Source organism: Sceloporus occidentalis, unplaced genomic scaffold (assembly GCF_023333645.1).
Source record: "Sceloporus occidentalis isolate IW3139 unplaced genomic scaffold, rSceOcc1.0.p SCAF_351, whole genome shotgun sequence".
In the NCBI taxonomy this organism is placed as follows: Eukaryota; Metazoa; Chordata; class Lepidosauria; order Squamata; family Phrynosomatidae; genus Sceloporus; species Sceloporus occidentalis.
The window spans coordinates 35,492-102,596 of record NW_028317331.1 but is presented as its reverse complement, the minus strand read 5'-3'; the positions used below and the strand labels follow the sequence as shown (position 1 = coordinate 102,596).

At 49.8% G+C, this 67,105-nt stretch overlaps 9 protein-coding genes across 9 annotated transcripts; 5 read left to right on the top strand and 4 right to left on the bottom strand.

Moving 5' to 3' along the window:
• Window positions 1–4,349: 4,349 nt before the first annotated feature.
• LOC149274026 (myosin-4-like) lies at window positions 4,350–14,657 on the top strand. Its single transcript, XM_089505886.1, has 39 exons — window positions 4,350–4,538; window positions 4,622–4,765; window positions 4,893–5,049; window positions 5,130–5,157; window positions 5,243–5,357; window positions 5,619–5,711; window positions 5,794–5,857; window positions 5,949–6,047; window positions 6,213–6,316; window positions 6,391–6,529; window positions 6,766–6,884; window positions 6,964–7,113; window positions 7,196–7,366; window positions 7,457–7,763; window positions 7,847–7,920; window positions 8,019–8,106; window positions 8,194–8,311; window positions 8,576–8,699; window positions 8,789–8,925; window positions 9,011–9,266; window positions 9,350–9,592; window positions 9,684–9,860; window positions 9,948–10,093; window positions 10,179–10,269; window positions 10,367–10,756; window positions 10,845–10,971; window positions 11,194–11,312; window positions 11,502–11,698; window positions 11,781–11,964; window positions 12,062–12,227; window positions 12,328–12,452; window positions 12,539–12,847; window positions 13,185–13,388; window positions 13,476–13,601; window positions 13,684–13,854; window positions 13,937–14,041; window positions 14,188–14,283; window positions 14,410–14,544; window positions 14,637–14,657. The coding sequence occupies exons 1-39, from the start codon at window positions 4,353–4,355 to the stop codon at window positions 14,655–14,657; spliced, it is 5,805 nt and encodes a 1,934-aa protein (XP_089362012.1). The 5' UTR covers window positions 4,350–4,352.
• A 7,980-nt stretch (window positions 14,658–22,637) lies between these two features.
• On the bottom strand, window positions 22,638–26,031 carry LOC149274025 (TBC1 domain family member 25-like). The gene is made up of 6 exons (XM_089505885.1): window positions 25,990–26,031; window positions 25,510–25,619; window positions 25,267–25,418; window positions 24,515–24,636; window positions 24,209–24,397; window positions 22,638–24,077 (listed from the first exon to the last, which is right to left on the bottom strand). Exons 1-6 carry the CDS (start codon window positions 26,029–26,031, stop codon window positions 22,638–22,640), a joined length of 2,055 nt encoding a protein of 684 aa, XP_089362011.1.
• A 994-nt stretch (window positions 26,032–27,025) lies between these two features.
• On the bottom strand, window positions 27,026–28,372 carry LOC149274024 (3-beta-hydroxysteroid-Delta(8),Delta(7)-isomerase-like). The gene is made up of 4 exons (XM_089505884.1): window positions 28,072–28,372; window positions 27,767–27,803; window positions 27,407–27,537; window positions 27,026–27,249 (listed from the first exon to the last, which is right to left on the bottom strand). Exons 1-4 carry the CDS (start codon window positions 28,370–28,372, stop codon window positions 27,026–27,028), a joined length of 693 nt encoding a protein of 230 aa, XP_089362010.1.
• Window positions 28,373–30,201: 1,829 nt separating this feature from the next.
• On the top strand, window positions 30,202–34,686 carry LOC149274023 (protein-serine O-palmitoleoyltransferase porcupine-like). Its single transcript, XM_089505883.1, has 14 exons — window positions 30,202–30,337; window positions 30,544–30,736; window positions 30,932–30,975; window positions 31,078–31,259; window positions 31,618–31,748; window positions 32,435–32,452; window positions 32,700–32,714; window positions 32,901–33,026; window positions 33,106–33,206; window positions 33,410–33,486; window positions 33,657–33,720; window positions 33,943–34,028; window positions 34,158–34,265; window positions 34,585–34,686. The coding sequence occupies exons 1-14, from the start codon at window positions 30,202–30,204 to the stop codon at window positions 34,684–34,686; spliced, it is 1,383 nt and encodes a 460-aa protein (XP_089362009.1).
• Window positions 34,687–36,060: 1,374 nt separating this feature from the next.
• LOC149274022 (organic solute transporter subunit alpha-like) lies at window positions 36,061–39,255 on the top strand. The gene is made up of 7 exons (XM_089505882.1): window positions 36,061–36,127; window positions 36,430–36,581; window positions 36,778–36,851; window positions 37,143–37,298; window positions 37,403–37,514; window positions 38,401–38,653; window positions 38,834–39,255. Exons 1-7 carry the CDS (start codon window positions 36,061–36,063, stop codon window positions 39,253–39,255), a joined length of 1,236 nt encoding a protein of 411 aa, XP_089362008.1.
• A 970-nt stretch (window positions 39,256–40,225) lies between these two features.
• On the bottom strand, window positions 40,226–42,158 carry LOC149274021 (tRNA (cytidine(32)/guanosine(34)-2'-O)-methyltransferase-like). The gene is made up of 10 exons (XM_089505880.1): window positions 42,038–42,158; window positions 41,855–41,924; window positions 41,671–41,773; window positions 41,408–41,486; window positions 41,268–41,320; window positions 41,139–41,192; window positions 40,959–41,061; window positions 40,787–40,864; window positions 40,499–40,602; window positions 40,226–40,411 (listed from the first exon to the last, which is right to left on the bottom strand). Exons 1-10 carry the CDS (start codon window positions 42,156–42,158, stop codon window positions 40,226–40,228), a joined length of 951 nt encoding a protein of 316 aa, XP_089362006.1.
• A 563-nt stretch (window positions 42,159–42,721) lies between these two features.
• LOC149274020 (vesicle transport protein SFT2C-like) lies at window positions 42,722–43,327 on the top strand. The gene has a single exon (XM_089505860.1). The coding sequence runs from the start codon at window positions 42,722–42,724 to the stop codon at window positions 43,325–43,327; it is 606 nt and encodes a 201-aa protein (XP_089361986.1).
• An 8,273-nt stretch (window positions 43,328–51,600) lies between these two features.
• LOC149274019 (vacuolar fusion protein MON1 homolog B-like) lies at window positions 51,601–55,610 on the bottom strand. Its single transcript, XM_089505879.1, has 6 exons — window positions 55,514–55,610; window positions 54,918–55,001; window positions 53,791–54,687; window positions 52,663–53,461; window positions 52,087–52,234; window positions 51,601–51,828 (listed from the first exon to the last, which is right to left on the bottom strand). Exons 1-6 carry the CDS (start codon window positions 55,608–55,610, stop codon window positions 51,601–51,603), a joined length of 2,253 nt encoding a protein of 750 aa, XP_089362005.1.
• Window positions 55,611–58,016: 2,406 nt separating this feature from the next.
• On the top strand, window positions 58,017–65,602 carry LOC149274018 (tyrosine-protein phosphatase non-receptor type 18-like). Its single transcript, XM_089505878.1, has 15 exons — window positions 58,017–58,106; window positions 59,321–59,429; window positions 59,637–59,713; window positions 59,866–59,961; window positions 60,128–60,166; window positions 60,474–60,542; window positions 60,777–60,845; window positions 60,914–61,056; window positions 61,321–61,387; window positions 61,464–61,541; window positions 61,951–62,037; window positions 62,234–62,319; window positions 62,747–63,105; window positions 65,390–65,455; window positions 65,538–65,602. Exons 1-15 carry the CDS (start codon window positions 58,017–58,019, stop codon window positions 65,600–65,602), a joined length of 1,500 nt encoding a protein of 499 aa, XP_089362004.1.
• Window positions 65,603–67,105: the final 1,503 nt, after the last annotated feature.

Here is a 67,105-nt window from a genome sequence, read left to right as displayed (position 1 = left end):
CAGGAAACAATCATGGACCTCGAAAACGACAAACAGCAAACCGAGGAAAAACTCAAAAAGTTAGTCTTCTGAATTTTTTATTGTCTTGATCATGAAACGGAGTATACCGAGCCGTTTACTCATAGTGCTGCATTTCACACACAGGAAAGACTTTGAATTCAGCCAGCTGCAAAGCAAAGTCGAAGATGAACAATCCCTGGGATCTCAACTGCAGAAAAAGATCAAGGAGCTGCAGGTAGGGTCTGGAAGAAGCTGGAGGAGCAACTTCCGCTCAGATTGAGCTAAACAAAAAGCGTGAAGCAGAGTTCCAGAAACCGAGGAGAGACCTGGAAGAATCCACTCTTCAGCACGAAGCCACCTCTGATTTGAGATTTCGGTGGCAAGGTATCTACTTTCATTGTAAATGACACACTTTGTTAAGTTTAATGATTTACATTTTTTACAACATTCTGTCAGAATAATATTTCCTAAATACTTCTTTATCTAAAGAAAAGGCTGTAACTATACATAAAGACAAATTCTGGGGCAGAGCATTAAAGGAAGAGCAATCCCCAGGGAAGGGTGATTTCTGTCAGCTTCCCCAACTAACCCCTAACACTGGGATACAATTCTCATTTTCTACTTTCATTGGGTACCGTGTTTCTACTAATTATTAAAATAACATCGAAAGGTGACGTGGGATGGCACTGATGTAATTGTGATGCTTTGTTTGCAAAGGGAGAAAGCGAATGAATCCAGACTACGGACGCTGGGAAGACACGAGCAGAATGCAGACTTCTTCCCTACTCTCTGCCATCCTTTCTCTTCTGTTCCTTTATTAAATAAAATGCAAACTCAATTGAGAAACTTCTTCCCTGTATCTTTATTTTAAGCGGGTGTAATTAGTAGCTGAATGCTGCTACCTATGCTGCGGGGTGGAAGGACAGAGAAAGTAATTACAAGCTTTATTCTAATCACTTGTAAACTTGCAGCTCAGTTTCCTGCCACCTTCTTGGCTATCTAGGAAGAAGATAATTTTTCACCCGCGGCTGTCAGCACCACACACAAGACATCGTCAAGATCTACTGTTACAGCAGCCACGTCTATCAGAAGCCACGTCTCACAGCTGTCACCAACTGCAAGGCTCTCACAGCCCAACAGATAAAAGCATATATTTCACATATAATAATCTATCTATCTATCTATCTATCTATCTATATATATATAATAACCTTGCACTCTTGAAAGATAGTACACACTTATGTGGGGATGACATATATTCACATTTTTAATCAGTCTGTCAAAATATTGAACAATATGTTTAATAAATGACATTCATTGTATGTTTATCAAGCATGTCGTATGTGCGTCTTCCCCTCTCATCCAGTCTGTATGGATCTTTAACTTGCTCCATTACATTTCCCAAAAGCGTCCCCATAAACACAAGTCCTCCTTTGCGCAATTTGACATTTCCAGTTCAGAACCCGTGATTTGCTAAAAGTAACTTATGGCTTTACCATGATCTGGACGTAAACTCAAAGCGCTCCGAAGTGCTGTCTCTAAATATGTGTAAGTTAGGAAACTGTTACTCGGCCGGAGTGAGGCCGTCAGTGACCGTACCCACTGGTGTCGGTGTGCGACGGGTACGTAGGTGCCGAGTATCCAGTGAGAAATTGGCCAGATGGCCAGTCCATTACCATATGGTTTGTGAATCAGCACACGCTGTTCTCTCATTAGTTGTGGATTTATTCTGCATCTGGCGACCACAACAAGACTTCTTAATGCTACTTCGTCACCGGACAATATTTCCTCCCAAACAGCGACAGATACAAGTGTTTGGAAGGATGGAACTTGATGGACTTTAAGTGTTTTTCACGCAGAGTAACTTTATAACCTCTGCTCGGTTCATGGACATTACTGGAACCCCAAATGCTAGCAAAAGATGAGACGTTGATTTTACCAAATAATCCCCACAGATGATAATAATTATTACTGCAAAAGTCTTCCTGTTATTCTCAGGAAAACACGACGTCCGCATAATACATTCCTGGCTGCATTTAATATTTTGACACAAGAAATCTTTAGGAACATTATCCCTACGGAAAAACCCGCACGCAATCCTGTCTTTTAATCACGTCAAGCGCTTAAATATTCATGGGGGTCTCTTAATTCAAATCAGTCATGTGACCCAAAAAGGACACCAAGCGGTGATTTTGGTGCCATGAAGAAAAATGCTTCTTTAGAGTTTCCGTGCTCTTTTTAAAGAGTCATGCGCGATGATTACACTCGCCACCGGTAAAAGTTCATTTGTTGGTAAGGTGGTAGCCATGGCGGATGATTCTCTGAATTTTACTTGCTGATTAAAGACATCGTGGCAGATACCGGCTGCCAATATTATGCAGTCATGGAAATTACACAACAACGTATATATGATAACACTTACACTGCTTCTGTACTGGATCACTACTTATCATAGCTCTATATACAACAATAAATTATAGTAACAATTTAACGCACTGCTCTGTGTTATAGAAATATTGTTTTTTGGACTTTTTTCCACATGTAATTTGTGTTACTGTATATATATATATATATATATATATATATATATATATATATATATATATATAGAGTATTCGCTGGCTCGGCGGTGTATAAGCCATTGGTTTTCGTTCTCCTATAGGAGGGACGTTTATCGCACATATACAACCAGACTTTCCTCACAGCTGGAACCCTGCGATCCCTCTGATTAATGCCATTCTTTAAGGGGAAGGGGGGATGCAAAGCACGATATTCCCAGATTAATAATTAAATGAGCACAAGAAGGGACATTATTATAGTAAAAAACCTAAAATAGGCACAGGGGGAATATACTCCTACTTATTAACCCTTAAATGGGCACACAGGAATATTCTCCCAGTATTTACCCTAAAATAGGCACAGGGAAGAATATTCTCATAGAATGAACCCTAAAACAGGCACGAGGGGGGGGGGGATATTCTCCCAGTATTAACCCTAAAACGGGCAAATTACAATCTCTAGTCTGATAATAAACATTTGTAACAGATATCCACATATAAAAGAGGATGTAAAGTCATCCAAGTTTTGTTAATACACAATCAGTGGAATATGGTGTTTCTTAGAGGATTCCCATACACCATGAATGTGCAAAGCACTCCACACTTGTGCAAGTTATTCTGACATTTAGTTCGACTAAACCTGTCACTGACCAAAAGCCGAGACACAAGGGCAGTTGGATGAATTGTTCAGTTATTTTTACTGAAAGGGTAGGGCTTCTACAGACAGTTAAGGCAGCGGCCGAGATCATTCCTTAAGTGGAGATGCTGAGTTAGCAGCCTGGTTCCTATATAAACCGTCCCGAGAGCTCATCAGCAGCAACGGCACAGAAAGTGAGTGTGAGCACCAGCAATGACTCTGCGGAGGGAGATCTAGTGCATGCATCCAATGCGGGGATGTGGCAAATATAACTGAAAACTATTATCAATAACCATCTTGTTCTTTTTCCACAGGAAGGGGGGGCAGACAATATTTTCATCCATAACACCAACAGAAGGTAAGTTTTAAAAGACCATACATTTTGGCTGTTTAAGGGTATATGAAAGTTCCAAGAATCACCTAGAAACTACTAACAGGGCCGTGGGTCCCATGCAGGGGCGACTATGGGTCTCAAGCATATCATCCAAGCTAATTTCACAGATAAAGGTCCCAGTGATGCGGATCACTAGAGCAGACTCCTTGGAAATGAAGCGCTGCGGATAAACATCTTTGTGGGGCTGGGAGACTCTTGGGTTTAGACTCATCGGTGGCTACATTTAGTTACTGAGCTTAATGGCCTTGGTGCTATTTCATCCTCACAGGGCAACGTTCATTAGATGAAACCCAATGGAATCATTTTTGCCCCTAGCCTTCAAAGCTCGGCGTAGCCAAGTCCACATAATGTTACATTAGGGCCATAGTTTGTAGCTGTAGAAGTGCAGAGCTCTAAAATAAATCTACCAAATTCAGGAGACTTCCGTAGGCTTAAAAAGGAATTCCAAATGATTTTAACTTCCCAAGAGGTTTAGTAATTAAACCTATGGAAATATTACTAAATAGGAAATTTAGCCTTCCCACAAAAACAAAGCTGCACTATTTGCTCGTTGTGGAATAATCGAAAAAGTAATAACACTTAAAAGCAAAAAGGTGTAAAGCATTGACTGCCCTTTTTGGTCAAGATAATAGAGATAATATGTTCTATGATTTATATGTAGAGAGAGTCTGATAAATCATATGTAAAAGTATAACATCAACATAGAAAAATAACAAGCTTTGCTTTTCTACAGGCTCTGTCAACCATGTCGTCCGACGCGGAAATGTCGGTGTTCGGGGAGGCTGCGCCTTTTCTCCGTAAAACTGAGAAGGAAAGGTTGGAAGCTCAAAACAAACCTTTCGACGCAAAAAATAGCTGCTTTGTTGATGACGACAAAGTGCTGTATGTGAAGGGTCTTATAACAGAACGAGAAGGTGGCAAAGTTACCGTGAAGACTGATGATGGAAGGGTAAGTGCAAAAGGGAACATTTAGTATGACAAAAACCAATTGTCAATTAGACTCAGTTTAAATAAATCTATTGTTTCTTGCAGACTTTAACTGTTAAAGAAAGCCAAGTCTACCCCCAAAACCCGCCGAAGTTCGATAAAATTGAAGACATGGCCATGCTGACCCATCTCAATGAGGCGTCCGTGCTGTATAACCTCAAAGAACGTTACGCAGCCTGGATGATTTACGTAAGAAACCACAGCTCACGAAGTAGACAGCTGGGCGACTTTTCATTTTAATTTTGTGCACTGTTTGTAACAACAGGGACAAAATATGACAGCAACTCATATCTACCTTTATTGCTGATATTTCCAGACCTACTCTGGGCTCTTCTGTGTCACCGTGAACCCCTACAAGTGGCTGCCCGTGTACAACCCCGAAGTGGTAGCTGGTTACAGAGGAAAGAAGCGTCAGGAAGCCCCACCACACATTTTCTCCATCTCTGATAACGCCTATCAGTTCATGCTGACAGGTAAGTCAGCTTTCGCAGCCTTATCAGTGCTCCCCAATGCAGAAATAAACCTTTTCTAACCGCTTGCTTCTTTCCCGCAGATCGTGAGAACCAGTCTATTTTGATCACGTAAGTAAAGTTTCAACACATTAATATTCTGCTGTGATTGCCGGTTGAAAGATTAATAATCCTTTATTATTTGCAATTCCATTAGTGGAGAATCCGGTGCTGGAAAGACTGTGAACACCAAGCGTGTCATCCAATACTTTGCAACAATTGCAGCTGCTGGAGACCCCGGAAAGAAGAAGGAATCTGGCAACAAACTGCAGGTACGGTATACCTAGAAAATGGCCGGCATCTGACGTTCCCAGCTAGGCCACAGACGGTCACCACTGGTCTGGAGGAGGCAAGATACACGGCCACACAATACAAAGATCTGGACGATACACAATGATAGGCCATTTGCCTCCACCACTGGTCTACATGCTCCACTATGTCCTACATAGTACTACATCCTTGTTCCATGTCTATTCTAAGGCCACTTAGTGACACCATTATTATCAATAATTGGATGTGTTCATTTGTTACAGGGAACTCTGGAAGATCAAATCATCCAGGCCAACCCTCTCTTAGAAGCCTTTGGTAACGCCAAGACAGTGAGAAATGACAACTCATCTCGCTTTGTAAGTTACACAAATAGAAAACAATGTTTCCTCTGTGGAAGCTTAGCGATAAAACCCATTAAAAGGCTTTTTCTGTCTTTAGGGTAAATTCATCAGAATTCATTTTGGAACAACAGGAAAACTGTCTTCTGCGGATATTGAAACTTGTAAGATTTAGATTTATTTGAAGAATATACTACTTTTCTTTCATTGTTTTATGAGTTATTCCTGTTCATACATATTTCACTATGATTCTAGACCTTCTGGAAAAATCCAGAGTAACATTCCAGCTGTCAGCTGAAAGGAGTTACCACATCTTCTACCAAATCATAACAAATAAGAAACCCGAGCTTATTGGTAAGTTTAGGTTCTTTTTTGCCAACCATTAGTTTAAAATCTAAAGCCATTGTTATCAAGGCTGGGTTTAGTTGACGAACCTATATGGTGAATACATATGACTGTAACTACTGTATCATGACACTAAGACACACCATATTGATTGCCTTATATTTTCACATCTAGAAATGCTTCTCCTCACCACCAATCCATACGACTTCTCCTTCATCAGTCAGGGTGAGGTTGCTGTAAAGAGTATCGATGACCAAGAGGAGTTGATGGCCACTGATGTATGTATTCAGAACACACATTTAGGGAACATTAATCAGCACTTGTACAGATTGTCACATCTTTGTCTCCATAGAATGCCATCGATATTCTGGGCTTTTCACAAGAAGAGAAGATGGGAATCTATAAGATGACCGGAGCTGTCATGCACCACGGAAACATGAGATTTAAGCAAAAGCAAAGAGAGGAGCAGGCCGAGCCTGACGGCACTGAAGGTATACCTATCACCTTTCTGTTTCACAAGAGTTCTTCTAATGCTTTAAAACCATCAAAGTTTTATATAGAACTGGGATGTTAAATGGTTCTAGGGCTTCTTTAAGTGAATGTTACTGCATTTTTTCTCATTTCACAATGATGTTCCTGCAATCTGTCGTTAGCAGGACGCGCTGTCTCTGGGTCCCAGTGTGATAAATGATATTGTTTATATTGTTCGTGTGCTTTCTCTCTGTAGTTGCTGATAAAATTGGCTACTTGATGGGTCTGAACTCTGCTGATCTGCTGAAGGCTCTGTGCTACCCAAGAGTAAAGGTCGGAAATGAATACGTTACCAAAGGACAGACAGTCCAACAGGTAATACATGTGATGTATGGATATAAGGGCAGGGACAGTTTCATATGCAGATAGGTTAACATGCGGTATTTCTCCCCAGGTCTATAATGCCATTGGTGCCCTGAGCAAGTCCGTTTATGAAAAGCTGTTCTTCTGGATGGTCGCTCGTATCAATCAACAGCTGGACACCAAACTCCCAAGGCAATATTTCATTGGTGTGCTGGATATTGCTGGCTTTGAAATCTTTGATGTAAGCATCCCTTTTATTTGCAGCGTTGTTGTAAGATAATGTGTGTATCCAGATCACACAATCATTTGTTCTTTTTCTTCAGCTTAACAGCTTGGAACAGCTTTGCATCAATTTCACCAATGAAAAGTTGCAGCAATTCTTCAATCACCACATGTTCGTCCTGGAACAGGAGGAATACAAAAAGGAGGGCATTGAATGGGAGTTTATTGACTTTGGTATGGATCTGGCTGCCTGTATCGAGCTAATTGAAAAGGTAGGTAGATGATTGAGCGACGGCTTCCGAGCACCAACACACGGAATAACACTGTACTGGAACTCAGTGAGTTTGTCTTCTTCTTATCAGCCAATGGGTATCTTCTCAATCCTTGAAGAGGAGTGCATGTTCCCCAAGGCTACTGATGTCTCCTTCAAGAACAAGCTGTATGACCAACATCTGGGCAAGTGCAAGAACTTTGAGAAGCCCAAACCTGGTAAAGGCAAGGCCGAGGCTCATTTCTCCCTGGTACACTATGCCGGTACCGTGGATTACAACATCGCTGGCTGGCTCGACAAGAACAAGGACCCACTGAACGAGACTGTAGTCGGCCTCTACCAGAAGTCTTCTGTGAAACTCCTGTCCTTCCTCTACTGCAGCTACTCTGCCACAGATGGTAATTATCAATTAGCCATTTTTTTCAACCTTTTTTAACCTTTCAGAAATTTGCTTTTTAAGACATGTCATTTGACATTACAGCTGAGACTGGCGGAAAGGGAGGCGGAAAGAAGAAGAAGGGGTCATCCTTCCAGACTGTGTCTGCTCTGTTCAGAGTAAGTTCAAATACAAAATTTCTGTCTCTTTCCATCTAGACACAGATACATTAATTTAATTATTAAGGCAAAACCCCTTTAATATATTTGTCTCCTAGGAAAACTTGAACAAACTTATGACCAACCTGAGAAGCACCCACCCTCACTTTGTGCGTTGTCTGATTCCCAATGAGACCAAAACTCCAGGTATCATGTCTAATTCAAACTGCAAATGGACGAAGAAATGGCCTCTATACTTTGCGCTTAAATCACTATATGTATCTTTACACACAGGAATCATGGAGAACCATCTGATTATCCACCAGCTGCGGTGTAATGGTGTGCTGGAAGGTATTAGGATCTGCAGAAAGGGTTTCCCAAGCAGGATCCTCTATGGTGACTTCAAACAACGGTAAACAGCCTAAAACCTTTCACTTTCACTTATCCTGCCTTCAGCTGTTCAAGCAGGATGTTTATAGGAAGAGGAGGGAAAGCAGAGTATCATGTACATGTCTCATCAGTAAATTCTTATTCTATCACAGCAAAGATCATAAAACTTTTTAATAAAACCTGAAATATTAAAATATGGGTTACTTTTACTACCTTCAGAAAACACACAATGACCTTTTAAAAAAAACTCCTATATAAGCTGATTATTTCTTTTTTATTGGTGAAGGTACAAAGTGCTAAATGCCAGTGCCATTCCAGATGGACAGTTTATTGACAGCAAGAAGGCTTCAGAGAAACTGCTGTCTTCTATCGATGTTGATCACACTCAGTATAAATTTGGTCATACTAAGGTAAAAAAACAAACACTTCAATATAAGACTAGATTTGAATCAATAACTATATCCCTGAAGAACTGCTTACTAGATTCCCTTAATTACAGGTGTTCTTCAAAGCTGGTCTTTTGGGTGTCCTGGAAGAAATGAGAGATGATAAGTTGGCACAACTAATAACTCGTACACAGGCTCTGTGCAGAGGCTTCTTGATGAGAGTCGAGTTCAAGAAGATGGTAGAAAGAAGGTAATGATTAAACTACATTCTATATAAACATATATTCACCTTCAAACACCACTTCTAATCATGTGCCTACTTACTCCCCAAACAGAGATGCTTTGTTTGTTATCCAGTACAACGTTCGGTCATTCATGAATGTCAAACACTGGCCATGGATGAAGCTTTATTTTAAGATTAAACCCCTGCTAAAGAGCGCAGAGACAGAGAAGGAAATGGCCAACATGAAGGAAGAGTTTGGGAAGACAAAGGAAACTCTGGCCAAGACAGAAGCACGAAGGAAGGAATTAGAAGAGAAAATGATCTCCCTTCTCAAGGAAAAGAATGATTTACAGCTGCAGGTTCAGACGGTAAGCACTTTCACATGGGAGGACGGTACTGAAACTCACGTAGAAGGGCAGGATAGTGATAAATGTTTTTCATATTTACCTAGGAATCTGAAAATCTGTCTGATGCGGAAGAGAGATGCGAAGGTCTCATCAAAAACAAAATTAACCTTGAAGCTAAAATCAAAGAGCTCACAGAAAGACTTGAAGATGAGGAGGAAAGCAACGCTGAGCTAACAGCCAAGAAAAGGAAACTGGAGGACGAATGCTCTGAGCTGAAGAAAGATATTGATGATCTGGAACTCACCTTAGCCAAAGTAGAAAAGGAGAAGCATGCCACAGAAAACAAGGTAAGCGGAAACATAAGCATCTTGACAAATTACTTTATCAAACTTTTCAGTCACGTGGATTTTAAAAACTCTCTTCTCTTTATTTGTTAAGGTTAAAAACCTTACTGAAGAAATGGCAGGGCTCGATGAGAACATCTCAAAGCTTTCTAAGGAGAAGAAGGCCCTTCAAGAGGCTCATCAACAAACGCTTGATGATCTTCAGGCTGAAGAAGACAAAGTCAACACCCTGACAAAAGCTAAAACTAAGCTGGAGCAGCAGGTGGATGATGTAAGTACACGTGCCCCTGAGGTATCCTAAACACGCTTTTAATATCTAGAAACGTTAAGGACTTCAAATGATTTCTTAAATACACAGCTGGAAGGGTCGCTGGAACAAGAAAAGAAACTTCGCCTTGACCTTGAGAGAGCCAAAAGGAAACTTGAAGGTGACCTGAAACTGTCCCAGGAAACAATCATGGACCTCGAAAACGACAAACAGCAAACCGAGGAAAAACTCAAAAAGTTAGTCTTCTGAATTTTTTATTGTCTTGATCATGAAACGGAGTATACCGAGCCGTTTACTCATAGTGCTGCATTTCACACACAGGAAAGACTTTGAATTCAGCCAGCTGCAAAGCAAAGTCGAAGATGAACAATCCCTGGGATCTCAACTGCAGAAAAAGATCAAGGAGCTGCAGGTACGGCCACATTTGTACCAAATCACTTGATGATTGTCACTGGCATAACCAATAACGTTCGTAAAATAACATTAACCATAATGAATGCATGTTTTAGGCCCGCATTGAAGAGCTGGAAGAGGAGATAGAAGCTGATCGGGCTGCACGTGCAAGGGTTGAGAAGCAAAGAGCCGACCTCTCCAGGGAGTTGGAGGAGATCAGTGAAAGGCTGGAAGAAGCTGGAGGAGCAACTTCCGCTCAGATTGAGCTGAACAAAAAGCGTGAAGCAGAGTTCCAGAAACTGAGGAGAGACCTGGAGGAATCCACTCTTCAGCACGAAGCCACCTCTGCCGCTCTCCGCAAGAAACATGCCGACAGCGTCGCTGAGCTTGGAGAACAGATTGACAATCTTCAGAGAGTTAAACAGAAACTGGAGAAAGAGAAAAGCGAGCTGAAGATGGAAATTGATGACCTAGCCAGCAACTTGGAGAGTGTTTCCAAATCAAAGGTACAATAAGTCCAATGGAATCAGTGGTGCTATAAGTACTGCGGTGAGCTAATCAGTGCAAGTTTAACACTCACATTTATCCTTCAAGGCTAATCTTGAAAAAGTGAGCCGTGTGCTGGAGGATCAACTTAGTGAAATAAAGGCAAAAGAAGATGAACATCAACGGCTTATCAATGACCTCACAGCTCAAAGAGCCCGACTGCAGACCGAGAACGGTAAATATATTTGAATACATACGAACAATATGACAAAATGGCATAACAGATACTGTAGAAAACAGCACATCAGACAACGATAATCTAACTCTAGCCCTGACTGACAATCAATTCAATGTATTGATTAATACATTTATGTGTATTCATATTCCATTCTGGATGAACACTGAATATGGCAACTATAGAAATGGTAGATTTTTCAACATTTGTCTTTTTTTATAGGAGAGATGTCCCGTCAGATGGAAGAAAAAGAAGCTCTGATCTCTCAGCTGACCAGAGGAAAGCAGGGTTTCACTCAACAGACCGAAGAACTAAAGAGGCAGCTGGAAGAAGAGACAAAGGTAAGACCACAAAATATACAAATCATTACACATAAACCATACATGTATAACTGTAATGTGAAACAATAAGCAAACAGTGGTACATAAATATGAAAAAAAAGAACATTGATACAAATAGTTTTTTTTTTAAAAAGTTGTGAATTTTTCAACAACTTTTAAGATTGTTTGAAACCATTCCTACACTCACAGGCCAAGAACGCACTGGCTCACGCCCTGCAGTCTTCCCGCCATGACTGTGACTTGCTCCGTGAGCAATATGAGGAGGAACAAGAAGCAAAGGCTGAGCTTCAACGTGCTTTGTCCAAGGCAAACGGCGAAGTTGCCCAATGGAGAACCAAATATGAAACAGATGCCATTCAGCGCACTGAGGAGCTGGAAGAGGCCAAGTATGTTCTACTCCATACACGAGCACTGTTTGATACTGCGAGGGCTGTTGAACCTAAAGGTTTTCCATCTATGACTTTCTAGGAAGAAGCTGGCGCAGCGTCTACAGGAAGCTGAGGAGCAGGTGGAGGCTGTGAACTCCAAATGCGGCTCTTTGGAAAAGACCAAGCAGAGGCTACAAGCTGAAGTGGAGGATCTCATGGTGGACGTTGAGAGAGCAAACAGCGCAGCAGCCACCCTTGATAAGAAACAGAGGAACTTCGATAAGGTATTGAATCTGATATCCCTACCCCTGCTTTATCTCTGATTATAACTATTCAGAAATAAATTGATAAACATATATTTCAACTTTCTTTTCTCCACAGGTCCTTGTAGAATGGAAACAGAAATATGAAGAAAGCCAGTCTGAGCTGGAGGCATCTCTGAAGGATTCCCGCTCTCTCAGCACAGAGATCTTCAAGATGAAGAATGCTTATGAGGAGGCTTTAGAGCAATTGGAAACCATAAAACGGGAAAACAAGAACTTGCAACGTAAGATTAAGTGCATGATGAAGTGTCATGGTTCACTGTGTTAGGTTTTCTCTGAATTAAAGTGGATATAAATATCATCCATATAACTGTTCACTTTCAGAGGAGATCTCAGACCTGACCGAACAAATTGGTGAATCTGCAAAGGCGGTCAACGAACTGGAGAAATCCAAGAAGGTGGTTGAACAGGAAAAGAGTGACCTGCAAGCTGCTTTGGAAGAGGCTGAGGTACATCTAGAGTAAACCACACAGAACAGCTCCCTAACATGAAGTCAGATAAGACTATTATACATACTTATTTCTTTCTTAAATAGGGATCACTGGAACACGAAGAAGCCAAGATCCTGCGCATTCAGCTTGAGCTCAACCAGGTGAAATCTGAGGTGGACAGGAAAATTGCTGAGAAGGATGAAGAAATTGAACAGTTGAAGAGGAACAGCCAGAGAATCATTGATACCATGCAGAGCACATTGGACTCTGAAATAAGAAGCAGAAATGATGCTCTGAGACTGAAGAAGAAGATGGAAGGAGACCTGAATGAACTGGAAATCCAGCTAAGCCACGCCAACCGCCAGGCTGTGGAGGCACAGAAACAGCTCAGAAACGTTCAGGCTCAGCTTAAGGTACTTGGAATTTGGCAGTCAACACACAGATGGTTTTATATTTCTTACATTGAAAAAACTCACTGTATAGAATGTGTTTAGTTTTTCCATCAGTTGTAACAGTAGTCTTTGTGAAGTATATATGTCTACAAACTATACAACAGCTGCGACATAATGAAGAATTTGTAAAGCAACTTTAGAATCTATTATAAAACCAGGTTAACCAATCAGTCCAATCAACATTTTTAGTTTTGAAAGTAAATTACACATTTTGACTTTGAAGTGGATGATAAAATGGCTGTATCTTTTCAACTGATTGAGACACTGCAATGATTCCACATGTTTACTGGTTTATCAGGATACTCAGCTTCATCTGGATGATTCGCTTAGAGCCCAGGAAGATCTCAAAGAGCAGCTGGCTGTGGTGGAACGAAGAAATAACCTGCAACAGGCTGAAATTGAAGAGCTCAGATCTGTCCTGGAACAGACAGAAAGATCCCGAAAAGTTGCAGAGCAAGAGCTTCTGGATGCAAGTGAGCGTGTTCAGCTTCTGCACTCACAGGTACAAATGTCTTGTAAGAAAATCCATAAACACAATATACTGGATGTTAAAATATGAAGTTAAAAGAAATCAACATTTGTACTTCAGAACACAAGTCTCATTAACACTAAGAAGAAGCTAGAAAGTGATGCTGCCCAGCTCCAGAATGAAGTTGAAGAGGCAGTTCAGGAATCCAGAAATGCAGAAGAAAAAGCCAAGAAGGCCATCACTGATGTATGTATTTTCTTATCAATGTTTTGAAGCGATGCATCTTAAATAAACAATCCTAATGGTGTTTTTTCCCCTCTTATGAAAGGCTGCTTTAATGGCAGAGGAACTAAAGAAGGAGCAGGACACTAGCGCCCACTTAGAGAGGATGAAGAAAAACCTTGAACAGACTGTGAAGGACCTTCAGCATCGTCTGGATGAAGCTGAACAATTGGCTTTGAAAGGTGGAAAGAAACAGCTTCAGAAACTGGAAGCCAGGGTGAGCAGAAGAAAGTGACTATGATTTAGCTACAGTCACAAAACTTCAAACTTTTGGCCTAATTCCATCCATGACTCAACAGGTTCGCGAATTAGAAAACGAACTGGATAATGAACAGAAGCGCAGCGCAGAGGCAGTGAAGGGAGTTCGCAAATATGAGAGGAGAGTGAAGGAACTGTCTTACCAGGTGAGGTGCTGCCAATATCTGGTGTTCATTATCTGTTTGACTTTAGTAAACTATTTGAGAACAGCTAAACAACTAGGAGATTATAAAAAATACTATAAATTGGAGGCCCCAATAAAGTTCATTGATTTTCTCTTCTTTCATTTCAGACCGAGGAAGACAAGAAGAATGTCCTGAGGCTGCAAGATCTGGTGGACAAACTTCAGTTGAAAGTTAAAGCCTACAAGAGACAGGCCGAGGAATCGGTAAGAGTCTTGATCGGTCAGAAGACCGATAGAATGTAATCTGTTCTCTGAATTACAGGGAACATCAGTGAATTCCAAGCGGTAGCAGTATATTTCCTGATTCGGTTATTTTTTTTTATTGTGTAGGAGGAACAGGCAAATGTCCACCTCACTCGCTTCAGAAAGGTCCAACATGAGCTGGAGGAGGCCGAGGAGAGAGCCGACATTGCAGAGTCTCAAGTGAACAAACTCAGAGCAAAGAGCCGTGATATCGGTGGCAAGGTAAGATAAAAGCATTGTCTGACTACACGTTACCTTTTCAAATCAAGTGACTTGTTAGTAACTAAACATTTGGTTGTGTGTTTTCTCTACAGAAAGTTGACAGCGAAGAATGAAGAACAGTTTTTTTTCCAAACAGAAGAATGTGAAATTTGCATAATGTGAACTTCTTTCTTCTGTAAATTACCATCCCCTCAATTCAAACCTCCCCGTCTATAAATAAATGTTTCTAGCTTTTACATCTTGTCCTTGTGTTTCTTTGACTATTCCAAGTTATTTTTATTCTTTATGTCCCATATAAGATTAGCAGGAATTGGATCTTCTCAAGCTCTGGGAAATAAGCATCGTTCTTATCTTTTTGACACATAATAAACATTGTCACTTTAAGTTGAAACAGATAAGCTCTAAATCATTGCTCAAGGGCAATTTGTGTGGTTTTTTTAATCAAATCTCATTAACTCCAAAAACAAACTAGGTATTAAAATAACCATTTGAGTCGTGGGATATTCTACATGAAGTACTCGGATCACCATCTGAGAAGCCCTGCACTCTCTTTATTCTCTCGTCCCCTCAATGCTTACATTCCCTGACACTAGTTAGGCGTCTATTCTCAAGAATGCCTGCCTTTTCCCAGAACATGAAAGCTCCTTCCTAAACTTGATAAATACTTATAATGAAAAGAAACTAAATGACTATTGCCAAGAAGGTCAAGAAATGTTTCCTAAAGAATATTCCAGAAGCTCACTCGACTCCATCTGTAAAGGCTTCATTCTGGCAACTCGACTCACTTTTGTTCAAGTGTCGTCGTATTGTGCTCCTTGAAACAACCACATTGTCTTTTTCCGGAGCAGCCGGCATTTCTACGGAGGTTACCTGCGCGTTTTTCTTTGTATCCCAAACAATTCTTCTGGCAGTTGGGGCTGAAATCTTTCTTGGTCTACCTGACCTCTATCAAGAGATCCCCAAATGTTCCCCTTCTTAATAAGTGATTGGACATTACTGACTGGCATTTTCGAAGGCTTTGGATATCTTTTTATATCCTTTTCCATCTTTATAACGTTCCATTACCTTGTTACACGGGTCTTCTGGCAGTTCTTTTGTGCTCTTCATGGCTCAGTATCTCGCCTGCTCACTGCATCCATGTGAGAGCTAACAATCTCAATGACTCTTTATACAGACACTAATTGCAATTTAAAAAGCCACCGATGTGGGAAATGAACCTTTAATTTCCATTCTAACCTGTGTGTGTCCCCTTATGTGTCAACAAGGCCAAACATTCACTCTTGACCAGGGCCATTTGGTTGATATCTGTTATCATTATGATTTATGTATAGAATATAAGAAAAATGTACACCAGTATTCACAGTGAAAGTGGATAAAAGAATAGTGAAATAAAATATAAAAGGAATAAATACTCTCCCTTTTCCGACCGAGTGTACAGCTGCAACCCTATAAAACACTCTCCACGAAGCGTTGAAATACCAATTTGGAAAAAGACTTCTGTCTAGGGGCGCTTATATCAACCGATCTCAAAAAAGCAAAAAGATGATATATGCAAAATTATAGTGTAGCAGGTTCAATACCCAAGGATCAGAATAAAAACATCCAATAATCACACTCACAATCTGTGTGAATAATTCAGGCCTCCAAAGCTCAAAGCTCCTTGTTGTATAGCTCAGGAAGTACACACCGACGTATATAGAAGAAAGGAAAAGCAGAGGATTACTATACTACATTTCCAGATACTCTTCATGGACTTATTTCCTTCAAGTTTTTAACCTAACTGGACTCTATATTTTAAATATCATACCCAACTTTTTAAACTTCTAATTTATATTGAGGGCTGTGTCCCATAATACATTTTCTATTTATTAACTCATTTAATCATGGCACTAATATATTTACTTACATAAATTTATATATACTTGATTGATTTTTTTACACTCATTTATAAATAAGAATCAATTTCATCTTTTCACATAAGCACATGCACTTTATTGAAAATAAGATATACAGCACATGATTCCAAAGAAACAAGAAAAAAACATCCAGGCACCACTCCCAAAAGGAAAAATCCATCCAGGACAACTGGGACCCAGATATGCTCGAGACATCCATCTGAATTTAAGTGCAACCGAAAATCACGCATATACAAGTGTAGAAAGATATCATCCCATGGTAGATGTTTTTCCTTTCTTCTATATACGTCGGTGTGTACTTCCTGAGCTATACAACAAGGAGCTTTGATCTTTGGAGGCCTGAATTATTCACACAGATTGTGAGTGCGAGAGAGAGAGAGAGAAACTTTGCATATATCATATAGTGAAACAGATGCCAGGGAGATGATTTGTTTTTGCATTTGATCACAAGTGCTATACATTTTATGTATATGGGTCTCTAGGGTGGAGCAATTGGTGAGCAGGGTGGGCCAATGTCCTATCCCCCCCCCTGCCACCAATAGAGGTGTTGGGCATTAGAAGCCCTTGGGACCTGACAACCAGGGAGAGGTTAAGAAGTTCCCCTGTGCTCCCAGGGTAAGGAGAGATGATGAAGGCAACCCCTGAGCCAAGCAAAGTCTGGGGAGGTTTCCAGAGTCTGGCTTAGTTGGGTCTGGCAGGGAGATACAGTTAGTGGGTGTTTAGGATGGACGGTCTGGAACAGCAAAGTATGGCCAGAAAAGGATCCAATTAGGAGCTAGGATTTTCTTTTATGATTTTGTTTTGAGGTGTTTGACTTGGAAACTTGCAAATAAATAACACAGTTTGCTGCAAATTGGTGTTTCTGAGCCTTATCGCCCTAGAGCGCCATGCTTAGGATTCCTAAAAGTGATATTTTTGACCCCAGCTAAAGCACATATAATATATAATGAAACTGGTAGACAGCACCTTGGATTTTAAGTGTATTTGCGTGCGGAGCTCTGAGAGCCGTCACATACTCATAAAATCTCACCAAGAAAATATAGATTAAGGAGTAGGTTATCCGGCATATCTCGCTAGAGGTGCTCTGAGACGTTGTGGTCGTTTTCTTCCACAGAATATAGGCAAATATAGAAAAAAACCTGTTTGCATTCAACGACATTTCCCACATACAGCCAAGAGAGATATGTCATGTTTTCTGGAAATTATGGGGTCTACATCAGAAAATGCACATTTCAGGTTTTAAAGTTGGAATTTTTACAGATCAATTTTCTTCAATTTCAAAAGTCAATTTTTTTCCCAATCCGTGTTCTGCTATTATGCGGCATTGAGACCTAAACGTACTTACCTTACAGGAGCTTTGTTTGGCGGGGTCTACTCTCCATGAAACCAAGTAGGTTAATACTTATAATGTTACTTCAGGGGGGGGGTCACATCCTTTAAATATGAAGCAGCAGAGATGTATTGGAGGGATCTAGAAATAAAAGTTTAAATATGTATTAAAATAACTACAGTGTCCTCTACAACACAACTTTACGCAACCCACAGTGTCCTCTACAACACGGCTTTACACAACCTTCAATGTCTTCTACAACACAGCTTTACACAACCCACAGTGTCCTCTACAACACGGCTTTACACAACCCACAGTGCCCTCTAAAACACGGCTTTACACAACCAACATTAAGGTGTAGTGAGTTCTTTCCAGAGATGCTGAGCGGGAGACGAGAGCTGAGTAGTGAGTGTGTTAACATTTTCCTGCTGGTGAATCATGGTTGAGGTGCTCAGGGCCGGTCTCTGTGGGTACATTCCAGAAAAATGAACCCGGCCCCTGTTCCGACTGAAATTATTTTTATCCGGCCCCGACCCTCAGACTAAGCCCTGATGTGTCTATTTTCTAACGGATAATATCTATATTGTTGTGTAGCCGAGATGTGTTACATTAAAGTGTTTTGATGTGCAGCAGCTGAGCTGTTACTCGGAAATGCTTCTCCCATCTGTCTCTTAGCGCGGCGGCAGATAGAGAGCATGTGTTTTGGGCTTGGAGTCTCTGCTTCGGAAAGGGGTTTAAGTTTCAGGGCAGCTGGTACTTCGCTTTTTTTTTAAGAAAAGTCTAAAATTAGCAACAGTAAGTTATCCTGGAATCCAACCCGACGGGACAGACAGGGAATGGGGACCTTGGAATGCCCCCTTCAATACACAACAGGTCAAGGTACCTGCTCCGTAACCATACGCTTCAGTAGCACATCAGCAGCATCCATCCTTTTAACGCACCCAGCGGGTGTAATGGGGCAATTGCCACCTCTGTGAGACGCATTACAAATAATTATCTTACATAGTAATCTGTTTCTGGTAAACAGTGTGAGGCTGTGTGTCAGTCAGTGTGAGTTTTGTCAGTGTGAGGCTGTGTGTCAGTCAGTGTGAGTTGTGTCAGTCAGTGTGAGTTTTGTCAGTGTGAGGCTGTGTGTCAGTGTGAGTTTTGTCAGTGTGAGGCTGTGTGTCAGTGTGAGTTGTGTCAGTCAGTGAGAGTTTTGTCAGTGTGAGGCTGTGTGTCAGTCAGTGTGAGTTGTGTCAGTCAGTGTGAGTTTTGTCAGTGTGAGGCTGTGTGTCAGTGTGAGTTTTGTCAGTGTGAGGCTGTGTGTCAGTGTGAGTTGTGTCAGTCAGTGAGAGTTTTGTCAGTGTGAGGCTGTGTGTCAGTCAGTGTGAGTTTTGTCAGTGTGAGGCTGTGTGTCAGTGTGAGTTGTGTCAGTCAGTGAGAGTTTTGTCAGTGTGAGGCTGTGTGTCAGTCAGTGTGAGTTTTGTCAGTGTGAGGCTGTGTGTCAGTGTGAGTTTTGTCAGTGTGAGGCTGTGTGTCAGTGTGAGTTGTGTCAGTCAGTGAGAGTTTTGTCAGTGTGAGGCTGTGTGTCAGTCAGTGTGAGTTGTGTCAGTGTGAGTTTTGTCAGTGTGAGGCTGTGTGTCAGTGTGAGTTTTGTCAGTGTGAGGCTGTGTGTCAGTGTGAGTTGTGTCAGTCAGTGAGTTTTGTCAGTGTGAGGCTGTGTGTCAGTCAGTGTGAGTTTTGTCAGTGTGAGGCTGTGTGTCAGTGTGAGTTGTGTCAGTCAGTGAGAGTTTTGTCAGTGTGAGGCTGTGTGTCAGTCAGTGTGAGTTTTGTCAGTGTGAGGCTGTGTGTCAGTGTGAGTTTTGTCAGTGTGAGGCTGTGTGTCAGTGTGAGTTGTGTCAGTCAGTGAGAGTTTTGTCAGTGTGAGGCTGTGTGTCAGTCAGTGTGAGTTGTGTCAGTCAGTGTGAGTTTTGTCAGTGTGAGGCTGTGTGTCAGTGTGAGTTTTGTCAGTGTGAGGCTGTGTGTCAGTGTGAGTTTTGTCAGTGTGAGGCTGTGTGTCAGTGTGAGTTGTGTCAGTCAGTGAGAGTTTTGTCAGTGTGAGGCTGTGTGTCAGTCAGTGTGAGCTGTGTCAGTCAGTGTGAGTTTTGTCAGTGTGAGGCTGTGTGTCAGTCAGTGTGAGTTTTGTCAGTGTGAGGCTGTGTGTCAGTGTGAGGCTGTGTGTCAGTGTGAGTTGTGTCAGTCAGTGAGAGTTTTGTCAGTGTGAGGCTGTGTGTCAGTCAGTGTGAGTTTTGTCAGTGTGAGGCTGTGTGTCAGTCAGTGTGAGTTGTGTCAGTCAGTGTGAGTTTTGTCAGTGTGAGGCTGTGTGTCAGTCAGTGTGAGGTGTGTCAGTCAGTGTGAGTTTTGTCAGTGTGAGGCTGTGTCAGTCAGTGTGAGGCTGTGTGTCAGTCAGTGTGAGGCTGTGTGTCAGTCAGTGTGAGGCTGTGTGTCAGTCAGTGTGAGGCTGTGTGTCAGTCAGTGTGAGTTGTGACCGTACCGGCGATACAGGTGCTTTCGGCGGGAAACGAGTACCGAGAGGATCGTCGGCACGGCGAGGGTCCTAGGTAGGTCACGTGCTGGTGGGCGGGGTTATGACCTTGCGTGGGAACCTGCCTTGTGGTGAGTGTGGCCGGCGGTAAAACTTCGCAGATGTGCCCGTCTGCTTTATAACGTGAGGTAATTTTACACATACCGGGGTGTCTGAATGTGCCCCATTCTGCTTTATAACGTGGCGTAATTTCACACATACTGGGGGTATCTGAGTGTGCACCAACCTGTAATATGTGTCAGAAACAAAGTGCCCCTCACTGGGGTACCTGGCACCTCTTTACTGGCATAGACAGAGCAGGGATCTGCCCCGCCACTCCCTAAAAGAGAAGGTTTTGGGTAAAGCAGACGTTCACCCGGGGCCCCATGGGTTACTCTGCCAGGACACCCTACGGCTGTTAGCCCAAGGGCAGTTATGCCATGAACCAGCCAACGGCCACACGTAGCAGCGGGCCTCACTCTGCTTCTCAGCACTGACAGTACGGAAATAGGTCAACGTTGATGACCTGTGACCCTGGCTGCCTCCATAATGTTTTTCCCGGCAGAACTGTGATCTTCGCCCAGCAGCCTTTTTTTTTTTTTTATCGCCTTTAAAATAACTTGTCATCATGCCGGTGACAGACGATTCACATCAGTGCTGTCCTGGCAGGCAGGGCTGTTACTACAGCGATAACACAAACGTCTCAAGGAACTGACCCCGACCCACGTGTGAATCCTCAGCTACGTGATAGGCACATGGGGTAAAAGAGTCTCGGCAAGGGTAGAATCATTAGGCTGAAGGAAATCCGGGTAGATGCGGCTCCTACCACAGAATGGGAATTAATAAAACATGCATGTATGTCTTTACAAATTGCCCCAGCAGGGAGAGCCGCATCAGGTGTGTACAGCAGCCATATCAGGGTAATCACGGAATACAGCGACACGCTTTTGATATGATTTATTTACATTTAATGGCCCAGTAAGATCAGGTGACCCCCAGTGCTTCTCACCAGTTTACAACCCAGTCTTTGTGTGCAGAACCACAAAATTAGGGTCACCGGAAGCTTCCTTGAGGCCAAGACTTCCTCATCAGAGATGAAAATATGTGCAGCGGTCGCAAATCACAATTTAAAGGGGAGCATCTGGTACTCTCATTTGGGGGATGCCCCGGAGAGCTGCAGTCTGGAGCTCGAGTAGAGCTCTGCGTCTAGAAACAAGTGAAGAATGTGTGCGAACGCGAGAGGGAAAGATGCACCAGAAACAGACAGGGCACACGCTTTAAACATTGCTATAAAACCTACGTTTAAGCAGCCAAGATAACGCCTGCCAGACGCTGATGCCACGTCCAGCCTTCTCCCAGTCTGTGCCAAGGGGGTCTATTCACTAAATTGTGTTGTGACTTCACACATTAAAAGGGAGCGCTGGGCCAGGGCCCGCTGCCTTCAGCTCCTCTCCGATGATGAAATGTCTATTAGACTATAGCCCTCACCAGGGGCAAATACTGTATGTGCCTGTTAAATCCAAGCCACAGAATGAAAAGTTAAACCCAAGGAATGGAGTGAGATGGACCACAGAGCCATGTGTTGTAACCTAACCTTCTTGCCTGGCTGAGACAAATGATACCCCAGACTATACCATAATACAAGGCGAGAGCTGCCATCTAGTGGGTAGATATGGAATTTCCCTGCTGTCACATACTCTCATAGAGCAGTCTCACCAGGCCTGTAACAGAGTCTCCTCCGTGCAAACCAGAGAAATGTGCTGAACAGTTTTACAATGTATAGTGATCTCTTGTGCTTGCCACATCCCAGCCACGGAGAGTGGAGTTCTTAAGCAGTACACAGAAGTCCATACAACCCGCCACCGCAAGGGGAACTACACCTACACGACTTCATCTTCCTACATAAAACAGCATATTGGTAACATTCAGAGATATATGTGTAAACATTGTCATACATCGACGTTACGGGAGTCACGTGGAATTTTTTTACAGGATTCTCCTGCTCAGGTAAAACAGCAAACCCATCAAGTGCTGGAAGAGGGAGATCCAGTCACCCTTCTGGCACTCGAAGGACTGTCCCTCCCTGGAAGAGGTTGGGAGAGTAATTCCACCACCTTGTGACAGTCTGATTTGCAGAATATCTCATCTGCCCTGCCAGGTCACATATAGCTTTTGCTACAGAATTTATGTTCCTAAACTGATCCATAATATATTTTCTGCACCAGAGTCACGTTAAGTAAAAGCAAACTTATGCTCCAAAACGTCTCCAGCAGTCGGCAGGTCAAGAGACAACACAAGAGGGTCAGGAGGTGCTCGGGGACTCTGCAGCCGCCTCATCTCCCTCCTCAGAGTCCCACACCTTGGACTGAAGGTAGTCGGCAAACAGAGCCTTGGCCCGGTGCAGCACACGGTTCAAATTGTGCCGCCGCACCAGGCGGTTAAAGTGCATCGCCAGCTCATCATAACCCATGTTCTGCTTCATGATCTGTTCACGGTGCTCCAACAGGATCGAGAGGCACAAGAAAAGCATAAACGGATTGCCGCGCCCGAACTCCTGTGGAGGAGGCAGGCTGATGGGGGCAGGTGAGGTGGCAGGAGGCTGCTCGGGGTCCAGCTGGACCTCCTCTTTCTCACCATCAGGAGAGGACTTTGCTATGTCATCCCCAGCCCCAAAAGTAGTGATCTTTTCGCTGGGGGTGCACGGGCTAAGGGAAGGAACAGACACAGATTTGGTCACCTCTAAGGAGTCAAGAGGTTTAATGAGTGGTTCTGCTTCCCAGAAGCGTTCCTCTTCTTCCTCCTCTTCTGTAGGTTGTCTGACCTGGAGTAGAGAACTCACAGGTAAATCCTCTGTCTCGAAACTGGCTTCTGCCACACTGGTGCCATAACACTTAAATTCCCCAAAGCTGGCTTGCTTCAGTAACTGACAGCTCAGCCTGACCGGCTCCTGCTCTTTCTCTGGTTCTTTGTCTGAAATTTCCAAATTGTCATTTTCTTTTCCCTTTCCAGCTATGTCTTCCTCTCCCTCTGGGCTCAGCCCACGCTCTGGACGCATCATGTGCCTCCTCCTTGTGTTTTTAAGAGTCTCTCCTGGGGCACACGGCAAACCAACCAGTTCAACCTCCTTCTCAGGAGGGTCTGGGGGTAATGAACTCCAAGTCACCTCCAGCATCCTTAGAGCGTCATCAAAAGCAAACTCCCTCTTGAGCTCCAGTAACAGCCAACGATAACAGAAGAGAAGATCATCAGCACCACGGGACACCAGGTAGTTGTTGAAATCAGGGTCAGAGTATCGCAGCAAAAGTTTGAGATGCGAGAACTTCACGGACATGCACTCTCCATCCATGCGGAAATTCCCCTCCAACCTCTTCATGATGCCACAAAAGCAGATGAAAGCGTGAGGTTCGTTGTCCATTACAGCCAGGATGGGAGAGGCAATGTCACTCATACCTTGACAATAAGACACCTGAGGGTGGGTAACGGCGTATGTGGTGAGAAGATCATGTAGAGCCTGCAGGTGGGGGCTGTCTTCAGAGCCTGCATAATAAGGGTGTGTGCGATCGGTTCGTAGGACATCTTTCATGACGTTGCCTTGGATGAACTCCAAGTCCTCTGGGCTGCATCGTTCCCTCCACTCGCTCTTCAGCTGGTAGTACTCTCGAGTTTTACACTTCATGTAGTCCATGCGTTCCTGCCCACTAAGCCCATCCGGGTATACATTCAGAAGATAACGCCAGACCACCTGGAAGGAGAAAGAAAACAGCTCATTAGAGACACAAGAGACGCCCAGACCTGGTTAATAGAGGAAAATCAAGTGTTATTCATGACGACAAAGGGGGGAGTCATTTATATCCTCTATCATTTGAAATTCACCTTGCGCAACGAAGGCTCCACGCCGCCGTGGTATATGCGCAGCCTTAGTTCCTCTGGACGTGTCAGCTGTCCTTCATGGTTCATGTATGAATGAAACTCAACGTCACTCAGTGGTGGTTTGAAAGGCTTCACATCCTCTCCATACGTCCAGTTCAAGGCCTGCTGCACTTTGGAGAGAGTCCTTCCCACCTGTCACAACCAACAAGCTATATATATGAGTAACAGGCCAGGAGGAACGGCCCGAGACCGAACGGAGTCACTCATATATTAAAGAGAAAGCCAGCTGGCCTGCAGATCACCTCTTACCTGGGACAAGATGGACTGCGTGAAGGGAAGTGCAGAGGACAGAGTGCGTTTGTCCACCAAAAACAAGTCTGTTCCAATAACATCCTTCGGGCTGATGATATCCCAGTCTTCCAACAGGGGACCTGCAGTTAGGAAATTCTGTAATAACTGCTGGTACACTGGAAATTGCAGGGGACGGGCCCCAGGAACCCCAGGGGACGGGCCACGAGGACGCTGGGAACTACAGAGAATTGGCCGCGGGGATGCTGGGAACTACAGAGAATTGGCCGCGGGGATGCTGGGGATTATAGAGAATTGGCCGCGGGGATGCTGGGGATTACAGTGTCCCATAAGGACTACAGAGGGGGAGCTACAGGAACAGACAGACGTCACCCTTGGATGGGTGGCACTTACAGAGATGCCGCGGACATAAAAATGTCTGTGAAATAACGGGACAAAGTTAGGAGGGGTCTGAAACCCACATGCTAATATTACACCACATGCATGTAACCGCGCAGGGTCTGATCCCTCTGTGTGCAACGCTGCCATGTTTTCCCGTCACACAACTACAATTGCACTGTGCAGGGAACCTACACAACTTGCAACACTAATCACACGGACTGAAAACCACGTTACAGCCCAGAGTCCTCACATGGACAGGCATGATGGGCACGTCACATCAGGCCCCTACACACCTGCTATCATAAAATCGGTAGTGGTTCCCCTTTAAGTGACACTCATGTTAGGAGATCCTGAAGGCTCCAGAGACTTACTGTCTTCGGCCGGCTTGATATCCAGCTTGAGCTGCAGGTACGGCTTTGAGGCGCTTTCAAACGCAGCGCCCAGGTCCCAATCTGACATCAGTGACACGTAGCTCTCGTGACCCTGCTTATCACGGCTCAGGTAACTAATTCCAAAATTCTTCCTGTCGAGAAAAGGATAATATCGAGGATATGAAGGCCTCAAGTGATGCCATTACAGGAGTCACATGACGCGGAGCCATAGCGGAGTCTCACCCATTGAGATCGAAGGCTCGGAGGAGGATGTGCTGCAGAACATCCAGGGAGGTGATCTGAGGATCCACGGCAAACGAGCGGCATTCGGGTGGCAGGACCCCGTCACATTTCTGGGGAGACAAATGGCAAGGTTACTGGGAAACAAAACTTCGGGGGGCAAAAATACACGAGAGACAAGGCTGAGGGTATGAGGAAGGGCAGAGAACGGTGTGAGGGGCAATACCACGATAACCCTAAATACACCTCAATGGAGGAGCAGAACACCCAGGGTATCATGATGATAGGGTAACTGGGTGATAATAATGGGGGTGTTTATGGGGATAATGAGTGACAAATGTGTTTCTTGATGGTGATATTGGGGATACTGGGTGATGGGGATGATGACGGGGGGGGGGCAGGGACTGGTATCATACTGGGATGACAGTGCCATGCTGGGATGCAGCCAGGTGGATGTACCCCAGTTCCGTGGCCGCCACTCACCCGGACCCGCACTCTCACCACCTCCCTCTCCTCCTCCTCCATTTCCCTTCCTCTACCGGCTCACATCCGGTATGACGTCACCTTCGCGTCACCGCTCCGCCCACAGTCACGGTCAAGCTCACGTGACTGACAATTGTGCGAGGTCTTTGACTCAGTCCTTCTTGCCCTCCCCCGTGAATATTAGCTCTTTGGCCAAGCTCTGCTGCCCTCCTCCCCCTAGTAAATGTTAGCTCTTTGGCGCAGTCCCTGGTGCCCTCCTCCCCCTCTAGTGATTGTTAGTCCCTTGGCCCAGCCCCCCCCCTTATGTAGTATAGGTCCCAGCCACACTCCCTCCCGTCACCTTGACCTCGTGGACCCCGGCATTATCTGTTTAATCAGATCCCAAACACAGAGAGCGAAGTCCAGACCCAGGCGTTTCCACCCAAAAAATCCTTCCCCACGAGACCGCTCCACACCGATGGGGCCGGATCACGGACACGTGCAGCGTACATGGTGGCTTCCTGGCCGTTTTATTTTATATCCAGACGAGATGGTTCGGTAGGGAGAGAGGATTAATGGGGCCACGTGAGCAAGGGAAATATAGCCTGTGACAGGTCAGAGACAGGTGGGAGATGGGCGCCACTCATTTAGGGGTATCTGTGACAGGTGCAAGACGGCCGCCGCTCACAAAGGGGGTATCTGTGACAGGTGCGAGACGGCCACCACTCACACAGGGGGTATCTGTGGCAGGTGCCTCGAACGCGCTCGTATTTTACACTGAAGCTGTGGTTGCGCAGGCTGCTCAGTGCCTGCTGTCTGTCCACCTCCCCGCAACAGTCAGGTAGTCGCGAGCGGGAGATGAAATGTAACTCCCGATATGGCACGTGGACCTTGAAAAGCCTTGTAATCAACACATAATGAGCCACGAGAGGGAATGTAAAAGTTTTATTGCCATGCATTATTACAGAGAACCCCCCACACACACACACGTCACTCAGCGTCACGTTCTCAATAAACGTCCTCCACTTCCTGCTCCTCTCCATGATCACGTGGCCCCTCAGCTCCTCTTGGTTTTGGCCACGGGCCGGACAGCATCCGCAGAGCTTTGGGCTTTACGCAGCTGTAGCCACGAGTCCACGATGAGAGCGGCCGGGATAAAAATCCACAAAGCGTTCATAAATACAAAGTAAAACCAGAAGTAAAGGGGGTGCCACATCTCGCTGTGGCTGAAGCCCTCCCGGTACTCCGTGTAGAAGTAAAGCACGTCTCCGTACAGCTGGCCTGAGAGAGATAGAGAGAGACAGCCCAATTACTGCAGGGGCAGACAACCACGGAGTCCCACGCAAAACATGCCTCCTCTTCTACTCCACACATTCTGCCCCACTGGGGTAAAGCTAACAACAAGAATTCCGGAAGGTGCCCCACGTCTGCTCCTTACCGAGGGACACGATGAGCTGCAGCACAAAGCGGTGAGGGCAGCCACGCAGGAATGAGACCACCGTCCACACGCTGAGGGGGCCCCAAGCCCAGGCTGTGATGGTCTCCATACACACTGTGAAATTATCCGCTCTGGGGGACAGAGAGAGAGACAGTGAGTGAGGCACAGAGACAGGTGGAGAGAGACAGCATGTGAGACCATGTGTACGAGTGTAAGTAAATTCATTCATTGATCTCAGGTGTACTTTACAGTATATTAAAGGGGAGATACAGTAAGTGCCGTGGGAGGTGGGCCGTACAGAGCGGATACACAGGAGGAGAAGGTATTTAGATGCAGTTTCCCTCCCTGCGGAGCACTCACATGACGTATCGGCTGTCACCTTTGGCGTATTCTTTCCCTGGAGAGACACAAATTACACAATTACCATGACAGATCCCGTAACCGGTCACTCCCCTACCACCCCAACCCACGACAGATCCTGTAACCCGTCACTCCCCTACCAGCCCAACCCACAACAGATCCCGTAACCCGTCACTCCCCTACCACCCCAACCCACAACAGATCCCGTAACCCGTCACTCCCCTACCACCCCAACCCATGACAGATCCAGTCACTCCCCTACCACCCCACAACAGATCCCGTAACCTTCCCCATCCCCTCCTTACAAAGCTGTGAGAGGAATGCCTGGTCCTGTGGGATCTCCATGTAGTACAGGGAGAACCAGCCTTCGATGACACCGTGGATGAAGCCACAGATTGTAAACCAGCACAGAGCAAGCCGGCGCCAGGAGCTCAGCTTGGATGCCCGGCCAGACAGGAGCCACGTTGCAGCCAGCAAACCACCGGACACGGAGAACAGGAAGGCCAGGATCTGCCACATGGGGCGGTCATTGGGACGGTAGTCATCCAAGCGCAGGTCACGTGGCCAGTATGGGTGAGGTAGGGGGGTCTCTGTATTCTGAGCCATGGTGTCTGCTTCCCCCTGAAAGAGAAGATCAAAGTGTCAGACCCCCCCCCCACTGCAAACAGTCACAGCATGCGCATGGCACGCAAGCTTCCAGCATCTTCCAAGGAGGATCACTAGACGTGACATCAATGGAGCATTCGCTAAAACCGGCCAGTCTCGGGCTGCAGTGACGCTCTGATCCAACAGTCTCACCTTCACGAGACCAACGGAGACAGCCCACGGGGAGCACACATTCTGACAAGAGAGACAGCACGCGATGGGGGTGCACACTCTGACAAGAGAGACAGCATGCGGGGACACACACTAACAAGAGACAGCCCGCGGGGGCACAAACTGAGAAGAGAGACAACCCGCAGGGAGCAAACACTCGGACAAGAGACACAGCCTGCAGGGGGTGGGGAACACACTAACAGGAGAGACAGGTAACTCACCGCCAGCTGTGCCTCTGCAGCTCCGCGCCTTCTGCAGACGCTAATACAATGAATGCGGGGCCCTAGCCCCACCCACCTGCAACATGCACTGGCGCTAGCCAATCAGCACCCTGGTGAGGAGGGGTTTCTCCGGAGGCGCGCCAGTCATGCGCAGCCTTTTTGCCGGCCTTGGACAGTAAACTTGCTCTGATTGGTTAAGAGTGGGAACGCCCGCAGCAAGTTACGCACTCTGACCGTCACGAGACCCTCGTTCCATGACACCGGATTGGCTAAAGGCAGAAGGGCTGGTTAATATTAATCTGGGGTCTCCATGGTAACCACGAGGTGTTGTATTTGTGCAAAGAGTCTCCGGCTCATACAATCGATTGGGTGCTGTGCATGCCAATCACATGAATCTCTATGCCTTACTTAGTGATTGGTGGAGTTTTCTATCCTGTACATGGTTAACATCGCTCTCCTCTGTGATTGGCGCGATTCGCCTGGTCGGTGTGATTTACTTTTGTTATTTTATTTTATTGGATAATCTTTTGTTCGCTGTGATTGGTTATCGTCTCTGGGAAGTGATTGGTTTCCTTCAACATTCTGAGCAATGATTGGCTGGACACTCTCTGTGTAGTGATTGGCTGGGTTTTCTCTGCCAAACCCTGTGGCTGGTTCAGCTCAATCCCTGTTATGAAGACCCCCCTCATTCAAAGGGTACAGGAGGAAATGGAATAAGTAAAAGCCAGCTGGGCCGAGGACCCCCAGGTAATGGCGGGGAATCAGTCCGAGTCTCCCCCCCCTCATCACCTAGTGACTGAGTCCGAGTCCCCCCCCATCACCCATTGACTGAGTCCGAGTCCCCCCCCTCATCACCCAGTGACTGAGTCCGAGTCCCCCCCCTCATCACCCAGTGACTGAGTCCGAGTCCCCCCCCCTCATCACCCAGTGACTGAGTCCGAGTCCCCCCCCCATCACCCATTGACTGAGTCCGAGTCCCCCCCCCCCTCATCACCCAGTGACTGAGTCCGAGTCCCCCCCCCATCACCCATTGACTGAGTCCGAGTCCCCCCCCCCCTCATCACCCAGTGACTGAGTCCGAGCCCCCCCCCCCCCATCACCGAGTCATGTAGGTACTCCGCTTATATTATACACTTGTGGTGCAAGTTTGTGAGTAGAATGATGCATGCGTGTGATATCACATGTACTCTGGTACACGTGTATTACATGTGGCACATACACATTTATTCCTCGGTCGTTGGCGTGTTCTGCAGCTACAGAGTGTCACGTGGCTCTCAGACACTGATCGGTGAATAGGGTCAATTCTCTGTGGCATGGAGCCTGAGTATGTCCGTGCCGTGTATGACCCGTGTCCTCTGTTCCCACAGACCTCTGTACACCAGGACCCCCAGAGCAGACATGGCCCCCTTCAGCCGCAGGGATTTTTTTGAGCAGCTACTCCATGGATGCGTGTTCCCCACCGCGCAGCAAGGACTGGAGCAGATCTGGGTCCTGATGGTGATCTGCCTCGCCTGCCGTGTCCTGTGGAGGCTGGGTGAGGAAATCCTTCTCCAACACGCGTGTCATGTGAGCAAGCTGTGCAGGGAATCGGGCACCTCACCTCCCCCGGTCCTTATTATTATTATTATTATTATTATAAGCAGTAAGATGCAGCCGTGGTTCCAATGCTTTCTTATTGTCCGTGTTTTCTCTCCGTGTTCCCGTCCCCTCCGCTTCTCTCATAACCGTCTCTCCCCGCAGCCCTCCCGTCGCATTTCAAGCACCTGCTGACCATCGCAGGCGGCTTCTTCTGCCTGCACCATTTCTTCCAGCTGCAGATGGTTTGGGTGGTCCTGCTCAGTCTGCTCTGCTACCTGGTTCTCTTCCTGTGCCGGCGGTCTCCGCACCGGGGGGTCCTCCTCTCTGTTACCATCCTAATCTACCTGCTGATGGGGTGAGTGGCGCACATGCTATGTACACGCCTGAAGCCGTGTTTCATTATCTGCATTAGGCTGAGGGTTTTTCTGCAGCCGCCCCTGACTCCCTGCTGCGTTAGTGCAATGTGTTTATGGCAGCGCATGGTTATCGGACAGACTGCGCACGCATGGTGACCCCGGGGCCAATCCTCATGTCTCTTTTTCACCCGCAGGGAGATGCACATGGTGGACACTGTCAGTTGGCACAAGATGAGAGGTTGGTGTTTGCTTAATGTGACCTCATCTCACCCCAAACCAATGGCCTCTCCTCCCCGCAGATGCTCTAACCCCCCTCTCTTCCTCTGTCCCGCCACCCCAGGAGCACAAATGATTGTGGCAATGAAGGCCGTGTCCCTTGGGTTCGACGTTGATCGGGGCACAATTCGCTCCATCCCATCCCCAGTAGAGTTCATGGGGTACGTTTATTTTGTGGGCACCGTGATCTTTGGCCCGTGGATCAGTTTTACCGGCTACCTCCAGGCAGTGAAAGGACGTCCACTGGTGAGTGATTGGTCCCCCACGGTGTGAGTTGGTCAGGAGTGGGGGTCACACCTGGAGCAGGGGTGGAATTTTGGCTTTATGGGGTAATTCTTTGCTCATGACATCTTGTTTATTAGATGCATATGCGTTCGGATGCGCCCGGAAGCGTACCCTGCGCTCTCTGCGTCTGATGCGCCCGGCAGCGTACCCTGCGCTCTCTGCGTCTGATGCGCCCGGCAGCGTACCCTGCGCTCTCTGCGTCTGATGCGCCCGGCAGCGTACCCTGCGCTCTCTGCGTCTGATGCGCCCGGCAGCGTACCCTGCGCTCTCTGCGTCTGATGCCGGTCTGTTTCATGTCCCCCTCTCTCTCTTCGGACAGAGTCTGCGCTGGTTCTGGAAGGTGTGCCGCAGTCTGGGGCTGTGCATCGGTTGTCTTTTGGTGTCCACCTGCATCTCGCCGTATCTCTTCCCTTACTTTATCCCTCTGTATGGAGATCGGCTCCTCAGAAAGTGAGTGCAACCACCCAAACCAAGAATTTAGTGGAACATTCAGATGCTTTTTTTTTTTTGCTTCGTACCTCTGCTTTAATATAGTTCTCTCATCCGAAGCCTCCGTTCCCCCCCTCTCACCTTCTCGGTTCCTGTCGTTTTCCTCATGGCTCTTACTGTATCCCAAAAAGAACTTTAGATATCTGGACATTAGAGCGCTGGATGTATCTGTGGGATTCCGGGGACTTCATGAAGTGCTCTGCGGTGCAGGGCCGTTACACCCGGGATGCCCCTTCTCTTTTCCTAAAAGGCGACGCCAAGCAAATAAAAAAGCCTCTAGACTGAAGCATTCTAGAAGAGCATGACAGGGATTTTTAGGCTCAAAATCTCCAGATCTTTCTGTCCTCCTCATCTCCACGGTCTGATCTCATTCCCTCCCCGGGGACCATCCTGTCCTCCTTTCCTGCATGGTCTGTCCTCCTTTCCTTCTTGGCTCCGTCCTTTCCTCTTCTGTATAGTCTGTCCTGCATGGTCGGTCCTCTCTCCAGCTCCAGGGACCTTCTCTCCTAGGTGCAATCTGTCCTGTCCTTTCCAGTAGACCATCTCATCCTCCTTGTCGCTGAGCCTGGGCTCTCCTAGTTTTATCAGCGCTGTTTTCTCAGTCTTATCGTCTGCTTTTTCCTTTCATGCTGTCACGACTTCTGCAGGAGGAAGCACAAGGCCAGGTATCTACTGTTATCTGCTTTAAACCGACTGCGCTCTCTCTCTCTGACAGTCTGTGACCAAGGCCCTCTCTTTGCCACTCTATACGCAGCTATAAGTCTCTCTTTCTGAGTATGTTCCGTTATCGGCCAATGACTCCCACCGATGCTACTATCTGACAGTCTCTGCATCTCTCTCTGACTTTCTTTACTTGTCTCTGACGGTCTCTTTTTCTTTTCACTCACTTGCTCTTTTCTTTTCTGTTGGCAGGGGTACAATTATTCGGTGAGTCTTTCCAGGGTCTCGGTGGGCAGTGAATGGGTATACAGAAGTTCTGTCCATGGGGGGTAGGGGCAGATCTGGTCTGTGTTTGGGGAGCCAAATGTTTTTTTTCACCCCAATCATATTTTTATTTCTAAAAACCATTGTGACATCCAGGTCTGTCACTAATTCCAACTCTCTACCCTACAGATGGCTCCGGGGCTACGAGAGCGCCTCCTCGTTCCACTTCAGTAATTATTTTGTAGGGTTTTTATCAGAAATGACGGCTACTCTATCCGGAGCCGGCTTCACCGAGGAGAAGGAAAACATTCAATGGTGAGAGCGTGACCGGGACTATCTGGTTCCCCGCGTGTCTGCGCATGTCCCGGGACTGACCTCTCGCTCCTCCCTCCAGGGATCTGACAGCCTCGCGTCCGCTCAACGTGGAGATCCCCCGCTCCATGGTTGAAGTTGTGACCAGCTGGAACCTGCCAATGTCTCGCTGGCTCCACTCGTGTAAGGAAGAATATTCACTCGCGGAATTGGCTGCGTGGCCACAATGAATCACGTCCTGGAGCCCCAATGCCTCCATCTCCTCTCTCTACCCTCTCCCACCCTGGACTCTCTGACGGTGCCCCCTAGCAGCCCCCTCTTCTCTCCCGCTTCCCTTTCCGGACTCGCCATCACTGATGTCCTTTGTATCTGCTTTTCTGATTTAGATGTTTTCAAGAATGCGGTGCAGTTGGGGATGTTTCACGCCATTATCGTCACCTACGCGGCAAGTGCGCTGCTTCATGTGAGTGGTTCCCATGTGGCGGGGGGGCAGGAGACGGGGCAGTGGGATGGAATAAGCTCTGTGTTGCACAGATAGGTGGGTGAGTGTAATGTAGCGTGTACACACGTGTGCACCGTCTCGGTAACATGTATGTCTGTGTAGTCACATGATGTCATATTTTGTGCTTCCAGGGTCTCAGTTTTCACTTGGCCGCCGTCCTCTTGTCTTTGGGATTCATAACATACGTTGAACACGGTGAGCGCTGACGCTGGGGGCTCAGGAGGTGACCGCCGAGTCCGTGTCTGAGAAAGAGGGAGATTCTGAGGGAAGGCTGGCGGGGGGGATTAGGGGCCAGTTACTGCCACATGGCTGGTGGAAGTCTGTGTCTTAGTGACAGGCATGTCTTCCAGGCGCCCTTATAAAGAGGGCCGCATCTTCTCCACCACCTAACGTGTCGCCTCTCCCTCTGTGTCTCAGTTCTGCGGAAGAGATTGGCAGAGATTTTCAGCGCCTGCATCCTGTCCAAGAAATGCCCCCCAAACTGCACTCATCGTCACAAGAAGGTTAGAATTTAACATCGGCGTGAAGCTGGAGCCCCATCGCACCCCTCGCGCGAGTCGTGCGAGATGCCCCCTATAGTGATACGGCCGACTACCAAATCCCCCAAATAATCTGACGTTCTCTTTTTGCAGGGCCTCCTGCTGACCCTCACTAATATTCTGTTTGGGGTCCTGGCCATCGTCCATCTCACGTACCTGGGGTCTTTGTTTGACTCCGAGTCGGATGATGTGGAGGAAGAGGTAAGCGGTGACAGGAAGCTTGTGGGGAAAAGGGAGTCCTCTAGGGGGCAGCACTTGGATCTGTGGGAAATAAATTGAAAAAAATGCCCCTCATCTGGAGTAGTACAATGAGCTGACCTCTCTAGCTGGATGTTAAGACCATAGCACATGGGTGACCATAGCACGTGGCCCTCAGAAGCCGAGGGTTTCTCTCTCAGGCACCTGCTCTCTGGGTAAATCCAGGACATTTGTGCTGAGATCCAGTAATGGGATCTCCTTCCTCCTCTGTGTCAGACAAGACCCTCCTGGATCTCCACTAACGCTCTCCTTCTCCCTGCAGGGCTACGGGATGTCTCACACCGTTCACAAGTGGTCAGAGCTGAGCTGGGCCGGCCATTGGCTCACGTTTGCCTGTTGGGTGTTTTACCGTCTGATCCTGTGAGAGATCCGCCATTTCTCTGAGAGGGACCATGACATCCGAGCGCCACCCAATGTGTGAGGGTCAGGGGTCTGACAAAGCTCAGGCCCGGGTGGGCCAGACGTGTCCCACGCAGCAGTGTTCATCAGCCATCTTCCGGTGATAGGGACCCGATAAGTGGGTCTTATAGCGGAAGGGACTTCACCCTAACAGTATTTTAGAGGTGTCTGTCCCACCTCAGACAGAAGCTACGGGCCCCCCTTATTTTGTGGTCTGCTCCAGCGGGGGTACATTAAGGCTGCTCACTATTGGTGCAATTTGTTACAGATTCAGGTACACAGGGGACACGCCAGGCTCTGTAACTCCACTTATTCCTCTCCCGGGGAGCAGCCAGATTTTTTTATTATTATTAAATATTCCTGATCCTGTAAGACCCCCTCATGCAGACTCTGCCAATAAATCCTCGTTTTGTAAGGACTTCTGCCTCCTGTGATTTTTTTTATTTTTTTTAATTCCGCTAATAATAACCCCCCACACCTGTGGAACAAATGCTACATGTAGATGCGTCATAATCCCTTGCCGGGTATGCCACGTGCGGGGTAACCGCCACCTGTCCCGTACTCTGCTGCTCTTTGGGGCCCTGTTGTTAGTATAAACAAGGAGGAGCGTGCACTCACACTCGACTGCAAGACTGAGTAAGTGAGGGAACTCCCAGCTTCCCCCAAAGCAGATCTGGTCTATCCACATGCGCAACCCGATGGTGAACACAGAAGTGCGAGACCTCCAGCCTCGGTCAGGGGTTTGTGGCAGAGGACGGCTGAATGGGAGAAGTGATGCCCCCATCAAAATCTGCCCCAGGGGAGGGTGAATGATGCCTGTCTGTTCTCTGCTGCACAGCCTTTGGTTGTCTGTATTTTGTGGCTTATGCTTTGCTTTTCAGTTCCTTTCTGGGGAGGGTGACTGCGGAGGGGTAGGGCGTCAGTCGCGGCGGAGGGGTAGGGAGTGGCTGTGGAGGGGTAAGGAGTCAGGGGTAGGGGTGTTAAAATCACTTGAAGGGGTAGAGTCAGGCTGTTAGTAATTTGCAGAGCGCAGTAATAACGGGTGATAATTGGCTGCTGGTGATGGTTACCATGGCAGTTCATTCCTGGGGGGTGAGAGCCCACACTATGGGTATTTCATGCGTTCAGGTGCGTTACCTGTGGACTTCAGCCTGTTACCTGGACACCACTACCTGTCCCCATTAATGATTAATACAGGAGGAGCAGGAAGCATCCTTCGGAGGAGGGGACGGGGTGATCTGCGCATCAGGAAAGAAAAGGAAGGTGCGGTGAGACTGGGGAATGGGGTAAGATAACGCCAAGACAAGGACCTGCAGAACGGGAGACCACCGGCTGCGTCATGGCCAAGGGTTCCAACTGCTCTCTGGATGGTGGGAGCTTCCCTCTGTCTTATGAATTTTTCCAAGGTAAAGTGGTGGCGTTTGTCTCCGTCTGCCGAGGGATCAGTGATAAGCTCCATAACCTATACTTTATTTACAGAGAAGCTGCAGCTTGCAGGCTGAGTCTCCAGAGATGCCTCCTCATCAGACACAAGCTGTCCACCCCCAGTTCATTTTGCCTCTGTTAAGCGTTTGTCTTTACAGCCCCCCTGCCTCTCGCTCCCAGATGCCCTGGTTCTTGCCTAATTCACCTCCACATCCTCCATGTTGTTATCTCAGCCGCCTCGTCACAGACTTTCTGAAACGCTTTAATTTTATCTTTCCTCCAGTTATAAAGAATGAACTTTGGATATTTCTGATTCCCGTCCTTGTTGCGCTGATCCAACTGGCCTTATTCCTGGAGGAAATGGGCTTCTTATTAAGGAACATTCGCAGCACCCGGAGGACCTGTCTGTATCTCTGGATCCTGGGCGTCTATCCGGTGAGAACCCCTATAAACGGGAATCTGGGGGTATTAACGAGGGGCAAATTCTTGGTGTGACAGAGCTACTGTAATCACACAGATAAATTGGGACATCATCGGCCAGACCACCCTCAGAGCCCCCAGTCTCTGCTCCGTCCCGCTGCGGGGGGATGTTTGCAGTTTGTGTTGTTAATTCCTGTTCTCTGCTCTGCAGGTTTTCTGCATTTCTTCTATTATTGGACTTTATATCCCTCGATCGTCTGCAATTTGTAACTTTGTGGCTTCCATGTAAGTTAAATGGTCTTGTAAATGGCCTTCCGCCCCATAGAGGAAGGATCCCAGTTAATCTCATGCTTTGGACGTTCTCCGTGTTCCATGGGTTCCTCACATGTTCCTCCATCTCTCTCTCTGGTTCCTTAAGATGTTCCTCCATCTCTCTCTGGTTCCTTCAGCTGTTCCTCCATCTCTCTCTGGTTCCTTCAGATGTTTCTCCATCTCTCGCTCATGTTTTTTCAGATGTTTCTCCATCTCTCAGGTTCCATTGAATGCTTCTCTATTGTTCCCTCTGTGCTTCTTCAGATATCACTCCATAACCCTGTGGAAATTCTTGGATCTGATCACAGATTTCTTTGGGGGCAAGGCTCGGATGTTGGAGGTGCTAGAAGGTCAGATGGTGTCTCCCAACCCCGCACCTTGCTGCTGCTGCTGTTGTTTCCCCAATATCGTGGTGAACAGGTGGGGACTAAAGTCCTATAGCGAGGGAACCAAGTAACTGTCTATTGCCCCATTCATGGTAGTGAATGTCTGTATGACCCCTGCTCTCCCTGTCGGCCTCTCAGGACCAGCATCAGATGGATGAACATTGCCGTGTACCAGCTCTCCGTTCTCAGGACTCTGCTCTTCTTCGTGGGCCTCATCCTGTGGGCAGATGACAAATACGACTATGGAGATGTGAGTAACTTAACGTCACCTCTAATTGTAAAGGCCAGATGACAATTGTGTGCTCCAAGAGAATAGATTGTCACGCTCAGCCTCACAGGATGCCTGTGAGGAGAAAACCCTTCAGCATGGAAAGGAGCCGGTGTTAGAAAAATGCTTATGTTATCATAAATATTATTGCTGACAAAGACAGTAGAAAATGTCTAGTCTATGATGTATCACGAGTTGCGCCAACATATCTACTAAGAGGCGTAACCTGCTTAAAAAGTAACCAATCAGAATGATGCATGCTATTAGAAGCAGATAAGAAGTATAAGAAGTTATATAAACCATGTAATCCAAATACGTAATTAGACAACGCTTCGACTTTTGTGTGTTGTGTGCCTTGTCTCGACTATGCGCATAATCTATTAAAGGAAATAACTTTTTCTGAGGAGAATTCGACCATTAATTCAACCAACAGCCGGGGTATAGCAGGAGGTCACCGCTGGGTTAAATTCTGCACCATAAGAACAGCCGAGCCACTTCGGGCCGGCCAACACTGCCGTGTACGGGGTAACCAATCCTATACAGAATATACACTATGGTAACGATGGAACCATTGCGCATGGTGCATTGATACCTTTTACTGAGCCAACTCAGAGCTTTTGGGGCCTCACAAGTCTCTTATACAAATGGAGGAGTGCTGCATATATAGAGATTTTATGAGCTGTTGGTTTCATGAGAATAAATTGCAGACCACTGCTTGTACCACGCTTCTGCTTACGTGTCCACTTAGGGCTGCAGCGGGGGGCAGATCTCCTAGGAGGGAGCGCATGCCGAGCTCGCTGGTGGCTTTTAAACCTTTTACCCGACGGCCGAGGCGACTCCACTTGCCATAAAGGTTTTCTGTTCACAGGTTGATTACACAAACCCCAACTCCTACATCAACATCATCATCGGTTTGTCCACCTTCCTGTCCTTCTATGGCTACCTCCTTTTCTACAAGGCTACCAAGAAGGCCCTGGAAGGCTACAGCCCACGGTCCAAGTTCATCTGTATCACCCTGGTGCTGGTGCTGTGTGGCCTGCAGAACGGCATCCTGGAGACCATGGGGGCCCTTGGGGCCATTCCCTGCGTCCCCCCCTTTACGGTGGAGACACGTTCTCAGAGTGAGTACCAGGGCTCGAGACCCTAAGATAAAGAGTTCCACCCAACCGTGTAAAGCGGGAAAGAGTCACCCACTGTGGGGTAGGTGTAAGGGAGGTGGTGGTCGAGGGACAGCGCATGTTACCCACAGCAGGGGTAGGAAGGCAGGCTCTGCTTTATTGACAGACGCTTCTTCTCTGCAGCCATCTACAATTATTCCTTGGCCCTGGAGATGTTCTTCATCAGCCTGTTCGCTCGTTATTGTTTCCGGAGAGTGGAGCCGAGTGCGGAGAGGGAAGCGGCTGCTGCGCGAGGCACGCGGGACAAGTCGTGTCAGACGGCCGTGCCTGCGCGATACAGCCTTTCTGAGGACGAGGCCATTTTCATAAACTCCAGCTATGTGATGGAGAACGATGAGACCTTGTGCCACATCGAGCATGCCCCGCTGGACAAGTACGACTTTCTGCAGCCGCAGGAGGACAGGGCAGCTGGCCACGCTGCGCTCGCCCCGCGGGGCGTCAAGAACATTGGGGTGGAACTTGCAAGCGTTGGCTCAGCTCCGGGGAAAGGGGCTCTTCAAGTCCAAGCCCAGATTAATTACATTAACGAAGCAACTGTGGTGTAAACGACTCTCTACACTCAGGCCCCCCCACAGGAAATGTCGCTGGCTCCGCACTTCTGCCCCCTGGATCAAAACTTGAAGCCAGGTAACTGCCCCACCCCGGGGTGAATTGTAAATTGATTGGTACAACCCTCTAGCTTCCCCCTACACTCCGCCGCTAAGCGCTTCCTCCTGCGGTCACATTCGGGGATTGGGCGACGCAGGCATATGCCCGATAAAATGGGCAGATAAGAGGGTAAGAGATGACCCCCCCCAGCCTGCAGGGAAACCAAAACCCCCACTGATTCCAAAACTCTATATGAAGCAAGGAGAAAACCCAGCGTTTCAGTGAAAAGCCTTCCTGATGTCTGAGATTTTTGGGACATGCTTTCTGTATTTGTATTATTTCTGGGTCTTTGTTCCTTTCTTGGAGAATATTGGCTGTAATATATATATAGTCGCCTTTTGTTGTAATAAAGTATTTTTGTGTGTTTTAGTTATGGTTGCGCGGTGAGTTTGGATGAATTGATCTGATGCTTCTCTAACGTTTGCCCCAGTGCGGTTGGGATGCCCTTTTTCAAGGCAATAAAATTGTAAAATAAGTTATTACTGTATATAACACCGGGGAGGGGGGTTTATTACTGTAGACAGCACCAGAGGGTATATTATGGTATACACCACCAGGGGGATTAATACTGTAGACCGCGCCGGGGGGGGCTATATTATTGTAGGCCATTTGGCCCCTGGACCTCTTGTATGAGGTAAAACAAAGAACACGCTTCAGTGATGTTGCAGAAGCTTCATGTACACGTTACAGCCACGTATGTTCTGCGCTGCAGTATCCTCCGCACCGTGGGGGCTTCAAGAGAACATCTGCATTTTGTTTAAAAAAAAAATAAAATATTTATTTCACAGAAATAAAAACAATAAAATATCCAGAATTTGCCACATTTGGTAAAAAGAGTTATTTCTGCTAAAACATTGCGGGTGGGAATCAGGCGGATATGACCAGCTTATGAATGTCAGGATCCTCGGTCTCGGGAGGCTGCTCGTCCGACGGGCCTGGGGGTCTCTCCTTAGACAGCAGGTTATTTCTCTTTAGGAAGCAGGCTTCTTGATACGGGGGGCGGATCGGAGGCTGAGTGGGGGGCACGTAGCTGTATTCTTTACTCTCTTCCAGCTGCACAAAAGCATCAGCATTAAACTCCAGCCAAACTGCCTCTATTACCCCACCTTTAACCCCTTCTTTTGTGTGCAATGCACTTACCTGGAGGGGGTAAGTTCTGTCCGAGTCGTAAGCGCTTAGATCCCCGCAGGCCAGAAAAGGCACGATCACGCGGTTAGGGCCTTCCAGTTGGTTAAAATCCACATCTAGACAAAGGGAACGCAAGATACCACAAGGGCCGGCTTAAGCTTCTCTCGCATCTTATATAATTGCACTGGGGCAACAACTGAGATAATTCTACCCCAGCAGAACAATACAGAGTGGTCTATAGACAAATACCCCCCCTGCGATGGTCACAGAGGCGACTCTACACTCACTACTCACCATAACAATGGTCCAGGAGGGGGTTAGACATGTTGGGAATATACCCTTCTGGGGGGCAATACCCCTGACAAACAACAAACGACTCTGTAGGGAAAGAGAGGTCGGGCAATGGGTGAGAGTGAAGAGGGCCCCGGAGAGCACGGCGCTCGGGCCAGAGGACTCATCAAACACTTCTTACCGATGCTAGAGTTCCGGCTGCTCCGGGGCTTGGCGCAGGTGACCTCCCGGAAAAAGATCTTCAGCTGCGAGTACAGGAGGGTGACGTCCTTCCCCCGAAATATCTGCCAACCCCAAAACCCTCGTTAATAAAGCCATCGGCTTTACCGGCCCCCCGGACGCCCCCAAACCGCAAGCTCACCTTGGCAACAAACGTGCCCCCTCTCCGCAGCACGTGCGTGGTGATATTCAGCGCCTGCGCAGAGTAAGACGTCAGGACACAGGGGCAGCTTTAGCATTTGGAGTTAAACAAAGATGGAGACGGACTCACCGCCAGCAGGAGCTGCGCCTGAATGTATTCATCGATGTCGTGCAAACCGGTCACTGGAAGAAAACGCGAAGATCAGGAAAACGGCCCAAACGCTCACATTAACGGCACATTAACGGCACACACAGCGGCCAGCGACATACCGTCTGGGGCCCCGTCACACACAACAAGGTCCGCCGGCTGGCCCTCAAAGTGACAGATTATTTCATGGGCCGTGGACACCTAGAAAAGAGTCAGATATATTTTTGTGTTTTTGAATTGGGGGCCACAGAGACGGACCGGACATGTACTGAAACAAGGCCCCTGGGTGGCCCCCCTGTGCAAATCAACCCCTAAGACAGGCAAGAAGTTATGTCGAATGCAAACACGGAGGGCCCCCTCTCATCACGGTGGACGTTTCCGGTACCTTGGTGATGTCGCCCTGTATCTGAATGACTCCGGGCAGAGGAGCCATCGCCTGTAGATCCACTGCCACGATCTTCACGTCCGTGGCCCCCTCGTTCGCACCCCTGCAGGGACACAACCACAGCCGTATTCCCAGAGAACCCTCAGACCCTCCCTGACCCGGAACGACCCCCGGATCCACTCACCGCAGCTTCCGGCCCAGCACCTGACTCCAGCTGCCCGGAGCCGCGCACAGATCCACCGCCCGCTGGACCCCTAGGAGACAAGCAGATACGTGGATCATGCCCGGGACACGTGGCCTCGTTACTGGGAAACACCTGCGGGCTCTTTGGGGCAAAAAGGCATCGGGGCACACGTGGGGGGCTTACCGTGGAAGAGCTGGTACTCCTCATCCAGCTGCAGCAGTTTGAAGGCGCTGCGCGCTCTCCAGCCCTCCTCCTTGGCCAGACGGTAGTAAATGTCTCTCTTGTCCTTGGATGAGCGTCCCATGATGTGCCGTCACCTGCACGGAGGACACGCGGTGAGAATCTCCACCGCCAGCCAGATGTCCCCCACGGTCAGCAGAGAAGCAGGATTATGGTGCAGAAAGGGGGGGGGGCAGCCTCGGCGGGGTCTCTCCCCCACTGGGTGAATTGCCCTCACCGCCGGGCAGACTCACAAGGCAAGCTAAATGCCTGAGGTGGCACCTCCGGGACCCCTGGGGCTGAATACCTCAGGGGTTCTTGGGTATAAGGCAGCTGCCCCTGAGTCTTCCTGGGTAAAATGCAACTGTACCCTCAGCCGTCCCAATTCTAGGGTTCCTGGGTATCAGGGTGGTTGTCCTCACCTTGCCCCCGCCCCGGGTACTTAGCAGTAGCCCCTCCGTCTCTCCCCCTGGGAGATTCTAGTTACCCCAGTTCGCGTTTCAGCCCCACTCACTCACCGCCTCGCTCGTGTTGTTCGGTTAGGGGGCGGAGTCTCGTCGCTCAGGAAGCGCCCACCAGTTTTATGAAGCCATCCAATTAGCGAGGATGCGTCGCGCTGACGATAGGGCGCCGGAAGTGAGCGCTGAGATGGCGGAGCAGGGCCGGCAGCTGCAGGAGTACGTGGCGCAGAATAAGACAGCAGGGGAGCGATCGGGACCGGACTGGCGTGGCTGGCTGGGCCGGAATGTACCCTCAGCCCCCGTTCTGGCGCTGCCTTCAGCCCCTAGCCTGTCATGGGGCCCCCTGGATCCGGACCCTCTGCTCCCTGGCCTGTCTGGAACCCAGCGGCTTCTAGCTGCCGGGGTTTGTGTGGCCATGGCGGCCCTGTGCTTCGGCCTGGCCGGGCTGTATGTGCCTGTGCTGGTGCTCCGGGCTCGGAAGTTCGCCATGCTGTGGTCCCTGGGCTCTGCGCTGGGCCTGGTTGCCTTCGCCTTACTGCGGGGCCCCAGTCGCCTTATGCGGGAGCCAGATCCCTGGAGCCTGCTGTTTGTGGTTGCCCTGGGTGGGACTCTGTACGCAGCGCTGGGGATGCGGAGCACTGGACTCACCCTGGTGGGCGCCGCGGCTCAGATCGTCACCGCGGCAGGACTGCTTCTGGGGCTGCTCCCCGGCGGGGTGGCTGGGAGACGGTACATCGGCGGCCTATGTGGGAGCCTGGTACGGAAAGGAGTCTCCAAAGCCCTGCCTGTGTGAGGGGCCGAGGTCCTGAACTGGCAGTGTTCTATGTGCCCCCTGGAACGGGACTGTGGGGTAATTCCGAGGGCAACTCCTCAGGAACTGGGGCTGTGTGATGTTCCTGCTCATCCGCTCCCTAAACCGGAGCCGTTCAACTCCGGTCCCTGCCGTATCTTGGAGTATTTAATACCGAGGCACCAATAAGAGCTAAAGGCCCCTTTAGAATGATGACCTCTGTCTGGGGTGACAGGCGAGGACATGATGAACGCAAAGATCTGGAACCGGGGGCTGCTTACCGGCCGCAGGTGGAGCTTCGGTATGATGGTTTGAGGAAACACACGGCCCAGATCCCCCATGTTGCGCACCGAGGACCAAAGACTTCCCGTAGCAGGAGATGCGCGGACTAATCGTTTCTGTATTATTTCTGTCCACGTGAATAAAAGACCAACAAAAATACCCCAAATCAAAATGCTCTGCGGCTGCTGGCTGTACGTCATGCAGGGGCCGGCTTGCTAGTGAAGACAAGGAGCTTAAACCAGTCCTGTTAACTCTCCCATTAGTGAATAGAGCCCAGAATGACAGCATTTGCGACATTTCCATGTTTGTGTGGCTCTTCGCTAGCGTTTAGCGCCCACGTGCGTCTGTACTGAACGTTAGTAGTTAGGGCCGTCTGCGGGGGCGGAGGGAGCCGAAGTTTCTGCTGCAGGTGGAGTGATTTTCCTGAATACCCCCTCTGAACGTTGCAGGGTATAATGCTGTTACCCTGTGCTGCTGGGGGCTTGATGAGGTCGTGGCCCACTCACTGGCCTGTAGGCCTGGGATTAATGAATCCCATACGTGTTGGTGTTTTATTATAAGCTGCTAATATTAATGAATGGAAATTATGGCCCCCGCGGCCAGCTCTTCTACCGAGACCCCCATTACTGGTTGGTGTTGTGGGGGCCCCGGCTGGAGTGCCGCTTTGGTGTATTTAGGGGCCCATAGGCTATACCGTCAGTGCAGGCAGCAGCTCTGCTTGCACAGACATCACTATAACAAGACACGTGCAGGGTTAAGCACGGGCCTCTTAACTCTTTGCGTTCAGTTCTGTGTGAGCGTGGTTATTTCCTGGTGACCGATAAAATAGCCCCACTCCTTCCGTAAGGGCGACACCTTCTAATCTCCTGGCCGTCGCGGAGCGGCAGCCAATTGGAGTAAAGATCGTCTGGGCGCGGGAAAGGTGTGGGCGGGTCCTCTTGAGTCTGTGGCGGGGACGTGCTGTGACGCGCGTAGTGCAGGGGCCATTAATGAGAGACGAAGGGGGCGCTGTGACGGGATTGTCCAGGCGGTGTGCAGATACAACATGGAGCCCAGTGAGTGTCAACAAGCGCGGGTTAAATGCCCCAGACACGCCCTTATACCCCAAAGAGGAGGGCGCATTAGGTACCCCCAAACAGGAGGGGACATGAGACACCCCTATACCCTCCAAACAGGAGGCGGCATGAGACTCCCCTCTACCCCCAAACAGAAAAGGGCATGAGACACCCCTATACCCCCCAATATGATATGAGGTGATGTGGGGTGTTATGAGGTGATGTGGGGTGATACGGGGATTCCTGATAACAACCCTTTTCCTGCCTTTGCAGTGAAATGTAATGTGGAAATCCTCCATTTACTGGCCAGGAGGCTACAAGAAGGTATATATATATCTTAAACATACACACACGTGTAACATGTATTTTATGTGTCAGTGAAATGGTTCACCTCTCATCATTACACAGCTGGAGATTTGGCGCCGTCCATTGAAGACGTGTTGGGGAAGATAACCCAGCTGGATCACGGTCTGGAGCCATGTTCTGCCCCCCCCCCCACACCCGTATTGCATGCTTTACTGCAGCTTTGTGTGTATTTTACTGGTCACGTGTAGGTTGTATGATCATTTGGAGCATGCAGGTATGACCGGGCTGTGCAGTATGATGTGAGCATGGTACTTCCCACATGTGTGGACACAATGCCACGCCAGAATCTCCTTCCCCGTGTCTTATATGTAGCTGCTCATGTTCAGGTCTCCTCATTCCTTTCTCTCAGCCAAGGATCTCATGAGTAAAGATCTGAAGGATCACCGGATGAGCCGAGATGCTGCGCAGAAGGAGCTGGATGAATGTAATCAGCACTTTAACCTCATTTATCTCACATTATTTTCTCATTACCCAAAGTGATGATGTCATAATGTGAACAGGGACACCTTACATCATTAAATGTCCAGTTACTAGCAAGACTAACATTGACATCAGGAGTATAAGATAGATCAGAGATGCCCCAAGGTCACCGGAGGAGATAGACCGGAGATGCCCCGAGGTCACAGGGGGAGATAGACCGGAGATGCCCCGAGGTCACAGGGGGAGACAGACCGGAGATGCCCCGAGGTCACAGGGGGAGATAGACCGGAGATGCCCCGAGGTCACAGGGGGAGATAGACCGGAGATGCCCCGAGGTCACAGGAGGTGATAGAGTGGAGGGTAACAGGGGAAGCTGGTGATTCTGTCAGCGGCAATCAGGATAACTTTTATGGGGGTAACGATCACGAATGCGGCGCGAGGGGTAACTGCACGCCGGCCGCGGCTGTTTTATATTAACGATGAGGTACCAACACGGGGTGAGGGCCCCTCGACATGCTTTGCGGTGGCCCCAGCAGGTTACAGTAGTGTGGAGAATCGTATTATTGGGAGAGGTTACACGGGTCTCGCGTGTTCTGTTCGGATTTTCACTTCAGTTTCCGTTTCCAGTAAATGCAGAGAAGAGTCGCCTGGAGGAGCTGCTGGGGAAGAAGCGCGGTGAGCCGCACCACATGTCCTTATATCGGATGGCGGGGCCACGGGGGCCGTGTGGGAGTTTGATGGTTTTCTGGGTGTCGGATCTCCCCTGACAACAAATCCCATTTTCTTGCAGAAACGCTTTGCGTGTTGCGGCTGCAGTGTGATAAGAAGGGCTCAGAAAAGCTCAGGTAACGACGCAACATCTTCACCCCCGGGAGGACCCCATAATGCTCCGGTAGGACCCCATAGCCTCGCAATGTCCCCGTAACTCCCCGGCAGGACCCCATAACCAACACGACGTCCCGGTAACGCCCCGGCAAGACTCCGTAACCACGCAACATCTCCATGCCAGGGGCAGAAGGGAGAGGCGCATCCGTGCAATCCGATCCACACGCTGGCTTTTCTTTCCTGCAGGCGACAGCAGATCTCAGACGGTCGCAATCACCGCATCCAGGACCTGACGTCAAACATTCAGGGAGAGAAGGACAAGCAGAGGAAGCAGAGGTGAGCGGTGACTGTCGGCCCCCTCGGGGGCCAAGTGCTAAGCTGGGCAGATAAACACCATCTGATGGGGGCTCTTCTGCTGCCTCTGCGAGGAGGTGTGAAATTCGGATGTCGCTCAATAGAAGTCATGAAATGGAGAATGGGGGCTCTTGGTTACGGCAGTAATACCGGCCCCTGTTACCCCGACATGGGGGATGAAGGACGATCCTCATTTCCGATTACTTTCTCTGCTTTTTCCCGCTGTCTGCGCAGGATGGAGTTTGAGAGGCAGTTGGAGGAGCTGTCTGAGAAGCACAAAGCCCTTTGGGAGCTTCACGTGAGTAGCGGCCCCTGTCGGTGGAGAGGCCAGGGGTCTGTCAGGGAGTACAGCGCAGCCTCCTCCCCGCCCCGCTCGCAGCCTCCTCCCCGCCCCGCACGCAGCCTCCTCCCCGCCCCGCTCGCAGCCTCCTCCCCGCCCCGCACGCAGCCTCCTCCCCGCCCCGCACGCAGCCTCCTCCCCGCCCCGCTCGCAGCCTCCTCCCCGCCCCGCACGCAGCCTCCTCCCCGCCCCGCTCGCAGCCTCCTCCCCGCCCCGGACGCAGCCTCCTCCCCGCCCCGCTCGCAGCCTCCTCCCCGCCCCGGACGCAGCCTTCTCCCCGCCCCGCACGCAGCCTCCTCCCCGCCCCGCTCGCAGCCTCCTCCCCGCCCCGCACGCAGCCTCCTCCCCGCCCCGCTCGCAGCCTCCTCCCCGTACAGCGCAGAGCACATGATTTTATCGCTCTTGTAGAATGAGAAGAGGCTGGCATTGGAGATCTCTGGGATGGAAGACGGAAAGGTTCAGCTGCGGAATGAAGGTCGGTGTGAGGGGGGAGATAACCAGATCTGCCCTGACGCCACCATCTGGACCACACAAACCTTACGTGCGAGAGACACGCAACATGCCAGAGCAACCCCACAATGCAGACACGCAAAGCCTCCAGTACACGTGGGGCATCACCCTAGGAGGCGATTGCAGGCACTCCACCGCTGTCCGTTAGCAGGGGAGGAATAAGCTGGGCGAAGTGTATGTATGACCGGGGGTTTGTCTCCACAGAGAGAGAGGAGCACCGCAAGCTGACAGAGATGCTGCACGCCATTGGCACGGAGGGGCCGGCGCGGACCGCAGACGGCAGCTTCCGGCTGAGCGCAGAGGCGGCTGTGTGAGTGGTGACGCGGCGGACAGGTTCGGGGGTCTTGCTGAGGATGGAGTTTGTTTCATTCCGTGAATCTCGTTGCCGTTTGCTGTTTAGAAAGCTGTTTGAGGAAGAAAACATGCGTGCCGGATCCAGACAGGTGGAAGCTTCCGTGTATCAGTTGCGTGTGCAGGAGAATCACGCGAGGTAACGTTACGGGGGGAACGGACCCCCGGGTACTCACTGCGCACCAATTTACCCCGAATCGTGACTTTACTGCGTCTGCACAGACATGTAATCCGGCAACACACAATGTGCGCACATCACGTGTGTTCCAGCCAGATCCCGTGTGTGCGGGGGAACAAAAGGCCTAGTTAATTACCACTTGTGTTTCTTGTGCTTACCCAGCATGCACCTCGCCTCTTTTTGATTGGCTGCTGGCGGGTGTGAAAGGCGTCGGGCGGCTGCCGCCGAGGGACTGAATCCATGTTTTGTGTTACAGGCTGAGAAGGGCGACGGACGCCGCAGGGATCGGTCTGCAAGACGCAGAAGACGGAGACCCCGCGGAGACGTCCTGCCTAACGGTACAGGACTTTATCTCGTCCAATCCCGCGGGTCATCTAACTGCCCGGTGACCTCCCGGTAACTTCATTAATTGCACCTTGAGGGGCGCAGATGGCGCGCATTGTGAGGTATGGGGGGGAATAATCCCGGGGACCGGCTGGAAGGGCTGATGTGTGACTCTCCCTCAGCTGCCTGCGGGACTCGAGGATGCGAGCCACACGTCCAGAGCAGCCCCCAGCGTCTGAGTGCCAGTCCTGTTACACGTTACCCCGTGGTTTCCAGGGGTTTGTTTCACCGGCGTGCTTCGAACGAGGAACACCCGAGGCCGTCGGGTGACGCTGCGTTCATCATCCGGAGGCCAGCAAAGCTGAGCGGCACCAGTGGCTCGAATTAACCGTTTACAGAGCAGTGTGTGTTGCGGTCGCCAAGGTTACGGTACCGCGACTTCACTCGTTGCCTTTGGATATTTTGTTATAACTACAAATAAAAATCTGTAAGAGGAGTTGTTTTGCGACGTTTATTTCGCCCCGTGGCACAGGACGGGTATTTCTGATCCAGCAGGGGGGTCCCGTGTTCACTGTGTCATGTGATCACAGGGGCAGATTGCAGCAGGGATCCAGGCATGGTGTAAATGTCCCAAACAATAAACCCCCCCCCCCGATGGATATGTGCGTTACGCAACCTGTAGTGACCTCTCTGCCCCCGTCTGGTGCAGTTACAGGAATGGGTGGAAGTGAGAGCGCCGCTCGCTGCTCGATGTCTCTTTCACTTTCAGTGCCGTGTCTCAGCCTTCATATGCTAATGAATCGGAGCGACGCAGGAAACCTTCCCGGGGCCGAGAACGTCCGTTCAGAAGATGCATCCGGGGCAGATAAGCAGCAGGGCCAGCAGCAACCTGGGGTATCTGCTCAGAGGCAAGTGACAACATATACGGTATAAAGTCCTCCGGGTGACCCGTCCCCACCTGTCTCTCTCCCACTAGATGCCCCCCTTCAGGGCTTCTTCTCCATGAGCCGGCAGATGCCAGTGGAGGATGATGAGACAGCAGTGGATACAGGGCGAGGGCGCACTGTCAGGGAGGCCATGCAGCACCCAAACCAGCAGGATGTAGCTGGCATCTCCAGCGATTTCCAGTCTCTGAAGTCCGGGTATGAAGAGCTCAGCGTCCCCCCAGAGCTGCAGATATCCGCATCCACGCCGGACCCCCCTCCATCTGGTGAGACTCGCCGCAGGGGCAGAAGTCATGGTACGTGGTCACGTGACACGGGCCGTGTTTTCTAACTTGTATCTGTGACGTCTCCAGGACTTCTGTGGTCAGACGCCGTTCTCTGCGCTTTCTCCGGACTGTCAGACTTCACCTCGTCCGAGACAGAGAGCCTACGGATGCTCCTCGAGACGCCACCGGTACGAGACCCCCCCTCCCTACGCGCCACGCGCGATGTCTCTCCCTACACACTGTGCGATGTCTCTCCACAGACTGTCCCCGTTGCGTGTGTCAGGGAGTTTTTCCTGGAACTCCAGAGACAACCGTCGGGGAGACTGCAGCTGCGAGACGTGTCCGAGCAGCTCAAGCGCCTGAGGCGATGTGACGTGGTGACGGCCGCGCACCGGCAGCGGGATCTGCTTCGCTGGTTGGGTGAGATCTCGCTCCTGGTTCCTGCATTGTAGCTTCGAGTTACACTTGCCGGTTGCCGTTGGGAACCAGGCAGGCGGCAGCTCGTCGGGTAATGGAAAAAAGTCTAAAGAGTTAAACCAACGTTTATATATTTATCCTATACTCTCCTAGCTCATTTCTCGCTCCCCGGAGCAAGCGTACACTGTGGTGGTTACATCACTATGGGGGTATTATGTCACATCCTCTAATTTCTCCCATGTTTATATAGATATACATGTATGTACTTGCACCCTCGCGTACACGCGTACACACACACCTCTCTTCTATCTTCTCGCTTCCTCCTCTTCGTCTTCGGCAGGCAGACTTTGGACGCCGTGTTGGTGAAATGCGTCGGGCTTCTGCGGGTTGTCAGGCCCCCCCTAGCGCTCACGCCATTTGTTCTCGAAGCGTTAGTATCACGCCTCCTCATTATGTACTAAACGTGTTATTCAGTCGCTCACACAATCTGTTTTCTACATGCATGTAACATGTGTGAGCAGGGCCCGTTCTCCCGGAGGAGCTGCCAATCAAACACATGAAGCCTTCACTCTGGAGCCGGTTCACAACCGCACTCAGCGTCACGACCTCCCCGGGTAAGAGATGCCTCTGCATGGGGCAGTTTCTGGCTTGGGGGCAGTTTAGGGCCAGTGATCACTCACTAACGGCTCCGCCCCCTCCACAGGGAGCGACTGGCGGGGTCTCGCCCGCACATTACGGATTCCCCAGAGCTACGTGGAACTGTGGCAGCAGCGCAGCAGCAACCCGGCAGAAATGGTGCTGAGAGCCTGGGAGGTGAGACGGCGTCTGCTCTGCCCCGGGTGTCACAGCTAAAGGGTTTACCCCCACATTACACCCCACTCAGCCATGCGCTAAGTGCCCCGCTGCCGTATCCCCCTCCCTCACCGTCTCTTACCACACAGGTGAAGGTGACGGAGGCCACGGCCGGGCGGCTCTTTGACATACTGATGGAGATGAGCCGCGAAGATCTAGCCGGCATATTGTGACGCGGAGAGGATGCAGCGGCAGTAGCGCAGCAGCAGAGACTACACCTTGTTACTAAGACGCACAGACCGGGCAGATTTATTCTGAAAACCTCAGAAGCAGGAAACGTGTAAAAATAAAGCAGATGAAAGGGAAGCACTGCCGTCCGTTTCTTGGGGAGGCTCCACGGAGTCCCCCATTACAGGTAACATGCGCCACCAGCAGAAAACACTTTACACGATAGGCGCACACACGGTGCCGCCGCATGACCATATTTAGAGGTGGGCTGTATGTGCTGGGGGTCGGTGGCCATCTTTGGCCCCCATCCACATCCAGCAATCATTCCAAACAGACCCACTGGGGCTGAAAAACACGATTTAACCATTTCACACAGTGTGCGACAGGGGGCAGGAGAGTAACACGTTCCTCCTCCGCTGGCGGGTAACACGTTCCTCCTCCGCTGGCGGGTAACACGTTCCTCCTCCGCTGGTGGCCGCGTTTACCCCGTGTCCAGTCGGCACCTGCAGCCCACCACCCGGTCTCCTGACTGAAGTGTTAGAGCCCCGCTGTTCTCAGGGACGGCAGAAGAAGGGAGTGCCGGCCAGGGGGGTAGGGGTAAATGCCACAGCTTCAATCGGCAGGCTACAGTCCTGTGAAGAAGCCGTTCTGGGCAGGCTCAGTCCTCTCAGGCCGGCTCGCTTTGGCCCCCTTGCCCGGCAGGGGCGTCGTGGAGTACTTTGGGGGGTAGCGTATGAACAGTCTGTCTTCTTCTTTCTTGATCCAGCGGAGGAGTTTGGTTATGACGTTAATCGCTCCCACTTTGGTCACCAAGGAGCTGAACGCCGTGTAGAGTTCAAATTTGCTGGTGACCTGGAGAGGGAAACACAGTAAGAAAACCCCCCAAAGTACCTGCGCAGCCACCCAACCCACGTGACAACCCCCGGGGCCCTCTAACACCCCATGTCCAAAATCTCCCTCCCCCGACCCATTTCAGAAACTTGAATAAAGCCGTCTTGGCCAACAGACAAAACATGTAAAGCCACGTGAGCTTTCAGGACCTCAGAGGTCTCTTCTTCCATCTGACATCCTGAAAGCTCATGCGACTCCCCAGCCACGCGGAGTAGTCACCCAGGCGAGCAGAGTCTCCTTCTCGGCCACATGATAGATGAGTCTGAGGGGCCTCACGGAGCTGTGGATTCGGGAGTGCAGGTACCGGTACAAGTCAAAGAGCCGCTGCCTCTCTGCGTCGCTGGAGTACGGCCCATCCGCCAGGGGGCTGTGGGGAGAGAGGAGACACCGGCTGTAAAGTTTATACTTTCTCAGTCTTGCTTTGTTCTGCTGGAAAGATCTAGAAATCTGTAAAACCACAGCAGAGGCCTCAGCAGACTGCAGCTCAGCACACGAGGTCACCCCCTGCCTGGCGTTCATAGCGGGTTCTCACCCCTAATCTCTAACCTAACACATGCTGGCACGTCGTTAGCCCGAGACATGCCTTGCGGTCTATTGGTCACCGAGGTCCAACAGGAACCGTCTCCCAGTCTCCATCCACGTGCAGACGGGGGAGATAATGCCGCGCCGAGCAAACCGCATACTACAGAGCACAGCAGCTGCCGGCTCCCGTCACACCCTTCGAGTCTCGCATACTTCAGTCCTCACAGGAACCGCGAGGACTATAGGCAGTCAGCCCCCTACCTCCCAACCCACCTGGTGAACTGCGGGAGCTGCCGGTAGCTGTCCGGTATATCCAGTGGTTTGTACACAAAGTGCAGCAGCTCAGGGACTCCCACCAGAGACGCACTATAGGAGCTGCAGCGCAGGGCTGCACAAAGTGCCTGCAGCGAGTTCTGGGCCTCCATAGTCTCCTGGATCCGCTGCTTGCAGGCAGATACCGCATAGAAAGACTCCTTGTCGGTGGAGAGCAGCACCAGACACACGGTGCACTCCGGATCCAAGTAGGAGATATAAGCATAGAAGTAACCATCAGGATTAAAGCGGGGAAGGCAGATGGGAGTCCAGATCTCGCCCGCCTGGAAAGCAGAGGAAGCTCCAATAAGGTTCAGCAGGAGATGGAGGTCCGCGGGGTCCAAACGGCAATCTTCGATCACAGCCCGTTCCTGCACGACCGTCACCAATTGCTGCTCCGCCACTAAGATGGAGAAGACTAGATTATGGGTGATGGCCTTGGTCAGAATGGAGCTGAGAGAGTCCCGTAGTGGACAGGGCAGGGCCACACAGCGGACAGCTCCGAGCAGGAAGCCCGGCTCAGAATCCAGCAAGTCTAGAAGGCTGTCCAGAATCTTCTCAGAACCGGCCAGAAGGCGGCGCAGATCGTAGTTCTTTTTGCGTTCGAAGATCCGAGCCACACTGGCCTGTGTCAGCATGCTGATTATCTGGTGATAAACATACTGCAGCTCCTGCCTCAGCTGCTCCTCAGACTGAGGGGCTCGGGATACCGACACCAGCACGAGCGGACCCTGCTGCAGGAAGACCACCTTCTGGTTGTCTGAGGGGGAATTGGAGACAAGAGTTAATTACATGATGCCCACAAACTGTCATCCTGTGTCCACCATCTCTAATGTTCCTACTGCTGCGATATCCACCTGTGGGGTCACTGCCGACCGGCAGCAATCATGCTGCTAATCTCTATATGGTGGACACAGGATGGGGTCTGTAGTTCCAAAGGCACAGGCACCATCACAAGAGGTCTATACCCCATAGGATAACACAGAGACCCTATTCTCCTGCCCTAGTTTAACCCTTTTATGGTACCTTATTTCATATTTCTCTAGGTATGAGCAGTATAGTAGAGTATAAAAAGGGTACGGCTGGTACCTGAATGGATGGAGCGGATGGCGTTATTCCCACTCTGCACGAAGCTCACCAAGGCCATCATGACTCCCATGGTGGATGACAAGGCCTCCTCGTTACCATAACGCGAGTAGATAGGCTTGCCTGCCTCACTCAGAACAAATACATGCTTTCTCCTTGCCCTCCAGCCCTCGGCAGTGACGTCCTCGTCGCGCAGGATGCAATCAGGTGGCGGAGACGATTCTGACGGTATTCCCCCGACCACTGAAGAGAGGCCATGAAAATCCCCGGAGTCCTCCAGAGTATTATCCGTGGAATCAGACAGGTCCTTGGTGCTGCCGTCCTCATATTCCTCCTCTAGAGGCCTAGAGGATGCCTCCTCTGAGCCCATATCTACGGGGACCTGGCCCGGACTCTGCTCCAAACCCTCCTTCACCGACATGTCTTCTGTCTGTAAATCTAGCGCTTTCCGATAAGAAGTCTCAGCTGAAGGCTTTTCAGGGGGCTTCTCCTCCAAGGACTGACCCCAGAGTCTCGGTTCCTCGCCCACCGGATCCCTCATGGAGGATTCTTCTGTAATGATGCCTCCAGACCTCTGACCAGTGGACTCCTCTGCAGCGGTGTCTGGAGGCTCCTGGGTACTCCTTCCCTGCTCGGCTGGCTCCGGGGGGAATGGGGCATCAGAGTTACCATTAAGACTTTCTTCTTTGCCCTCATCCTGAGTCTCCTCGCCAGCTGCCTTGCTCATGTTCACAGGTTCATGGAGATGCCCGTCCTGGTGGCGCAGGGGGTGAGATGGCGCCTGTGGAGGATCTTTGGGCAGAAGCACGGAGTTTGGGCTCTGCTCTGGAAGGGGCAGGTTTGGAGAGGACCGTGTTTCTGGGACACCGCCAGATGGATTTTCTTCATCTTGTTTGGCATCTGTTGGGTGAGGGCGACAAAGTTTATTTTTATAGGGCACGTTGCCGCACACATCATCCGGACTAAAAAGCCCTTCTGTTCTAAAACTTCCTGCGCAGCCACTAGAACCGGAGGCCTCAGTAACCGCGCACCGGGCTCTGCATCATGCGCAGCACAGTAGGGTATATACCCCACCCGTCCTGTTCTCCCACCACCAGCATGCGCACACATTGGCCCCTTTAACCCCTCACCTGTGTGGGGGTCCACGCACCCCACATGTGGCACGCTTGCTGATCCAGGCTCCAGAGCCTCCATCCCAACATTCCTGACGAAACCTGGAAATCCAGAGCGAGAAACAATATCGGTGAACAAAGTGCCAAACAGGGGGAGCAGAAATTGGTCTTATTACCATAGCAACCAACCAACCAATCTGCAGAAATACTTCATTAACTGCCTCAGAATAGCTCCGATTATACAGAAGGAGCCGAAATTTCTCTTCCCGTCTCTGTAGCTTCTGGCAGCACATGTGACCCGATCCCCGGCCGTTAATGGGAATCACATGCAGAGCGAGAAAGCCACAAACACCCTACGCTGTATACCCCATATACATATATACTATATACCCCATATTCACCGACGCCATTCACATATATACTGTATACCCCACATATAAAGACATACACACTGACCCCCATATACACCCCAGATACATAAGGCAGGCATCCCGGAGACACTATATACCCCGGATAAATACGGCAGGCACCCCGTACACTCTTGGCTTCCCAGCTCTTGCTGTCAATATACCAGACATGGAATACGGCAAGGGACTCGGTCTCTCACCTCACACCGGAGTCGCGCGCCGAACTCGCACCCGACACAGCTGACGGAAAGCAGAGGGCTCTCCAGCCAATCGCAAGCCTAGGGCTGGGCGTGGTCTGATCCATCTCTCCAATAAGAAGCGCGCAGAACTCTAAGCACGCGAGATACTTACAGATGAGTGGCTTGTTCCGGAAAAGCCGCGGCCGAAGAAGCTTTTTACATCTGGTCTCCAGCAATATGGCGGCGCTACAGCCAAAGCAAGTGAGCCGATAGAGCCCCGGAGCTCACAACCACTTAAACAGCTTCGCTGTAGGTTATATAACACCCGGACGTTTATAATCAGTCAGCGTCGCCATCCCACAAAGCCGCCATTTTCTGGGAAGGAAATCACGTGATTTCTCTCAGAATGACAGGCGACAATGTGCCACCCGTCCTACCGCCCCCGATATGTGGAATAAAGCTGTGGCAGGGCAGTCTCCAGTATAACTGCCAACAGTTAAGCTGCCCCAGCTCGATAGAGGCAGTCCTGTTTCATGTTCATTTGACGGGGATTGAAACGGGCAAGGGATGTGGTGTTCGCACCGTGATTGTGACCCAGCATCACAGGGTGTAAGTGGGCACGTCATCCCCACGGCAGCCATGACTTTATGAGCCGACCCTGAGAGGCTGAGCCACAAAGACCTCTCAAGATACCAAAGTGGACATGTCTTTATTCGATTGCAAGCTTTTGAGACTACTTCAGTCTGTTTGTAAGAATATTACATCCAACCCCCACAAGGCCATAATATCACACAAACCCCGCACCCCACAACGAGGAGGTGTTCATTAATCATTTATCTATATAGAGTGGGGGACACAACGGGAAGAGTGGGGGATACTGCTGGGATAGTGAGGGATACATCGGGGAGAGTGGGGGACACAGCAGAGAGAGTGGGGGATACAGCGGGGAGAGTGGGGGACACAGCAGGGGGTGCAGTCCGGCAGTGCAACGGACATAAATCACATTAACATATTCCCAGACAGCCCTGCGCCATACTCAGGACACCAAGCCCTGTAATGTCTATAACCTTAAGCCTTTGTAATTGGGGTGATCCTGAAGGAGTGGCGGCAATCCCGGGGTACCGATGGATAGCTTGGGGGCCTGAGGATATCCTAAAAAGCAACGCGATCGGCCAAGGGGATCCTGAGCGGCAGCAGCTCAAGTTTCCCCAGGATGGACCGCGAGGTAGCTGGCGTGCGTACAGTAACTGTGCCGGCTGAACTCCGCTCTCCTGGAAGTCCCAGCGACCGGGACTCTACAGGAGGCTCCCTCTCCGAGCCACCCCTGGTCCTACCCCACCACCTGTGGGTTAACTCCATGAAAGGACACTCTGTGGGGTCGATGTTGTCCGGGATACGAGGGGTTAAAGTCTGGGTGTAGGGCATGTGAAACACGGACAGGGTAGGATGTGAGGGAGAACAACGCACAAACAATAATCACCACATATACAGAAATCAAACAATAACTAATAAAGACGGCACCTATTAACCCTGGGCCGTCACAGGGGGATTCAGCGGGGAGAGTGGGGGATACTGTGGGGAGGGAGCAGAGGCCGGTAGACTCTAGTGTGGGTCTTCTCTGTTTTTAGAGCGTTATGGCCGCCGCCGGTACGTCTGCAGCTTTATGGGAACCAGCAGCCACTGACTGGTAACTGATGAGTTATGAAAGTTGGCCTCGCATTCTGCGGCGACCGCCAGGTCAGGCATTGCTTGCAGCGGCCGTGATTATAGCCGGTCCTGGGCGGTGCTGCGGATGCCATCGCAGGGAGATGCAGTCATTGCATGTTCTGGGGCCACAACGCCGTTGGCTTCCCCCGTGGCACGGAATGAACACCTTTTATCTGGACAGTATGTCTGTACTCCTACCCCGTGTGCACCTGTGTGCATGTGTGAGCGCAGCGGTGGGCATTTCACTACGTACCCCGCATGTACCAATCACCTCCCCAAGCATTGTCATGGCGGGTGGTTTTTACGCAAATCCATTGCCCCTCATGCCCCCGCTGTGGGGATATTCTACCCGTCTGCGTTTCCAGGGTCTGCAGCCCACATGCCTGAAATACGGAGATGTGGGCAAAACCTGACACGTGCCGTCTGTCTCTTTCCCTGTCCACTGTCTGTGTATGAGGTCTGTCTCTTTCCCTGCCCGCTGTCTGTGTGTGTCGTCTGTCTCTTTCCACGTGTCTCTGTGTGTGCCGTCTGTCTCTCCTTGCTGTCTGTGTGTGCCGTCTGTCTCTCCTAGCTGTCTGTATGTGCCGTCTGTCTCTCCTTGCTGTCTGTGTGTGCCGTCTCTCTCTCCATGCTGTCTGTGTGTGCCGTCTTTCTCTCTCCTTGCCGTCTCTCGTAGGGTGCTGTGCCGGTCCTGCCGGTCTGACGGGAGAGAGGTGGAGGGGGGGGAGTGGCTGGAACTGTTACTTCCTCATACTGCCGGGAAGTTCACCGTCCCCTGGGTGCGGTGACACAGGTGGGATCTGTCTGCGGGAATATAGGGGGCAATGGCTGCCGAGAGTCTACGGGGGCTTCTGACCCAGATGGAATGCACACAGAGGAAGGGCTGCGAGGATGCCCTGGGCAAGGAATTCCAGGTGAGTTCACCACGTCGGATGTACTGTATGTACCCGGCCCTGTACCCGGCTTCTCTGCTACCTCGACAATCCACCTCCCGTAAGTTACCCCCCATTGTAAGTTACCCCGTTACACCGGTGCTGTACCAGCCCACTGCACCCAGGTACGCTGCATCCACCCCGTGCCCTGCCACTTAGGTATCACACTCCACTCTGTTAACCTGACACTGGACCCCGCGCACTGTGGCCCTCATCAGACCCCGTTACCCTGACACTGGACCCCGCGCTCTGTGGCCCCCTCACTGCTGTCTGCTACTCACTGACAGCGCTTTCCCCATTCATCTGTTCTTCTCACCCACAAAAGAGGAAGCCAGGTTCCAACGGTCACAATTAGCATGCGGGGACCTCTCGCTGAAATTTAACCCTTTCTGCCGAAAGCTCGGAATTACAATGTATTTTAAACAAGTCATTTTACAATATGACCCTACCAGTTCGTATCCATTACATCAGGGGTTAAAAGGGCCAACAGAGGTCATGGAAGATTCCTGGAGCTTTAGGGTAAAAAGGGTCTTGCTGCCCCACCACACCCCCGAGCGCACCCTGCGTGGGCTGCTACAGAGAGTGGATTTTAACTGGACATTAAAGTTCTGGGTTACCGTGTTGTGCCCCCCCATTGACCTGAGTTTCTGGGTTCTCCATGTGCCAATCGGGCGCTACAGTAACTGAGCATTCTATACAGCAACTGCGCATTCTATACAGAGACTGGGCATTCTATACAGCGACTGCGCATTCTATACAGAGACTGGGCATTCTATACAGCGACTGCGCATTCTATACAGTGACTGGGCATTCTATACAGAGACATGAGCATTCTATACAGTGACTGCGCATTCTATACAGAGACTGGACAGTCTATGCATCGACTGCGCATTCTATACAGAGACTGGGCATTCTATAGAGCGACTGCACATTCTACACAGAGCTTGGACATTCTACTTAATGAAATTAAATTCTGACCAGTGATCTGCACAGCATTCTGTACAGAAAATGTACATTCTATCCAGTGACCAGGCATTCTATCCGGTAAGTGTACATTCTATCCAGTGACCAGGCATTCTATCCAGTAAGTGTACATTGTATACACTTACTGGGCACCCCATGCACAGCACACAATAAGCCTCACTAACTCTGAGGTTGCTTCATGGTAACCAAGATGTCATTTTTTGCCGTAACAGGACATTAAGGCTAAGAGCGCAGGGTTTAAACAGAATAATAATTACTCCACGGAAACAGGAGAAAGACAGGAGAACCAGAAAAAGAACCGTTACAAAGACATCCTTCCATGTGAGTATGAGGCGTCCAATCTGCCCTGCGTGGGGTACAGGTGCCCTGTGAGGCTTCCTATCTGCCCTGCGTGGGGTACAGGCATCCTGCGAGGCGTCTGATCTGCCCAGCGTAGGGTGCAGGTGTCCTGCGAGGCGTCCGATCTGCCCTGCATGGGGTACAGCGCTGCCCATGCAGTGCCCACCTCATACCTCCCATTCCTTTCAGATGATGAGACGCGGGTTCCAGTTAAACTCCTGGCAGAGGAAGTTGGGTCGGATTATATTAATGCCAGCTTCATCCAGGTAACCGTCTGCTAGTGCTGGGTGGGAGGAGGGGCAGCACGTTATGTGCTCAGCAACACACCAAATGTATGTGCAGAGTGGGGCACAACACCTTATTCCAAGCTGGCAGGAAATCCCACCACTCCATCAAGGGCTTCCTTACTCTCTTACAGGGTCTGGATAATAAGCCTCGGTACATCGCCACACAGGGGCCACTGAACCACACTGTGCTGGACTTCTGGAGAATGATCTGGCAGTATAATGTCAAGGTGAGACGTGAAAAAACACTGTACCACAATCTCTGACTTGGTATTAAGGCACCCCAGAACCTGGCAGCATGGCGGTGCACCCGAGGGATATGCTAGCAGCTAAACAGAAGCGTGTTGGTCAAGTGCTGGTGCCGAGAGCTAACATGCTGCTTGCCGTGTCTTGCAGGTGATAGTGATGGCGTGTCGGGAGATGGAGCACGGCAAGGTGAGATATCTTCCACCCTTGATGTTTTGGGTCTCCTGCAGGTACTTTGGGGGGATCACATGCCTTGAACTTGTCAAATGTCAGAGTGGCCCTTTAACATTTTATGAGAATTGTGCCCTGCATTAAATGGCGGCACTTGGAACTCATAAAAGGGGGCATCAAAGAGGAACTAAACCTTTTATGGCCCTTAGTAAGAATTTGGCAGCGTGTTGGGTGACTGGAGATGATTAGAGTTGGGTGATATCGCCCCCTTGCTGTGGTGCTGCTGGGTGATGTTTGGATATGTGAAACGTCTTTTCTCTTCCAGAAAAAGTGCGAGCGATACTGGCCCCTGGACGAAGGACACATCCAGTTTGGGCCATTTACCATCAGCATGGTCAGTGTGCCTGGTCAGATGCCACATTCCCACCGCCACAGATTCTGCCACGTACAGCAAGGCAGCACGTTCTGGAGTACTGGGGTGATGTGTATCACATGGACGTCTCTGCGGCATTATCTACACGTTAATGAGACACCCCATTCCCCAAAACACAGATGTTATTCCAGAGACTAGTTGGTGAAGGGACTAACTCACCTGTGTCCTAACTAGTCTCTGCTATTCTTTTATCAGATAGAAAAGATTCTTGTGAACGTAGAGGTTGTGCTGCGCAGGTTCAGGGTAATGTTTCAGGAGGTGAGTGTAACCCACCCAGACGAGCGGCCGGTTTCTTACCATCAGGCCAGCGTTAGACTCTGTTGTGTCTGTAGGATATGCGGGAGATCAGTCATTTCCAGTACGTGGCGTGGCCGGATCGTGGGATTCCCGATTCCTGCTCCTGTTTCCTGGAGATGATTCAGCTTGTACGGCAGCACCACGCGGAGGACAGCGCGCCGATATGTGTCCACTGCAGGTAGGTGGCCATGAGAAAGTGAGGTACTCAACACGTACGTAACAGAACAAGCAGCTGGACCCTGAATTCTAACAAATCTGTTAAATTTAATATGAAGAACATACAAGGTGCTATCTACAAGAGCCATGCTGCATGCCTTTCACGCTACATGCCTGTTACATGCATGACCTGCTTTTCTGCCCCAGAGATAATGTGTCAATTTGCCCCCTGTATCCAGTCGTCATTCTGCCCCACGTGTAACCTAAACTTATCTCCCCCGTGCAGTGCAGGATGTGGGCGCACAGGTGTCATCTGTACAGTGGAGTATATACAGAATATGGTGCACAAACAGGTGGGTGAAACCCTGCGGGGCCCCTGGGATTTTCACCCCTGGAAGACACGCGGTAACCAGCGCTCTGTCCTTTCAGAGGGTTCCCAGTGACTTCAGTATCTATGAGATTGTGCTGGAGATGAGACGCCAGAGACCCTCAGCGGTGCAGACCAAGGTGAGTGCAGTTCAGTCGTGTCCCTGATATTTCTGGACAATAGTACAGGGTTACGGAGAAAGTCAGCCAGGCTGCAGAGCTGGAAACATGGCAACTTGCAGGGCCCATGCTCTGCTGTCATCTTCATCTCCAGCAGCCAGGTTCAGGAGTCATCCTTCTTCAGATAGCAGGGACGGAACAAAGAGTCCATGTTACATTTAGGAGAACTGGACCCAGTCACATCATGATTTTAGGGTGTGAGGTCGTTGATAGTTTGAGAGAGGGTGAAATCTTTGTGTGAAGTTTCTTTATCAGTTGTTGCCGATTCACATAACTCAGACTTAGTTTAGAGAATGCGCCCCGCTTTCTCGCACGTTTCCTCATTGCTGCAGATTATCTCACTCCTTCTCACCCCTAACTCAATCTCCAGGAGCAGTACAGCTTTCTGTATCACGCAGTCACTGAGATGTTCGAAAAGCAGCTTCTGGTGAATCACAACTACGAGAACCTGAGCAAGGTGAGCGGGCACTCCCACCCACCACAACCTGCACTCAGTCCCAGTAACGAATGGCAGGAAATTACTTTATATGACATGAGGTGACGGGGTGGCTCGCATGGGTTAAATCAGATTGTGTTTAACACGGTGAAACAGGAAGAGAAACTTCCTGATTATGAATGCGTTTTATGATAGATCCTCTTCCTCTGTCCTGCAGAATAACACTCCGTTCTATGATGATGCTATCAGCTTCCCTCCCGGCGCTCGGACACTAACTCGGTCTCGGAAGGAGGTCGGCCAGAGGTAAGTGCCAGTAAATGCCCCTGATTTTTGGGAACCGCTTTCGAAGCTGCACAATCGACAACTGAAATAAAAACAAATTACTGATTTGGAGGGAAACCTCTTGAGTCTTCATGTCAAACTGTAGGGCACTCACCCACTCTGGCCAGAAGAGCACAGCGAGGTTCATCTCCTGCTTCCGAGTATTGGGCTCACAGCGGAGCCTCTGCATTTAATACAGATCTGTCATGGAATACGATATCCATGTAAATGTGTTCCCCAAAGTCCTACCCCAACCACGGATAAGATAGAAGCTGAAGGTGGGTGGTGGAAGAAGCCATGCTTCTCATCAAAGCTCCTCAGCTGCTGACACGAAGGTCACCTGTAGAAGCAAAGCCCCACGGCTAGGATATGCAATGTCCATGACCAGATCTCTCCTCTCTCTGTACAGATTCTCTTTTCCCTCGGGAAACGTGTCCCTCTGTGGCCCTGATCAGTTTGCCAGATCCAATCCAAATATGAGTGAGACCTACGCTGTAGTGCGAAAGAACAAGCCGGCAGCTTCCGCGACGTCATCTGCACCTCGCACTCCTCCCTCCACCTTGGAGGCAAAATATGATAATGTAACCAAGTACATGGTACCCTCAACACCCACGGAGCCCGTGTACAGCACCGTGGCCCCCAAACCTAACCGAGCATCCGTGTCTCCGCCTGCAGTGCCAATCTCCTCCTCCTATAGTCTTGCTGGGATGCCAAGCCCTCCAGAGGTTACCACAGTCGAGTATGCCAAAGTCACAATGCCCAGGACAGGTAACAGACGAGCTAGGCGCAGATTTAAAGATTTCGGCCTCGTTCCAGGGATAGTGGGCTCCTTGTGCTGCTACATGCCGGGGAAGGTGGAGTGACCTGGATCCTCCTTGCTAAACTGGGCTGGGATTTTTTTGGAACGGGCCTGGTGTGTCTTCCACGCACTCGTTTCAGGTTCTGCACTTTATATATTTTGGCTTACCATAGATGCCTCAGGCACGTTTTTACTGAGAGTCTTGATGGTTCTATAGCCGAAGGGACCGTCGGTATCCTCGCTTCGCTGGGCGATACATCCTGATATGTCCTCATTAAACAGGCTCCTTCCAGTGCAAAATGTAAGAGAAATAAAAAAATCTATGTTTCAGGATATAGGGAAGTGCCAAAAAAGGCATACTTTCACTTCTCTAATTTTTTTATGCAAGCGAAGATATAAAAACCGTGCAGCGTTACCCCGGCGGGGGTGCCATACACCTCCCTCCCTTCACAAACTCTCCGCGGAGCAGGGAGCCCAGGGGCCCCGTCTGTTACGAAGCATCGTATCGTGTAGCTCATAGACCTTCATTTCTCTGCCTGCTCCCAGATTCTGTCCAGTGTTGTTCCGGCAGCCACGTGGAATGTGCTGTCACCACACATGCGTGTGATGCCGTTTCCCCGCCGTTGTCATTCTACGTATGGGAGATACGGGACTCGCAGACCACCGGGCTGAATACGGCAGGCAGAGCCCTTTGAGGTTTTGCGCAGCTCCTGCATAGGGAATATTAAAGAGCGCAGCGGGACAAGGAATTAGCGCAGTAGGATGATACCTACGAACCCTCTCAGCCGCCCAGCGTATGTGTTCCTGTCCTTTGTCTATTATATCATTTACGTCTGTGTTTGTTGTGATGTATGTAGGAGCCATGGGAGATCTGTCTGTCCTGTATTTGTTTGTTGTATCTGTGTTTGTCAATAAACAAAGTTTTACTCGTCCTTATCTCTGAATAATGGAAACCATGAAGTTTGAGGTTGGTGAAAGACTGGAGAAGGGCAGGGTAGGGTATGTTGGGTGCCTATGATGGGGAGAGGTATAGGAGGGGGTTCGTCTGATGGGGAGAGGGATAGGAGGGGGTGCGTCTGATGGGGAGAGGGATGGGGGGTGCATCTGATGTGGAGAGGGATAGGAGGGGGTGCATCTGATGTGGAGAGGGATAGGTGGGGGTGCGTCTGATGGGGAGAGGGATAGAAGGGGGTGCATCTGATGGGGTGAAGCATAGAAGGGGTACATCTGATGGGGAGAGAGATAGGAGGGGTGCTTCTGATGGCGTGAGGGATAGAAGGGGGAGCATCTCATGGGGCGAGGGATAGGATGGGGTGCGTCTGCTGTGGCGAGGGATAGGATGGGGGGGTGACCGGGGAGGGATAGGATGTGATTGGGCGAATGAGGCCTGTGTTGGCAGAGATAAGTGGGTTAGGGTGAGTGCTTGGAGGGTAGTGTGAGTGTGCATTGCAGACAGGCATGGGGCAGGTGCGTGTGATGGGGTAAATGAGGCTTGCAGAGATAAGTGACACAGTAAGCGGGTCAGGACCAGCAGGAAACCCGTGGGGCGGGATGTCCCAATTGTGCTTTTTAATGTCATGGCTCTTTCCCTTCTGCCATAGTGGACACACATTCGTACGTCAACGCTCTTCAAAGTGACTGGTGGCAGACTCCCCTGAGCGTGAGTATCAGACACTTGTGTTCCTCGTATCATAACAAGATGGGTAACATGGTGGCACATTAGGGAAAACGGGAAGTTGTCACAATGCCGCCACATCAAGTGGTTACCAGCAGGGCAGGAAATGTTAGGATTCCACCAGAGACAGCCATGGGGTACACTGTTATTATAATCATCTAACTAGGACAGCACAGAGGGGACGGGCCTCCGGCACCTCCCGATCCTTCAGCCTCCCCCAGACAGTGAGGAGACCATAGGGAGCCCCTATAAATATCTTCCTTCTCTCCATAGGGATTTCCTGCTCCTCCAGGAAGAAGCGGTGAGTATCACCCACCAGCAAGCCAACCAATGGCTTCCTTAATCAGCATGTAAATGGCACTTCTGCGTGTCTTGTAAGTGGGCAGCAGTGAATTATTAGGTGCTTGCGACACGTGGCGATTAATCAACACAGCAGGCAGGGCACCCTGGCCACTTCCTAGCTTGCACAGGATATGCTTTTTGCTGCATGGATTGCGCTGAATTACCCCGCGGGGCGGCTGTAAAGGCAGTAGCCATGTTTATCGTTCGGTGACACTGACCACATCTTCTGCCATCAGTTGGGATGATTACACGGGATGATTACGAGGATGTTAATCAACCGCTTGCAGTGTCTGGAGGCCTAGGTGAGTAGCCCTGGTGATGTGGCTCAGGACTTGTACGCTCCATTGCTTATTCATGGGCTCTTGTTGTTTTTAACCCCTCCAGGATTTAACTGCCGGATTGCTAAACCCAAGGGGCCACGGGAGCCACCGGCTGAGTGGAGCCGATAAGACTAAAATCCAACCCCAAATCATCTAAACGGTCCAAGACACGAAGCATAGAGCCTCCTGACCTCGTGAACACCGAGAGAGTGGCTGTAACTTCCCGATCAGGCTGAAGGCTGGAGGGGCTGATGGGGCAGGATCTTGAGACGCAGTCAGAGTGACCCCGGCAGCGAGGAGCCCGGAAATCACGTTTCTGGATTCTTTTGTTTTCATTACATGGCGGGTTTCATTTCCGTTAATTACGAGCTTTATTTATCAATAAATAGCTGACAAGCCCTGGATTTCCGGTGATGATTGGTTGATGGATGATCCAGTTTGATGGGGGGATTTCACAGGGAAGGGGAAGAGCTGATGTAACCCACGGGGCATCTCTCGGGTGTTGGGAGAGGGGTATCTGAGACCCTGAGAGGCTACACTGGCCCAGCCGTCCCTCGGTTTGGCACTTCAGTTAACAGCAGAAACACCGGCTAGTTACTCAGTGCAGGTTATACCCAACTAGTTACCCATACACACTGCCTGTTATACCCAGCTAGTTCCCCGTACACACTGCCTGTTATACCCAACTAGTTCCCCGTACACACTGCCTGTTATACCCAACTAGTTCCCCGTACACACTGCCTGTTATACCCAACTAGTTACCCATACACACTGCCTGTTATACCCAGCTAGTTCCCCGTACACACTGCCTGTTATACCCAACTAGTTCCCCGTACACACTGCCTGTTATACCCAACTAGTTACCCGTACACACTGCCTGTTATACCCAACTAGTTACCCATACACACTGCCTGTTATACCCAGCTTGTTAGTTACCTGTACATATTGCAGGTTATGTCCAGCTAGTTAGTTACCTGTACACACTGCTTGTTATATCCAGCTAGTTAGTTACCTGTACACACTGCCTGTTATACTCGGCTAGTTAGTTACCTGTACACACTGAAGGTTATACCCAGCTAGTTAGTTATCTGTACACACTGCCTGTTATACCCAGCAAGTTAGTTGCCTGTAAACACTGAAGGTTATATTTAGCTAGTTAGTTACCTGCACACACTGCAGGATATATCTAACTAATTAGTGAGTTACCTGTATACACCAGAGGTTATATCCGGCTAGTTAGCTGTTATGGGCTCTGTCAGGAGCTGACGAGATCAGCGTCCGCCCTCGAGCTTCCCGCGCAGGGATGACACGACCTACAGCCAATCATGAGCCGTGAAGACTGTTGCTGTGGGTGTTACAGCCCGGGCCCTTCTAGCAAGATGGTTTATTCTCCGCCTTTTCTATGTATCCATCCAATCAGTAGCTGGATCAGCGTCTGGGCGCGAGCCAGCTAGTCTTTAAAAGGATCGTGAGAGATCAGAAAATCTGAGCGGATTCAGCGGAAGAGCGACAGCGGCGTTGAAGGGACGGCTGTGGGCGCTCGGAATCCGTGTTCCTCGACACCCACTGTAACCCACGCACCGAGAGCTCCCGCAATATAAGGGCCTTCCTTTCGTTCTCCAGTTGTGAACC

Coding starts and splice junctions, on each gene's coding strand:
- LOC149274026 (XM_089505886.1), top strand. CDS start 4,353: ATGTCGGTGTTCGGGGAGGCTGCGCCTTTTCTCCGTAAAACTGAGAAG. Junction 9,267..9,349: donor TACAGCTGCAGGTTCAGACG/GTAAGCACTTTC, acceptor ATATTTACCTAG/GAATCTGAAAATCTGTCTGA. Junction 13,602..13,683: donor CCAAGAAGGCCATCACTGAT/GTATGTATTTTC, acceptor CTCTTATGAAAG/GCTGCTTTAATGGCAGAGGA.
- LOC149274025 (XM_089505885.1), bottom strand. CDS start 26,031: ATGGAGGAGGAGGAGAGGGAGGTGGTGAGAGTGCGGGTCCGG. Junction 24,637..25,266: donor TATCAAGCCGGCCGAAGACA/GTAAGTCTCTGG, acceptor TCCTAACTGCAG/GTCCCCTGTTGGAAGACTGG. Junction 24,078..24,208: donor TGGAGCCTTCGTTGCGCAAG/GTGAATTTCAAA, acceptor TTCTCCTTCCAG/GTGGTCTGGCGTTATCTTCT.
- LOC149274024 (XM_089505884.1), bottom strand. CDS start 28,372: ATGGCTCAGAATACAGAGACCCCCCTACCTCACCCATACTGGCCACGT. Junction 27,804..28,071: donor GGCATTCCTCTCACAGCTTT/GTAAGGAGGGGA, acceptor GTGTCTCTCCAG/GGAAAGAATACGCCAAAGGT. Junction 27,250..27,406: donor GCAGCTCATCGTGTCCCTCG/GTAAGGAGCAGA, acceptor TATCTCTCTCAG/GCCAGCTGTACGGAGACGTG.
- LOC149274023 (XM_089505883.1), top strand. CDS start 30,202: ATGGCCCCCTTCAGCCGCAGGGATTTTTTTGAGCAGCTACTCCATGGA. Junction 30,976..31,077: donor CAGTTGGCACAAGATGAGAG/GTTGGTGTTTGC, acceptor CCGCCACCCCAG/GAGCACAAATGATTGTGGCA. Junction 33,027..33,105: donor GAGAAGGAAAACATTCAATG/GTGAGAGCGTGA, acceptor TCCTCCCTCCAG/GGATCTGACAGCCTCGCGTC.
- LOC149274022 (XM_089505882.1), top strand. CDS start 36,061: ATGGCCAAGGGTTCCAACTGCTCTCTGGATGGTGGGAGCTTCCCTCTG. Junction 36,582..36,777: donor GGATCCTGGGCGTCTATCCG/GTGAGAACCCCT, acceptor TCTGCTCTGCAG/GTTTTCTGCATTTCTTCTAT. Junction 37,515..38,400: donor ACAAATACGACTATGGAGAT/GTGAGTAACTTA, acceptor TTCTGTTCACAG/GTTGATTACACAAACCCCAA.
- LOC149274021 (XM_089505880.1), bottom strand. CDS start 42,158: ATGGGACGCTCATCCAAGGACAAGAGAGACATTTACTACCGTCTGGCC. Junction 41,925..42,037: donor GGAGTACCAGCTCTTCCACG/GTAAGCCCCCCA, acceptor CTTGTCTCCTAG/GGGTCCAGCGGGCGGTGGAT. Junction 41,062..41,138: donor GGGGCACGTTTGTTGCCAAG/GTGAGCTTGCGG, acceptor TGGGGTTGGCAG/ATATTTCGGGGGAAGGACGT.
- LOC149274020 (XM_089505860.1), top strand. CDS start 42,722: ATGGCGGAGCAGGGCCGGCAGCTGCAGGAGTACGTGGCGCAGAATAAG.
- LOC149274019 (XM_089505879.1), bottom strand. CDS start 55,610: ATGGATCAGACCACGCCCAGCCCTAGGCTTGCGATTGGCTGGAGAGCC. Junction 53,462..53,790: donor CATCCGCTCCATCCATTCAG/GTACCAGCCGTA, acceptor ATTCCCCCTCAG/ACAACCAGAAGGTGGTCTTC. Junction 52,235..52,662: donor CAGCTCCCGCAGTTCACCAG/GTGGGTTGGGAG, acceptor CTCTCCCCACAG/CCCCCTGGCGGATGGGCCGT.
- LOC149274018 (XM_089505878.1), top strand. CDS start 58,017: ATGGCTGCCGAGAGTCTACGGGGGCTTCTGACCCAGATGGAATGCACA. Junction 59,430..59,636: donor TTACAAAGACATCCTTCCAT/GTGAGTATGAGG, acceptor CATTCCTTTCAG/ATGATGAGACGCGGGTTCCA. Junction 62,038..62,233: donor ACTACGAGAACCTGAGCAAG/GTGAGCGGGCAC, acceptor TCTGTCCTGCAG/AATAACACTCCGTTCTATGA.